General features: G+C 39.2%; 1 protein-coding gene and 1 long non-coding RNA gene across 2 annotated transcripts; one reads left to right on the top strand and one right to left on the bottom strand.

Annotated features, from left to right (window-relative positions):
* The first annotated feature begins 4,373 nt into the window (after positions 1-4,373).
* On the top strand, positions 4,374-5,333 carry LOC141630277 (uncharacterized). The gene has a single exon (XM_074443119.1). The coding sequence runs from the start codon at positions 4,374-4,376 to the stop codon at positions 5,331-5,333; it is 960 nt and encodes a 319-aa protein (XP_074299220.1).
* A 31,203-nt stretch (positions 5,334-36,536) lies between these two features.
* Positions 36,537-38,441, bottom strand: LOC141633239 (uncharacterized). Its single transcript, XR_012538040.1, has 3 exons — positions 38,246-38,441; positions 37,481-37,615; positions 36,537-36,888 (listed from the first exon to the last, which is right to left on the bottom strand). It is a non-coding gene; the product is annotated as an uncharacterized LOC141633239 (long non-coding RNA).
* Positions 38,442-72,089: the final 33,648 nt, after the last annotated feature.

The raw sequence follows: 72,089 nt of genomic DNA, 5'->3' as shown, positions 1-72,089 counted from the left end.
GCAGAATACGCTCAACACTCATCGAAGGTCCATACCACGGCATAGACTACGCTGGGGGCAAATTGATGGGGCATATTCTGCACCCGCTGACCGAGTCAACATATTGAGCAAGGTCAAAGCCAAAAGACAGCAAGTCAACGTATTAGACAGCCTAACCGACGCAGCCTGTCGGCCTGTCACTTGGGTCTCGGTCTCGGCAACTAGCCGGCCGAGAAGCATATCCGCGTACTCACATCCAGTCCCCTCGGCATGGAGTCAACCAGGCCTGCCGGCTCGGCATGGGTCCCTCGGCCGAGGGTAAGATAGTCTTTCCACCTGCTAGCCACTTGGCCACTTGGCCACTACGTGACAAAAGGTGAAAGTTTATAAATACTCCACTTCTCTCATTGAGAAAAGGATCCCAAAAACTAACCGAAAATCTGGTATAAACTCCCTTATCTCTCTACAATATACTTTGCCAAGTTAACACACAACTTATCTCTTTAAGTTTACTGACTTGAGCGTCGGAGTGAGTACGCTCGGTACCAAGCCGAGCCCTCAGTTTGTTCATTCTTACAGGAGAGAGCAAAAGGAAGAGACAAGCAAAAAGACGTCATTCATCAAGCTTACGTGGTCATAAATCCTGCTCCGAAATTACACCCAAAACACTATCAAATATGGAAAAACCTCCAACCCAAACAGTTTAATCATCAAAATCATTATCCCTTCGGCTCAATCTTTTGTCTATCCCGATTAAAATACCCCTCAACTATCATTAGAATAAAAAAAGGTAAACAGTTGTGTGGGGATGAAGTTTTACATATGTTAATTTCCAATCTTTTATTTACGTTAGATTACACTACCGCTCACAAACCATTCAAAAGGTAAGTAGACAATAAGGGTGGAGAAACAATTCTAATTTATCACCTAACACAATGATAAACAATTTCTAACTTCTCAATTCTTCTACCACTTTCTGTCACCTATTCACCAATCATTCCCTAGGGTCCTCTTAAGTCTTAACCTCATTCCACTCAAATGTAACACCTACCAATGTACCCTTGCGTATTGTCTCATAGACAAACTTTAGACACAAATTCTTACTTAAGACGGGCACTATCCGTCTTAAATTGTAGACGGATACCATTTTGTGAGACAAAATGCCCAAATAGAGGATAGTGGGAGGCACATGGGGGTGCCCCCACCTTGTCGCCAATATTTGTTTTGTGAGTGTAACTACCCGTTTCAAAATTCGACCCGTCTTAAGCAAGACCTACTCAACTTTAGATATCATTCAATCGAACTCTATTTTCTTCTCTAAGAGCCGACAAACCACCAAATTTAACCTAATTAACTCTTCAAATCCCGAGTCCCCTTTTGCCTAATTTCACCGCCTCCAACTTCTATTCACTTTAATAATCCACTCACTTAATGCTGTCTCCTTTGCCTTCTCCTCACCAACCAAACTCACAATTTCCTTCACCTTTTTACCCTCCAAGACCGCCTTAAATCAGCCTTCAACACTCGTAATTTATCCATCACTCCACCATTCATCTTCCCAAACTTCAAAAATTGCCCTCTCCACACCTTTCCCTCTCACAATTCTTGCACAACCTCGGTCAACCTACGCACCTACTTTCCAAACCCCTTTTGACGAAAAAAGGGGCATAGGATCTTTTAGTGCATTTTGTCTTTCACCACAAATAGGATTATACATCTAGTTGTACCATAAGCATGGTACAACCAAGGTATAAGAATCCGAGCTTATATGTATTCTTTCTGAGCTATTTTAAAGTTCATGTTTTTAATGTGTAAATAGATGAACTAAATACTTTCTAATAAAGCTCATATTCTTTAACATAAAGCTCGGATACTTTATTACAAAGCTCAGATTCTACACCGTACAACATATACAACTGGTTGTATAGTCCATGAATTGGTCTTTCACTTACTATAACTACATATACATGTGAACCTATTTGGGGAACAACTAACAACTGAAAACCCGTCTCAAATCACATCTACACCTCCAATTCCTAATATACCTACCAAGCACCAAGGTCGCCTATTCGGAACAATTCTGCCTCCCTCCCTCCCTCCTACCCCATTCCTCCACTGGATATATGTCTCCCTATTCTTCCTCCTTTATCCCAATCAATCTGACCAAAACTCAGGCCATTCAAGAGAGAGAGGTGCGCCTTACTCTGTCATTTGTGTATTTAGCTGGAAATGGTATTCTTTTCTGGCTCATCATCATGGCAAACTCACTATTTGTTCTAAACAATGTAGCAGAGGATTTGGGTCTTTCAACATAGAAGATTAATCAAACACAGACAACTCAGAACTTCAAATTGAATTTTCATAAAAAAAAATTATACACAGTTGGATATAGTACCACTTATTCTTCATGTTCTTCATCGGTTTGATTAGTTTGGACAGGCCCGTTACTCCTGTATCCGGATAGGATAAAATTAAACAAAATATAGAAAAAATTCACAAAATTTGTTGTCATGTAAGTGTTAGTGAGGAAGGAAAAAGGTGATCGATGGCAGCGTGATAGTATCAAATATGTCGTGTCTAGTATGATAATTTTAGGTTGTTTATTCAAGTGTTGGACCAAGTTATGCGTTAATCTCGGACATACCGGTTTACTCTATTTCTTTGTAGTTTGGGTCACAAAGGACTTAGTCTTGGATTGATCACCTTTTGAGGCAAAGGAAGTAACCATATCAAAGAGTCAAGGTGAAAATTTCATGTTGTTTCAACCAAGATAAGAAGTCCGTCTAAAGCAAGCAATGACGAGTGAAGTTTGGAAAGTAAAGAAGCAAGCAAAACTTGGAAGTTCATAGGGGAGTCCCAAGCTGAGGCGCAGCCTGCGCCACCTTCAGAGAAGCTTGCGCTATTCTGTTTTAAACACGGGCTTTATTAAACAGTCCGTGTTTTTGGGCTTATTTTTGGACGACTTAACCTAGATAGGAGTGCACCCTTATATATACTCCTCATTTTGAAGACCTAGTTATTATCTAATTATTGAATAATCTCTAGAGACTTTTAGTAGCAAGAACACTTTATTTTGGGTAAAAGTTGTAATCTTTTAGCTTTGGATGTTAATCTTTCCTCATTTCTTGGGTTTTTCTAAGAAGATGGAAGGCTAATCTTTCCTTTGCTTGATATAATTTGATCAAAGTATCCAACTTTGATATTGTAAGACTCTTAAACCTCTCTTAATTTATCTAATGCTCTTTTCTTGTGCTTAATTTCTTATGTTGAGTAATTGAATGTTCGGTTTGATCATCCTTGCATGTTATTTACTTGACTAGTGTAAATCCTAAAGAAATGGTTTAATTTAGTTGGGATTGTTGAAGCAAGTTTGTTGTTTGTTGATTTGGTTTAAATGATTCATACAACAAATAGGAAAGTCTATGTCTTTTGCTCATTTGTATGGTTTAATCTTATGAGGAATTGATCCTAGCTTCATCTTTTGGTTAAATTCTTAATGTTCATGCTTAGTCTCTTTTCATGGTTTAATGATTTGTTGCTTAAGTTTGAAGGGTATATGTAGATGGTTTAATTTACATGTATCAACATCTTGAGGTGGTAGTATTGGGTAGATATTTGTAAGAGAGTAAAAAGAGTCAAACTTTATCATTGTTGGGTCACTAAGAGAGAATTACATCAAGTATTCCCCTTTATATTGAATCTTGCATACTAGTTGTTTGTGGAATTGTGTCAATAGGAAGATCTCCAATCTTTACTCATATTTCCATGTTTGTTTCCCAAAACCAATCCTTTTTCATCTATGTTTCCAAGTAGTTGACCTTTGTTAATACCCATTGTTTGTGATTAGTGCCTTTTGTTAAGTTTAAATTGTCATTAGGATCTTAATTAGTAGTAGAGACCTACTTAGTAGTCAATAGTTTACAATTCAAGTTTTTATTTGTTAACCCTTCTCTTGGGTTTGACCCCTTTACTTCCACTTTACTATTGTTTTAGTTTAAAGTTAGTAGAGTCAAAGTCTAGGGTATAAATTGTTAATTTGATAGGTTAATTCTAGTATTTTAACGACCTAGTATTTACCAAGTCAAATTTTGGCGCCGTTGCCGGGGAAGGGCAACATAGCTAAAGGCTTGATTGTTAATTACATGTTAGTTATTTTTCTTCTCTTTGTTTTTGAAAGTAAGTGGAAGTTCTAACTTGTGTGTGTAGTGCAAAGGTTTATGTTTAGTCCTCTTCAAAACGGTGAATCAATCCCCATTTAAGAGGACTCTGTTGGAGCATATTCGTGGTTATTTACCAATCCTTGGTACCAAAGAGCACAAAGGGAACATCGAGTAGAAGAAGCACCTTCGGAAGATCCTATTGAAGTAAATCCGATTGAAATAGAGTATCCCCCTATGGCGAATGACACGAGAACCATCCGGGAGATAAGAGCAAGGAATTATGATGAGCAACCCTTGTGCATCACCTACCCCCCTTTAGGAGTCAATGCAAATTTCGAACTCAAAGGCTTATTTATTCATAACTTGCCTAAGTTTCACGGCCATGCGGGAAATGATCCAAACCGTCACCTATCGGAATTTCACATGATGTGTGAAGGAGCTATTCCGAATGGAGTGACAGAGGACCAATTAAAACTATGGGCCTTCCCATTTTCCTTGTTGGACGCGGCCAAAGATTGGCTTTTCCACCTTACTCCGGGGTCCATAAGAACTTTGAAGGAAATGAAAGCGGCCTTCCTTGAAAAATTTTACTCCGATTCACGCCACAACCGTGCAAAGAAGGACATTACCACCATAGAACAAGACCCCAATGGTGAAACCATGTATGAGTATTGGGAGAGATTTAAGAAGTTGGTGGCTCAATGCCCATACCATGGGTTGAGTGATGATGATCTTCTTGTGAACTTTTATGAAGGTTTAGGTCAAGATGATCAAAGGATGGTCAATTCCGCTACCGGAGGAGGTTTGGAGAATTTTTCCATAGTGGATGGCAAGGAAATCATTGAGAAACTTGCCTCCACTACAAGGAATTATGGTAGAAGCCAAAGGGGAACAAGGAATACATCTTCAATGAGAACCTCTTCCTCATCTACTCAAAATCTTGAGCAAAGTGTGAATGACTTAACTCACCTAGTGAAGAATATGATGGTGAACAATCCAAACAAAGATGGAGGTCAAATGAATCGAGTGGAATGCAACTATTGCCAAGGTCCTCATTTGGAGGAAGCTTGCCCCATTATGATTGAAGAAGGAATTGGGGTGGAAAATGTAAGTGCAATGGGTTATGGGAATTACAATGCTAGGAATCCTTTCGGGGGAGGATATTACAACTATGATCCTAGTGGCAACACTTAGAATGTTGGGAGTAGAGACAACCCTCGACTTGGTTGGGGTGGTGACACCTCAAAGAGCTTTGTGAATGACCAATTCAACCACTTGAGGGGCCAAAATTCCCGACAAAGTCAAGGCTCAAATTTTCAAGGAAATAGGAATGAGAATTTCAACAACCAAGGTAGAAACCAAAGCCAAGGTCAATCATCCCAATTTGGCAATCAAGGTAACAACACCAATTCTGAAAAGGAACCAAGTGTTCAAGACTTGCTTAAAAACATTTTGCAAGAGCAAGTCAAAACAAACAAGAGGTTTGACAAGATTGATGCCGACAAGAGTGTTAGTGATGCCAAGGTTGCCAACCTTAAAGTTCAACTTGGCCAAATTGCCCAAGAACTTGCCAAGCAAAATCAAAGGAATTCAACTTCTATTCCCTCCACTACATTCCCTCCTAGAGAAAATGCTAGTGCTATGACATTGAAGAAGGGGAGAACCTTAGAATCCCCTCCCAAGAATAAGAGAAGAGGCAAGTCACACGAAAGGGTTATTGAAATTGAAGAGCAAATTGAAGAAGAGCTTGTGGTTGAACAAGAGAAAGGGACATCTTCAAAAGCTAATGAGGAAGAAGAAAAGAGCCCTTTGAGCAATGACAAAGAAAAGGAGGGAAGCACCAACACAAAGGATCAACTTGAAGAGATTGAAAAAGAATATGAACCAGAGGTACCATTCCCAAGTGCCCTCACAAATCCTAAGAAGTTTGATAAAGACTCCGATCTTTATGAAACTTTTAGGAAATGTGAGGTCAACATCCCTCTTTTTACTATCATCAAAACCGTTCCTAGGTATGCAAAGTTTCTCAAGGAACTTTGCACCCCTAAACGGAAGCCAAGGAAAGGAGTTGAAAGAGTCACGGTTAGTAGGCATGTCTCAACAATTTTCAAACAAAATCTTCCCAAAAAGTGCGATGATTCGGGCATGCTAACTATACCGTGCTCAATTGGAGACAAAGCTTTTGCTAGAGCTATGTTCAACTCGGGGTCCTCTATTAATGTCATGGCTTACTCAATTTATGAGACCCTAGAATTACCTCCCTTGTCTAAGACCAATGTTGTGATCCAATTGGCGGATCGCTCTACAATTCACCCCAAAGGTCTTGTAGAAGATGTGTTGGTAGAGGTTGATAAATTCATGTTTCCGGCCGATTTTTACGTTTTAGACATGGAACCGGATTCCAAGGCTACACCCCTTTTGCTAGGGAGGCCTTTCATGAGAACCTCCAAAACCAAACTTGACATGTATGATGGAAATTTGACCATGGAATTTGAAGGGAAAGTTTTGAAGTATAATGTGAATGAAACTATGAAAAAGACCGATGATTTGAGCTTTTGCTACTTTCTTGATAAAATTGAACCTTTGGCAAATCGAGTTTACCAATTGAATCATAGGGACCCACTTGAAGTGGCCCTCACTAACAATGTCGAGAAAGAAGGGTTGCGGTTTTTGTTGTCTCATGATGTGCAAGAAAGTATAGAGGAATTGGAGAAGGAAGAACCCTTAGAAGAATCTAAGGGGGAGGAAGAAAAGAGGGAAATTGAGAAGGAAATTCCGAGCCAGAGCGCAGCCTGCGCAGCTCACCAGCGCAGTCCCCAGCTCCACCAAAGCTTGTTTTTCTTCCTCCTCTTATGATTATGAAGCTAAATTTCTTCCCTTAGAGGCCTCCCTTGAAAGACCCCTCTCATCCATCTTAAAACCACCCACTCCCACTCTAAAACCACTTCCCGACCACTTGAAGTACATTTTTCTTGGGGAAAACAACACTCTACCCCTCATAATCTCCAACCAACTTGAAAGTGACCAAGAAAAGAAATTGGTGGGTGTATTGCACAAATACAAAGAAGCTTTTGGGTGGAGCATTGCGGATCTCAATGGGATAAGCCCAAGAATTTGCATGCACAAGATCCGGTTGGAGGGAGAGGCAAAACCGGCGAGGCAACCACAAAGAAGATTGAACCCACCGATGATGGAGGTCGTGAAGGAAGAGATCATCAAATTGCTTCAAATGGGAATCATCTACCCCATTAGCGATTCTCAATGGGTAAGTCCCACTCAATGTGTACCTAAAAACGGGGGTGTGACGGTAATCGAGGGCAAAGAAGGAGCTTTAATCCCCACCCGGATTCAAACCGGGTGGCGAGTTTGCATCGATTATCGCCGCCTAAATGCCGTGACATTCAAAGATCATTTCCCTTTACCCTTTCTAGACCAAATGCTAGAGAGGCTAGGAGGAAGGAATTCTATTGTTTCTTGGACGGATATTCTGGATACTTTCAAATTCCCATACGTCCGGAGGATCAATCCAAGACAACATTCACATGCCCTTTCGGAACATATGCATACCGAAGGATGCCCTTCGGTTTGTGTAATGCTCCGGGTACATTTCAACGTTGCATGGTGAGTCTTTTCTCGGATCTAGTAGAAAGAGTCTTAGAGGTCTTCATGAACGACTTCACCGTCCATGGAGACAATTTTGAAGCTTGCTTGGACCACCTAACTATGGTCCTATCACGATGCATGGAGTCACACCTTGTGTTGAATTCCGAAAAATGTCACTTTATGGTTAAAAGCGGCATCGTGTTAGGTCACATAGTCTCAAAGAGAGGGATTGAGGTGGATGTGGCTAAGGTTGAAGTAATAAAAACCTTGCCATATCCCAGTAATACTCGGGAGATAAGGTCGTTCCTAGGACACGCGGGCTTCTACCGTCGATTTATTAGGGACTTTTCCAAGACTGCTTACCCCTTGTGCAAGCTTTTGCACAAGGATGTGGAGTTTGTTTTTGATGATTCTTGTAGGTTGGCATTCGATTCTTTGAAGGAAAATCTTGTGACGGCCCCGATAATTCAAGCTCCAAAATGGGACCTCCCGTTTGAAATCATGACCGATACTAGTGATTATGCCCTTGGCGCGGTTTTAGGCCAAAGGGAAGGGAAGGTTGCTCATGTGATACAATATGCTTCTTCACTTTTGAATGATGCTCAATGGAACTACACCACCACGGAAAAGGAATTCTTGGCGGTGGTGTATGCCATTGAAAAGTTTCGGGCTTATCTCTTTGGTGCCAAGGTCATCATTTATACCGACCACAAGTCTATAAGACAACTTTTAGACAAGAAAGACACCAAAGCAAGGCTAATGAGATGGGTTATTTTGTTGAGCGAGTTTGACATCGAAATCAAGGACAAGCAAGGGAGTGCTAATGTGGTAGCCGACCATTTGAGTAGGCTTCACATCAATGAGGATCTAGTGAACACCATGGGAGTAGTGGACGGTAGCTTACCACATGAATCTCTATATTCCATGAAGGCCGTTGAGCCTTGGTATGCTAACCTTGTCAACTACATGGTAACAAAGAAGTTTCCCACCTCACTCTCATCAAGTCAAAGAAATAAGATAAAGGCCGATTCTAGATTCTACATATGGGATGACCCATATCTATGGAAGATGTGCCAAGATCAAGTCATTCGGTGTTGTGTACCGGATGTAGAAATCCCGTCTATCCTCAAACATTGACACGAGTACGCTTGTGGGGGTCACTTTGGACCTCATAGAATGGCACGAAAGATTCTAGAGTGCGGGTTCTATTGGCCCAAGTTGTTCAAAGATGCTCACGTTTTCGTCAATACTTGTGACAAATTCCAACAGGTTGGCAACATCTCACGACGAAACGAAATGCCCCAACAACCGATGCTTTATTTGGAAGTTTTCGACGTTTGGGGGATAGACTTCATGGGTCCATTCCCCAAGTCGGATTGGTATCTCTATATCCTATTAGCGGTGGACTATGTTTCAAAATGGGTCGAGGCTATACCAACTAGGAATGATGACGCAAGGACGGTCTCAAGCTTTGTTCACAACAATATCTTCTCAAGGTTTGTCTATCCTAGGGTGTTAATAAGCGATCGGGGGACTCATTTTTGTAATCGGATTTTGGAAGGGTTGTTAAAGAAGTACGGGGTCGTGCACAAAGTCTCCACCGCCTACCACCCACAAACCAATGGGCAAGCGGAAGTATCCAATCGGGAGATCAAGACTATCTTACAAAAAACAGTGAACCCCGATAGGAAAGATTGGAGTCAAAGGTTAAATGACGCTCTTTCGGCATACCACACCGCTTACAAGACACCAATTGGTATGTCCCCGTACCGACTCATTTATGGAAAGGCATGTCATCTTCCTTTGGAAGTGGAGCATAGAGCCTATTGGGCCATCAAATCCTTCAACCAAAGCATAGATGATGCGGGCCTCCATCGGAAGCTTCAACTCCAAGAAATTGAAGAAATCCGTCTTGACTCTTATGATGATGCCGCCATATACAAAGAGAAAGCTAGAATATGGCATAATCGAATGATAAGTCGGCGGGTTTTCAAGGAAGGCACCAAGGGTTCTTGTTTTTCAAAACCGGTTAAAGTTGTTCTCCGGAAAGCTAAGAACAAGGTGGGTTGGACCGTTCATTGTGAGAAAAGTCCACTCTCATGGAGCGGTCGAAGTTGAGAACTCAAGCACGGGAAAGACAATTAAGGTGAATGGACAACGACTTAAAGAGTATCATGAAGGCATGGAAGCACAAATCGTTGAACAAGTCAATTTGGAAGACCCCATTTACCAAGCATGATCATGAGAAGCACTAAGTCGAGCCATCGACGTTAAACATACGGCAACCTTTTGTTTGAAGGAATTAGGATGAAGTTCCTTGGGAAGCGTGCCGCAAGTCATAATTGGAGGTGAAATGACTCGGGACACCATCTACACGAGTCAAATGAAGGAAAAGCACCAAAGGAAGGCCAAAAATCCCAACAAGAAAGAAGTTGAAAGCTAGCATTTTACACGACAACCCGCCAGGAAGCGCAGCCTGCACCACAAAAGCGCAGCCTGCGCAATATGGCGCAGCCTGCGCACTGAATTGCGCAGCCTGCGCAGTTAGCAGCTACGGGGTTGTAAAAGGCCTATTTACAAAGAAAAATTCACTTCCCCTTCTTCATTTTTCGACACCTTCCCCATCCAACTTCCCCCAAACCATCCCAAACCCCATCACACTACATTAAAACCTTCAACAAACTCCTTTTCCATCATCAAATTCATATCTCAACCCAACATAACACTTTCAAACACTCACTTCACCCTTCAAAAATCTGATTTTCCCAAATTTCGTCCCAAACCCTAACTTTCCAAGCTTTGGATTCAAGTTCTTTTCAAGAGATTTCTGGGCCCATTGGAGCATTCTTGGAGGGGTTTTAGCATTATACTTCGATCACCTAGCATTTTAAGTGGATTCGGGGAGGTATAACAACTTTTCCAATTTTTCTCTTTACTTACTTAGCATTAATCCGAAATTTGATGTTTCTTCATTGAACTTTTGGATTTTCATGGTTGATTGTAGTCGATAATTGCTGGGATAAACTTATTTTCTGAGAAAGGGGAAAGGTATTCAACAAACATCACTCAATTCTACCTTCTTGAGTTAGTGCCTAGAAGGTGTTTATTGAATTGCCTCAAAGAGAGCAAAACTGTTTTGAGTGTTTTTCTTGGTATATTTGTACTCTTGCTTGCTAGGTACCATGGTTTTTGGAAAGAGGAAAACTCAACAAGGGTAGGGAAGTAACCCCAAAGTGTTGAATGGGAACGAGGGACTCAATGCCGAACAAAAGAAAATTTTTTCAACTTGAAAAAGAAAACCCCGTACCCATCACAAAATTCCACGATCGTGACACCCTTCAAAAGCTAGGAATAGAGCAACTCATCTTTAGACTCTTGAGTCGGGTGGGGTTAGAGCAATACATGGACCTTTATGATGACACCTACCAATCTTTCACATATGAATTCTTGTCCACCATCTCAAAAACGGGGGAGGGGGCAAATGAGAGAGTGAATTTCCGTCTTTATAAAGTGTGGCACTCCATTTCTTTTGATGAGGTGAGAGAGATTTTACGAATCACAAAAATGCCTTCCCAGGTTAACCCACCCAAGGGCAAGCTAAATGAGGTGTGGTGTCATCTCACGGGGAGACAAGCACAAGATCATAATGACAAACTTTCCGCCATCACCAATCCCGTGATCCGTATTTTGACAAGAAGTTTGGCTTGTTGGCTCTTCTCTATGGGAGAGCCAACAAAAGTTAGAGATGCGGTGAGGGAGTGCATTTGGACCATGCTCCCAGAAGGGAATGGTGTGCCGGATTAGGCAAGACTTTTTTTTTATTCTTGTTTGAAGCATAGGAAGAGGAGGGGAGGTAACATCAATAGTGGGGGTTTAATCACCCTTTTTGTGGAAAAGTTTGTGGGCTCGACTTCGGATGACCAACTCCCCGTTTGGGGAAATCATTTTTACAACATCCAAGGACTTGAGGAAACACATATGATCAAAGTCCTAGATAACGTGAATTTTCGATGCAATTGGTTGGGAGTGGGGAAAGCTCCTTACATGATTCTACCAAAGGATGGCCCGATTCCTCATGGTAACCATGCCATTCACTTTTATTGCCCGACCGACATGCCGGCGCAAAGAGGGGTACAAAGGAGAAGGCTAGAAACACCCTCGGTTGTCCATCTTGATAGTGAAGAGGAGAGGGAGATAGGGAACATAGAGCGTGACCCACCCATCCATGACACACCGATGTTTGAGGCGGGGGGAAGCTCTAATCCACCAATCGCCCCATGGCAACAACAAATGTTTGAATACTTCACGGAGACCCGAGGGACTTTGGAGGGGATTAGCGGTAGAGTTGATAGCTCTCATGCTTGGCAACAACAACAAACGCTAAGACTTGAGAGTTTAGATCAATGGAGGGTAGCTAGCATGGAGCACCAAAGATTGAGTGCGGAGGCCGAGAGGGCCCAAATGAAGATGCTTCAAGAGATGGCCAAAAGGCCAGATGAGACCTTTGCTTGGCAAAAACAACAAGCCAAGTACATGGAAGAAAACCAAGCCATGTGGAGGTCCCAAAATGCATGGAGAGAGCAAGTAACTCAACAATTAGGGGTGCAAAATGAAAGGCACCACCAATATGTTGAAGACTCCTTTCAAGATGCTCAAGCTTAAGAGGATTCTTTTGGGCTCATCCGTGGCCTTTTCAGTATGACCCCCACTACAAACCAACCATCACCGAGCCACAAGTTGAGGAGGCCTTTGAGAGGGCCAAAAGAGTAAGGCAAGCAAGAGAAAGGAGAAGGAGGAATCAAGGGACATATGAGCAAGGGGAAGGCTCGGGTCCCTCCAACAACCAACCATGAGTGCATGAGAGTACTCCTCCACATTGAGGGCAATGTGGAATCTAAGTGTGGGGGAGTAAGATGATTGAATTTGTAACATATGTACATTTATTTTCCTTTCCGTTAAATGTTGTGCTTGGAAAAAAAAAACGAAAATCCCGGCTAGGTGAAAACCCACAAGGGTGGGCACCTAGGCAAGATTGGGAATGGTGGTCGAGGACGGAATAAAAACCCGAAAGGGCATTCCGGGCAAAATGAAGAATCGAGTTGTGAGCCACCGATGAGAGGAAAGGAAAAGCTAAGGTGAAAACCCGAAAGGGCACCTTATGCAAAATGAGGGATTTTCACCAAAAAAATTGAAAAATTGAAAAATGCACCACCAAAAAGATGGAGGGATAAGAAGGGAGCGATAAGGAGGATTTAGGAAGGAGGCTAGATTTAGGATTTAATTCTTTTTGAGTCAAAGAAAATTGTTTCAAATTGGTGGTTTTCATGTTGGTTACTAAGTTGTTGATCTTTATTGGTGTTTGACCAACTTAGTAGCATGCCTTGCATTGCTTGGAGTGATAAGGGGGTGATATAAGGGGAGCATGAATGATTTGGAGGATTGTGTAGGTCACCTTGCTATTGCCTTGGGATAAATCAAGGGTGACCATTGCTATTTTGGAGAGACAAGAAGGGTGGTGTGAAGTTGATGAGTCGGAGTTGAAGGTGTGTTGTATCTTGTTTAGAGGGATGACATAAGGAGGGCGTGTGAGAGAAGAGAGAGTGTGTCAACTTTGGTCTTTGTTTTTCTTTTCATAGGTGGTTGTCAATGAGGGAGACATAAGAAGGTCGTGGTAAGGGAAGAGAGGTCATTTACCCTCGTACTAACCTTGAGGCTTGTGCAATTGCTTGTTTCGGGTTTTGCTCGTGACGAGAAAAAGTCTAAGTGTGAGGGTATTTGATAGTATCAAATATGTCGTGTCTAGTATGATAATTTTAGGTTGTTTATTCAAGTGTTGGGGCCAAGTTATGCGTTAATCTCGGACATACCGGCTCACTCTATTTCTTTATAGCTTAGGTCACAAAGGACTTAGTCTTGGATTGATCACCTTTTGAGGCAAAGGAAGCAACCATATCAAAGAGTCAAGGTGAAGATTTCATGTTGTTTCAACCAAGATAAGAAGTCCGTCTCAAGCAAGCAATGACAAGTGAAGTTTGGAAAGTAAAGAAGCAAGCAAAACTTGGAAGTTCATAGGGGAGTCCCGAGCAGAGGCGCAGCCTGCGCAGGATGCGCAGCCTGCGCCACCCTCAGAGAAGCCTGCGCAATTCTGTTTTAAACACGGGCTTAATTAAACAGTCCGTGTTTTTGGGCTTATTTTTTGACGACTTAACCTAGATAGGAGTGCACCCCTATATATACTCCTCATTTTGAAGACCTAGTTATCATCTAATTATTGAATAATCTCTAGAGACTTTTAGTAGCAAGAACACTTTATTTTGGGTAAAAGTTGTAATCTTTTAGCTTTGGATGTTAATCTTTCCTCATTTCTTGGGTTTTTCTAAGAAGATGGACGGCTAATCTTTCCTTTGCTTGATGTAATTTAATAAAAGTATCCAACTTTGGTATTGTAAGACTCTTAAACCTCTCTTAATTTATCTAATGCTCTTTTCTTGTGCTTAATTTCTTATGTTGAGTAATTGAATGTTCGGTTTGATCATTCTTGCATGTTATTTACTTGACTAGTGCAAATCCTAAAGAAATGGTTTAATTTAGTTGGGATTGTTGAAGCAAGTTTGTTGTTTGTTGATTTGGTTTAAAGGATTCATACAACAAATAGTAAAGTCTATGTCTTTTGCTCATTTGTATGGTTTAATCTTATGAGAAATTGATCCTAGCTTCATCTTTTGGTTAAATTCTTAATGCTCATGCTTAGTCTCTTTTCATGGTTTAATGATTTGTTGCTTAAGTTTGAAGGGTATATGTAGATGGTTTAATTTACATGTATCAACATCTTGAGGTGATAGTATTGGGTAGATATTTGTAAGAGAGTAAAAAGAGTCAAACTTTATCATTGTTGGGTTACTAAGAGAGAATTACATCAAGTATTCCCCTTTATATTGAATCTTGCATACTAGTTGTTTGTGGAATTGTCTCAATAGGAAGATCTCCAATCTTTACTCATATTTCCATGGTTGTTTCCCAAAACCAATCCTTTTTCATCTATGTTTCCTACTAGTTGACCTTTGTTAATACCCATTGTTTGTGATTAGTGCCTTTTGTTAAGTTTAAATTGTCATTAGGATCTTAATTAGTAGTAGAGACCTACTTAGTAGTCAGTAGTTTACAATTCAAGTTTTTAGTTGTTAACCCTTCTCTTGGGTTCGACCCCTTTACTTCCACTTTACTATTGTTTTAGTTTAAAGTTAGTAGAGTCAAAGTCTAGGGTATAAATTGTTAATTTGATAGGTTAATTCTAGTACTTTAACGACCTAGTATTTACCAAGTCACAGCGTGACTTCAATGTATATATAGCAAAGACCATTGTCAAAGTAGGCAGAAATAGGTCATAAAAACTGGATTTCACCTAAAAGACTATTAACGTAAAAGAGGGTCTTTTACTAAAATGACCATTTTTTTAAAGTATTTACCAAACTAATCATTCTCAAAATTTTAATTCCTATTTTAACCATTTGAAACATAACCAATCATGATAATGATTAATTTGGGAAATAAATTAGGCTTAATGGCAAATTTGGTAAAAAAAAATTGAGTAAAATTTGGTAAAAAATTTAGACAATTCATGGATATTGAAAGATGAGTTTTTTTAATCTATATTTTACTTATTATTCTAAATTTTATAATTTTTTCATTGAATATATGTAACTTTCATATAAAAGTTACCGTTAATGTAAAAAAAATTAACAAAATGGTCGTAATTTATTCAGTTATTGTTTATTTGATTTTAGGTTCTTAATATTTAATTGTAACTTTATCACTTTGTACATAACTTAAATGTTGATTTTTCTTTTTGTAAGAATCTAAAAATGACCACAAATTGTATCCTACAACCAGTTGTATATGAGAATTATACAACTGGTCCAATATCCATCCCAATATTTTTAAAAAAAAAAAACCTAAAACCCTAAAAATACACAATCGTACAGACGCTCTCCTATCAATTCCACACTTCTCTTCAAAACTCCATTGCTCTCATTATGACAATACCAGCAAGACGAAAAAACGCATCAAACAACATCCCGAGTGCATCTAACAACATTCCGGGGTAATTTTGTCTATCACTTTGTTTTTATATTTTTAAGTAAACCTCCATAACCCTAATTTTCTTTCATTATTCATCACAAAATTATAATTGGTAATTCTTATATTTGCTCTTACCATTCATTCTCATGTTTGCTCTTACCATTCATCACGATACAGCGTAATGCTTAACTCATCTCCCATAGCTGAAGCGGGAAATAACAAAATTTGATGTTCATAAATAATTACTATTATTGTCAAACTCACATTTGATATTTCACACATGCTTAGAACGTTTCCATGAGTAGCATTGCCATCAATTTGTTGCTCTGTATCCGTTTCGACAAAATACCGTGAATATCTTCAAGAAAAAAAAACGAAGGTTTTACTAGTATTATTGAAAATTAGGTTGCTACACACATGAATATAATCCATTTATTAGTAGTTATTTGAATCAATAAAATTATGTCAAGTGAATTGGGTTGTTTTAGGAGGAGCTAAAATACTAACTTTTTGGCTATTTCCTCTCTTAGGCCTTCGAAAAGACAAAAACATGATGATGAAGAAGACACTGATGATGACGATGATTTGGAAAATCTTCCTAAACTGGATACAAGGATGTCTCCAGCGAAGGTGGTTAAGCTCATTAGCAACTTATCTGCAATTGTTTAAAGGCCACGCCTTTCAGACATTTTGTAAATTGTAGAGTGACTAAGATACCAACAAAAATTGCTCACTATGCCGTGGTCAACTTTAACTTCAGAGACCGTAAACTAAAATTGGATGATGCTGAGACATTTGACGTCTCAAAAGAAGATGTTCATACAGTCTTGGGTCTTCCAGCAGGAGGTGTTGTACCAAAGTTTTCAATTGAGGATATGCAGCCAATTTTTACTGAATGGATAAATCAATTTGGTGCTGAAGCCAGCGGGAGGTTGGTAAAAATGAGTGTGGTAGAAAATTACATAAAGAGCCACAAGGAAGACGAGGGACCAATGTTTAAGAGGAACATCTTGTTATTTATCATATCTTCTTTGATTTGCTCCCTTGGGAATGAACATGTGTTTATAGATGCATTTCCTTGGGTTGTTGACATAGAAAAACTAGATGAGCTAGATTGGTGCGAGTTTGTTTTTGACAAGTTGCTGGAGACAAGAGAAAGGTGGTCATTGAGTAAACAATTCCGTGGTCCTATATTATTTCTCCTAGTGAGTTACTTTAATATAGCACCATTTCATTTATTATTGTATTTTTACATACTAACTACTTCTGTTGATTTTCTTGACATATTTCATAAACTGTTTAAATTTTATGATTTCTGCAGCTACACTTTGTCGACAAGGTTGTCGATGCGAAAAGAGATGTAGTTAGAACTTCCCCTACACTTATTGGTTGGACACCCAAAGATTTGAACAACAGACAGAAGAAAGGCGAAAGAAGAGGTGGTTTTCGTGGCGGATTCGTTGAACGAGAAACTTCAAGCATCCAAAATGTAAGTAATTTATACGCATCCAAAGTGTAAGTAATTTATACACATCCAACTTTTCTTATAATTCACTCTGCATACTCTTGATTTACACCTCGAGAGCAAAATTCTCTTCTTTCAGCTTGTTCTTTTCCACTGTGACCTGGTAAAAACATCAAACTTATAAGCAAACTTGAGCAACTTCATATTTTTCCTTTTTTTGAGTCTGTGTCATTAGCGAGGCTTGTGTGACACCGTCTTAATGTGCAACCAACATAAATAATCTTTAACATGTAACATCCCTCATTTATTCATGAGTAATTAATTAGAAGACTTTGGCCGGATTGTCTCATTTAGTATAGAGGCCTTCCCATTGTTCTGGTCATTTAATTCTGTGCATGAATCAGGCAAAGATTCATGAAAACTGCACTATAAAAACCCGAACAATTGTACACAAGTGTTGTTTATTCAATTATTAATAAGTTGGAGAGCACTAGTTAGAAAGCAAAATTACCAATAAGGCTTCCCAGTTTTGTGAAAAGCTCGTTAAATTGCTCACGCTTCAATTTTTCTCTTTCAGACTTTAAAACCCATTTGTTATTAATTTGTCTATATTGTTCAGTAAGTATATGGGGTATTGTCTATTACGTATTACCTTACGTTCTATATACATTAACTCATGTTTTTTGTTTAACAACTCGACTTCTTATTTCACGTGCTCAACATCTTTTGGAGTTTTTTATATACTTATCGAGCTCTGAAAACGACTCGCGCTGTGTTTAAAACTTTTGGAGCTTTTGTCATATACTTATCGAGCTCTAAAAACGACCCGAGTTGTGCTAAAAACTTTTGGAGCTTCGGTCCTATACTTATCGAGCTCTGAAAACGTGCTTAACATATTCGATAGCTTGTTTGTTTTAAATACTAATTTTTTTAATGTCATTTAAATATACATACAGTCTTCACTTCAAACTATCAAGAAACAAGAAGAAGAGTGTCATGAAACTCATGAAAATGTTCAATCGGTAAGATCAATATTCCTTATTTCTATATTTTTTTAATACATATTAATGAGGTTAAATTTGATGTCGAACTACAATGAACAATTAAATTCTCAACGCATAACATAATTCGTTATATATGCAGATCTTGTTCCATGAATTTACTTCCGCGCTAGAAAAGCTTGCTGCTGCATATAACGAGGTTGACGAAAAAGGTCGAAAGTTGTTGGAGGCGAGGCCTAATGATGAACGAGTGAAAAAGTTGATCATGGATTCTCGTGTGACCTTCAGTTTAGATCCTCCGATCTTTGTTACAAACTTTATGAAATCGAAAGTGATCCCACTACTAATGTACCTAACAACGAAACCATTCCTCGATTTAGCCAAGACACGTTCTTTGATACTCCATCTGTAATCAGGGATCTTGACGCACAGACAAAAGCAAAACTCTTGATCCGGAAATTAAATGAGGTTGAACCCCCAAGCTTTTCACTTGGCTTGACGCAAGAGTTTTCAACACAAGGTACACCTTGTAATGATACAAAAAATCAAGCAGGAGAAGAAGGTAAAAAACAAACAAGGGGAACAGAGGAAGAACAAGATAGTGGAGATAATGAAGATAGTGAAGAGGAAGAAAGTGGAGATGAGGAAGATAGTGAAGAGGAAGAGGGGGAAAGTGAAACTGTGGACGACGATGACAAAGGAGATGAAAATGTACTGGAAAATGAAGTTGTGGAGAACTAGAGAAAGGAGAGTTAGAAATAAAAGAGGAGAAAACACCAAAACGAAGATGTAAACGACAACCTGGAAGATATGTAAAATCTCCTTACATTTCGAGGAACTTGGACCCAAACACTTTTCCGACGAAAAAGCAAATGGATTTGGCAGCTTATCTAATGTCAAAGGACGGTCACTCAATCACCCTGATTTTTATTCCCTCTATTATAAAGTTCAATTCATAATACCCTCTATTATAAAGTTCAATTCTTAATAGATTGGATTCATAATAATTTAATTAAGGTTTGTATTATAACTAATATTATACGGTCGTCTTACTAATAATCCTTTTTTATAGGTCAAAGTTGTTCCAAAGCGGGGATGTTGCGACAACAAAAGATGAATTAAGAACTCTCGTGACAAAAGGCTCTTTTGTAGAACCCAATGTGATAAGTACATTCTCCTTCATCCAGAACAATCGTGAGATTTATAAAGCTCCTTCATCTCCAGGAAGGGCATTCTTTCCTATAGAAGTTGTGGTAAGTCACACCTTACCATGATATTGAATTTATTCTTCTCAACGAAACAACTTGAGTTGTGCTAAAATCTTATGGAGCTTTTGTCATAAACTTGTCGAGCTCTGAAAACAACTTGAAAACGACTTGAGCTGTGCTTAAAACTTTTGGAGCTGTTGTCATATACTTATCGAGCTCTGACGACTCGAGCTGTGCTAAAAGTTTTTGGAGCTTCTGTCATATATTTACCGAGCTCTAAAATTTATTAGGATCTCAATAACTATCATGAACACATTACATACGACACTATATTCATATTCATAATTTTTTTAATACTAACTCTATTTTTGCTGAAACATTCCAAAATAATCAATGATGATGCCACTGAAAAATCGTACTCGGGTTTCAAAAGTGACTTGGACATGTACCTTCAAACGTGGAGTGCCTTCAAGAATGTAGACCATATTCAGCTCTTCTTCTTTCCCATACTCTTACATGAACACTTTTCCGTCGCATGCTTCAATCTTTCAGCAAAGATGGAAAGATACGAATTCTTAGACAATAAGACCGAGGGACGGACATCTTTGGAAAAATATGGAAGTATCCCATCAAAATTGGTATGCAACATATGTTAATAAATTACTTAGTTTTGATGCTTTACGGAAAACTTTAGTGTTGTTCATATTAAACTTATATCTTTTTGTTTTACATGTGTGTATGATCATTTAGCAAAAATTCCTTGCGAAGTGGTTAACTAGTAAACAGTTGCCCCATAAAGCAATCCGTGCCCGTACCCTCAACCTTATAAGGCTTCAAATGAAATGGCGTGATCAGACAAACCATAATGATTCTGCTATATATACGATGTGGCATATGGAGACATACAAAGGAAATGGCTTGGAGGGATGGGATGTAGGACTTGAGAAAGGAAAGGTAACACCGTTGTTTTATTCTTACAGAATGCATACTTATTTTTGGTCTTATTTTAAAGTTACTTTCTGATTATTTTTATTTTTTGGGGGTCCCAACAATTCAAGCCGCTGCATAACTTGAGAATCAAATACGCCTTCGAGATTGTCAACTATGTGGAAAATGAAGTTAAATCAAATGCATGTTCTTTGGTCGAGGAGCTAGTTCAAAAAGCTTCCAAGTGATTTATTATATGAAACTTTTTTACAGATTGCAAACTATGTATGTTGTTTTTAAAGACAATAACTACTTCATGTTCGAGGTACAAGCTTAGAATAACATGACAGAATTTTTTGAGCATATTCTAAGATTTCAAGTTTTGTATGATACAATTTGAGCTATCTTTTCGAGCTCTTTAACAAAGGTTTTGAGCTTCGTAAGTAACTATTAGAGCTACTTAAGAAGGATGTCGAGTTGTTTAATTTTATACACCAAATTGTATAAACCATGACTACAACCCGGGCCCCGCAAGAAATAACTTGAGCTTCGTAATAAAGGTAACGATCTTCGTAAGTAAGGTTCTGAACTCCGTAATTTCATACGCTAACAATTCCAATAAACCATGGCTATGCACAATTTTTTGCAAAAAAAAAAGTTTCAAGCTCCATATGTAACTATTAGAGCTACGAAAGAAAGGTTTCGAGCTCTGAAATTTTATACGCTAAATTAAAATAAACATGACTACATACAAATTTTTATATCAAAGGTTTCGAGCTACGTATGTAACTATTAGAGCTACCAAAGAAAGAAAACGAGTTGTTTATTTTTATACGCCAAATTGTATAAAGCATAACTATGTTTCGAGATCTGCAAGAAATAACTTGAGCTGCGTAATAAAGGTTTCGAGCTCGGTAAGTTTTTACGCTAAATTGCAATAACCAAGACTATGACACATCTTTAAAATTTCATTATAACTTCAACCATGAACTAATAGAATTTTGTCCATATCAAACGAATACACTGAATTAAACGACTACAACTACTACTAAATAAGTTTCAACAAAGCTAAATGACAAGTTTAAAAACCAATAAATAATAATCCGGCGAAGACATCCGAATATCGCGTAAACCGACGTGGCTATTAGCATGATTATTAGTGGAAGGCACAACTCCAACTCTACTTCCCTCTTTCCCTGCATTATTCTCTGCCTTTTTAAGAGCACGAGTATTAGCAGCTTTGAATTTCCCACGAGCTCGGCTAGTTTGAATATCTATCAAACTCCGCTTCCTAGTAAACCTGTCCCCCTTCTTTGTCTTCCGCTTTAGATATTTTATTACATCAACATCGCCCCCTTCAACATCCGAGCATTGGATGCCCCCAACTACAGCCTCAATCTCGGATTTTGCTTTCTCAAAACAATCATTAACAATACCTCTTGTGATGTCATTTTCACAACTAGCAATAATAAGCTTATGAAACTGGCGCTGCATATCCAATCTCCACACGGGCCCTGCAACCTTCCCTTTTGACACTTCAATTACATCATCTTTAGGCTTTGCATCGTTCGTCCAACGCTTGAGAACATAAACTGTTATGCGCGGAAGCGTGTTGAGACGATATAATAACAATAGCAAAATAAAGAACACAAGAATTTACGTGGTTCACTATCAATATGATAGCTACGTCCACAAGGGCCAGGGAAATATTTCACTATGTATGGAGAGAATTACAGATTACAAAAGACGAGCTCTCAAACTTGCCTCACTAAGTTTTCTACCTTTCTCTCTTAATTAACCTAGAATATAGTAGGGTCTTTATATAGCATTATTACACCCAAAACTATATACCTAAAGTAATTAGGAAACTAATTAAACAAACTTAGGAAACTAAACTAAGGAATCACAAAAAAAGGGACGTCCAAAGTAAACATAAAATAAGAAATTGGTGGGCCCTGCAAACTTCCTAATACCAATCAAAATCACGTAGCATAGAATAGAAAAGTTAACGCCATATACCAGGCATACGTGCGACCCGCGAAATCGGACTTTGCTCCCCCTTATTTTCTTCCTTAGTCTATTTTTGCTCCATCTTTTAATCTCACTCTCATATACCCAAACCAACACGACTCGGACGAGTCATATTCTAACAATCTCCACCTTGACTCGGACAGTCGGATCTACGAACAACTTCCAGTCAACTGAGCCCACCTCCGATACCAGTTTCAAACCATGAGACACCGTGCTAGCTCCACCTTAGCCAAGATGAGCTACACTATAGCCAGAACCTGACCCAGGCCGGAGTCAAATGCCTACGCCGAGGCATGGACGTCCCCGTCAGGGCTCCTTACCTGTGCTCGCGCCGGAGCACTCACAACCTCGCCAGGCTGATCCCACGCCCTCACCGGGACGCGCTAGCTAACTGGTGACTCCCCATAAAATCACCTCTCGACCCAACATCTTCTGGCTTAGACTTGTTGCTCGAGACAAAATAGCTATCTTTTAGTATACAAGGCTCGAAATTTCCAAACCTTATCATACTACTCCGCAACTGAAAGACTCTTTGTTGTTCTTCTTGACGATCTGTTTTATCAACCCGGCCTTTAGTAGTATCCCCTAACTCCACCTTCCCGTTGACACAATCATCCTCAACACAAGACGAACTCTTCAATCCGGTTGTTGAACTTCTTCTTGTTGATCCTGATCCATCGACCACTAGAGCCTCGGCAAGCTCTTCCTCACCTTCGACATCATCAACTATCAACCCAGAAGCAAGATTCAACCCCTCTAGACCAATATGCCTAGTATGATTCACCTCTACATTACCACAATGTTTAGAAGGTGACATCTCCCTAGTCAATGCCTTACCTTGTCAAAGATACAAGTTACCTGCACTTGACTTCACACCACGAAGCAACTCCCATGGACCCTTGCACACATTCAATACTCCACCTTTTCCTTGAAATCGAAAACCCCTCTTATCTAACATTTAGAGAGAAATAAGATTACTCTTAAGTTGTGGAACGTGTCTTACACCCTTGAGATATGTAACCTTTCCATCATGCATTAAATACTTCACGGAGCCTACTCCAACATCCTCACAAACCGCTCCATCACCCATGGTAACAGTGCTCCTATGATGACTATATGTCAGAAACATCCCCCGTTTAGAACACATGTGAGATGTGCATCCACTATCAAGAACCCATCTATCACCTAGATACTTCTTTTCTTGGACCACCAATGCTAAATCATCCTCAGAGTCGTAATCACTTTTTTATTGTTGTGCAGTTGCAAAAGAAGCAAAATTTCCCTTCTTTGGCTTAGGACATTCTAACTTCCAATGACCCTTTTTCCCACAGTTATGGCAATAATCACTAGAACTTGGTGCCTTTGACTTAGGCCTATAAGACTTCTTCTTTTTCCCTCCGTCCCAACTGTTTCCTTTTCGGACTTTAGCAACCAATCCCAAAGCCTGATTATCTACCACAACATTAGTTGCCTTCTGACGTAACTCCCTAGTGTGAAGCGACGACTTCACCTCCTCTAGGGTCAAAGTCTCCTTACCCACCACAAGTGACTCTAAAAAGTTCTCATATGATAACGGTAAAGAAACTAACAAAATAAGCGCAGCATCCTCATCTTCTATCTTAACATCTAAATTACGTAGATCTAGTAAAATAGAGTTAAGCTTATCTAGATGATCCCGAAGTGACAGACCTTCTTGCATTCTGAGGCCAAACAAACGTTGTTTCAATAACAATTTATTGGTGACTGTTTTAGTCATATAAAGACTCTCCAATTTTGCCCACAAGCTAGCTGCAGTTTCCTCACCTGCAACTTCTGTAATAACATCGTCTGCCAGACATAACAAGATTGTAGCATGAGCCCTTTCCTCCATTGTTACCAACTCAGGATCCTCAGTCAACGTGACTGGCGACTCAGCACCTGCCACCGCCCCTGCGGTAGTCTTTGTCACCTTTGTGGAGAAACCCGGCGTCAACGGTCTCCAGATACACTACTGCTTAAGCAAAGCCCTCATCTTTATCTGCCATAGTCCAAAATTATTCCTTCCCGTAAATCTGTCGATCTTTGTAGCTAACTGTTGTGCCATCATCTCTCCCAGATCAAATAACCTAGCTCTGATACCAATTGTTATGCGCGGAAGCGTGTTGAGACGATATAATAATAATAGCAAAATAAAGAACACAAGAATTTACGTGGTTCACTATCAATATGATAGCTACGTCCACAAGGGCCAGGGAAATATTTCACTATGTATGGAGAGAATTACAGATTACAAAAGACGAGCTCTCAAACTTGCCTCACCAAGTTTTCTACCTTTCTCTCTTAATTAACCTAGAATATAGTCGGGTCTTTATATAGTATTATTCCACCCAAAACTATATACCTAAAGTAATTAGGAAACTAATTAAACAAACTTAGGAAACTAAACTAAGGAATCACAAAAAAAGGGACGTCCAAAGTAAACATAAAATAAGAAATTGGTGGGCCCTGCAAACTTCCTAATACCAATCAAAATCACGTAGCATAGAATAGAAAAGTTAACGCCATATACCAGGTGATAGGTGCCTAATGTATAGTATTTTTAGCCTATTTCAGCACGTATTTCTATGCTTTTTATGTAGCATCTGGCTACAAATACCCCCGAATATTCTACTTTGGTCCGTTTGTTGTAAATTGCAGGAATTGACTGAAGAGGAGCTAAATCGAGCCTTAATTGTCCCAATTGTATGCATTCATGGAAAATAAGGAGCTGGAGCTTGGACATTTAACATTCGGAAGACGCGTGAGCTGAGTTCGGGAAGCAATTCAAGTCCTAACATGCCTATATAGCTCGATCGAGTAGTCTACTGCTCGATCGAATGCTCTACACACTCAAGATTGGTCGATCGACCAGTTTAAAGGAGTCGATCGAGGAAGTTCTGCAAGCAGTGCTCGATCGAGAGGTTGTTCTAGCTCGATCGAGTGATTAGCGTTCGATCGAGTAAGCTTTCTACTCGATCGAGGGGTTTTCGTGTGCTTTTAGCTTATTTCCGCCTAATCTTTTATGGGCTTTTGTAATTAGTCCATAGATTAGGTTTAAAGCGATTTTTCAGTATAAGACTGAGGAGAACATCACGTTACTCCCATCTCTCGGACTACGTACATTTTGGACTCGCTACTTTATCATTGTTCTTTGGATCTCTATTTTCGACATTTGTTACTCTTGATTCGGTATTATCAATCTAGTTTATTTCTTAATCGTATTTCATCGCTTTTAATTCCTTTTTCACTTTGCTTTATAATTGTTCAATCAGTCTCTTAATAGTTTATTCATCATGCTTAGTTTTAATTATTTAGTTATTGTAATTGTTAATCCGACGATTATGAGTAGCTAATTTCCCTATGCTAAGACTATAGGGGATCCATAATTTGAAGGGAGAGTAATCGATCTACTAGGTTAATGCCAGTACCGTCTTTGTTGTTTAAGTGCTACAAATAATTGTAATTGCCTAATTGAGTCGACGCAATTAGACCCTTATTCTTAGTGGACCTTGACCTGGACCGAAAGGTTGGAAGAGGCAGACTAGTAGCGAACAATAGAGTATTGCAGCGAGGGCGAAAGTTAAACTGTTTACACTTTAGGGTGAATTAAGGACCGAAAGGTGACGTTCGCTACCCCTTAGACGCACTGCATTGACCTGGGACCTAGATTACTCGACCAGATGATTATAGTGAACCGTTTGTCTTAGCTATTCTCCTTTATCTGTTAAACTCCTTCCTTTTATTTCACTTTTCCTTATTCTCTTAGTTTAGAAATCACATTTTATAACCCCCCAAATTGGTTACTTAGACGAACTTAAATTCAGCCGACAAATTCCTACCTCTCTGTGGATTCGACCCGACTTCCCTAGCTATATTAGTTAGAACCAGTTGGTTATTTTTGACAGGTACGCGACAGACGTGTCAAATTTTGGCGTCGTTGTCGGGGAGGTGGCGCATATTTGTTGCTTTAGTTAAGTTTGTCTCTCGTCTCAGGGAATTTATTCCTTGAGACCGATCTCATTTTTTTGCAAAGTTTGATCAGCTGCAGGTTAACGTTTGCCTCGGAAGTCTATTCGCAAGATGCCTACGATTACAGAGCATACAGAGCCGTGTGGTAGATGTGGCGAGGAAGGGCACGATCTTTATGAATGTGTAGCAAGTATAGAGCGTGCCCTTGCTTACAAGAAGTACAAGCAGGGAGTTCCTTTCTCCCAGCTATATGAAGAGATAAAGAGCGTTTCTACCCCTTCTATGCCGTTTTCACAACCGGTCTCTCCTCCGCAAGAGAAGAAATTGCCGAGTTGAAATCCATTATGATGAGTATGTCACGTAAAATCGATACGGTTATATCGGAATTGAAAGAGCAAGTCGCGCAGTTGACACACGCGACGGATCAGGCCAAGTTTCTTCCAATTTGCGATCCAGCCAGTGCGATGAATTTTCAAAATGACCGTATTCATGAAGAAAATGAGGTGTTGACAGCTGATGATGACTCAGATGATGATCTAGACGAGTTCTTGCAGAAATACTCGCTGCGTGTCTTTGTAACCACTCGATCGAGTGACTCTTCTACTCGATCGAGCGGTTCTAATCGCCCGATGACTCGATCGAGTGAAAATGGTGCTCGATCGAGAGGTGCAGAATTCCAAGACGGTCGATCGAGTGACACTACTACTCGATCGAGGACTTGGTGAAGAGATCACTCGATCGAGTGAAGAACATGGTCGATCGAGCGATCAAGGTACTCGATCCAAGACTTCAAGTGGCGGAAATTCTAATTTCTTGTCAATACCGCCACCGTGTCATCTTCCCCTGCTGTGGAGACGTCACGCATTGATAAGGGTAAAGAAAAGGTTGCAGGACCGCTCATCGCTACCAGGGTACCCTTCCCAAGTCGTCTGAAGGACGCAAGGATCGAGCAACAGTACGGTAAGTTTGTGGACATCGTGAAGAACCTTCGTAATCGTCCTTTTCTCGAACTTGTTACTCGGTACCCACTTACGCTAAGTTTATGAAAGATATTGTGACGCGTAAGAGAAATTTGAGCGAATTTGAGACAATTTCATTTATGGAAGAGTCTAGTAATTTACTGTTGAATAAAGCCCCTCCAAAAATGAAAGATCCGGGCAGCTTTTCTATTACTTGTGTCATAGGCAATATGGTTATTGATAAGGCCCTTTACGATTTAGTTGCCAGTGTTAGTGTCATGCCCCTTCCTGTCTGCAAGAAATTGAAAATGAGTCATTTCAAGGTGACCAACATTACCCTACAGATGGCCGATAGATCTGTTAGGAGACCCTTAGGTGTCCTGGAGGATGTGCCTGTGAAAATAGGCAAGCTTTACATCCCAGTAGATTTTATTGTTTTGGATATAGCTGAGGACACCCGGACCCAAATTATCTTAGGAAGACCGTTCCTTTGTACAGCTGGGGCCGTTATTGATGTCAGACAAGGGCGTCTGACTCTTGCAGCAGGGGATGACGCTATCACATTTAGTTTGCCCAGTACTTTAGCCCACCCAATGATAGAGGACACTTGCTATTCGGTCGATATCATTGATGAGTCTATTTATGACTTCTGGTCGGGTTCTTTTATGAAGGACCCACCGGAAGCTCTCATGCTTTTTGATGAGTGTGCAGATAGCCAGGCACGCGATGACGCTGCGTTGGATTTGCTTGTTGATGATTTAGATGAGCATGAGGGAGAGCAGGTGGAACAAATGATTAGCACACTTTGCTCCATTGAGGTAAAGGTACCGGAACGTAAGCCTCTCCCATCTCATCTTAAATATGCTTTTCTAGACGATACAGAGCAATATCCCGTCATCGTTAGTGCCAAGCTTAGTGATGATCGCCTAACCTCTTTGTTAGTCGTACTTAAGAAAAACAGAAGGCAATGGGCTATTCATCGGACGATATCACGGGAATTAGTCCCGATATTTGTATGCACGGGATAGAGTGGAGGAGGATCACAAACCTTGCGCAGACAGTGGTCGCGCCAGGTGAACCAGAAGATGCGGGATGTTGTGATGGCCGAGGTAATGAAGTCTGCTGGATGCAAGTATTATTTATTCGTAGGTAATTCTAGATGGGTAAATCCAAAGAGTAGTCCCAAAGAAAGGAGGGACAACGTAGTTAAGAATGAGAAGAATGAATTAATACCTACTCGAGTAGTGAGTGGTTGGCGGATGTGCATAGATTACAGACAAGTGAATGCCGCCACCAAGAAAGATCACTTTCCCCTTCCTTTTATTGATCAAATGGTAGAAAGGTTAGCCTCTCATAAATTTTTCTGCTATTTAGACGGGTACTCAGAGTTCTTTCAGATCCCTATCCACCCGCACGATCGGCTAAGACTACATTTACCCGTCCTAAGGGCGTTTTTGCGTATCGCGAGAATGGCTTTTGGTTTGTGCAATGCCCCCGCCACCTTCCAAAGGTGTATGATGGGGATATTTTCAGAGTATATTGAGTCTATCATGGAAGTTTTTATGGACGATTTTAGTGTATACGGAAGTGATTTTTCTAATGTCTGTCTAACTGAGAAAGTTTTCACAGTCATTTGTATTGAGGTTAACCTTGTCTTTGAATTGGGAGAAGTGCCACTTTATGGTAAACGAGGGAGTTGTCTTAGGGCACTTGGTTTCTGATAGGGGAATAGAAGTTGACAAAGCAAAGGTGGAAGTGATTCAGCAATTGCCACCTCCTGTTAATGTTAAGGGGGTGAGGAGCTTCCTTGGTCACGCCGGTTTTTATCGCCGGTTTATCAAGGATTTCTCCAAAATTGCTAAATCACTTACACAGCTATTGCTTAATGATGCCCCTTTTGTGTTTATCGATGCTTGTCTTTCTCGCTTTTTAACAGTTAAAGCAGGCCTTAGTCTCCGAGCCGATCATACAGCCTCCCAACTGGGACTTGCCGTTTGAGATCATGTGTGACGCGAGTGATTATGCACTAGGAGCGGTGCTAGGCCAGAGGAAAGATAAAGCCTTGAATGCTATTTACTATACAAGCCGAACTCTGGATGAGGCTCAAGTGAAGTACACTACCACTGAGAAGGAGTTGTTAGCTGTAGTTTATGCCTTAGAGAAGTTTCGTACTTATTTAGTTGGGTCGAAGTCACTTTTTTACCGACCATGCCGCTTTGAGGCACCTCCTTGCTAATAAGGAGGCAAAACCACGGCCATCGAGATGGATACTCCTCCTTCAGGAGTTTGATTTGCAGATTAAGGACAAGAAAGGAGCCGAAAACGTTTAGGCGATCACTTGTCGCGATCGATGCGACAAGAAGGGGAAGATTCTCTACCTATTGATGATTCTTTTCTTGACGATACTTTAATTGTTGTTATATCGTCTATTGTTGACCAAGAACCTTGGTATGCAGATATAGCTAACTTCGTTGTCGTGGCAAGCCGTCGCCCGACCTTTCTCATCAAAGAAAAGAAGCGTTTTCAGATAACGCTAAGCAGTACTTCTGGGATGATCCTTACTTGTTTAAGGAATGTGCAGACGGTCTCTACAGACGGTGTATTCCGCAGTGGGATACCAAAATAGTCCTGGAAGGCTGTCACTCCTCTTCATATGGTGGTCACCACGGTCCATCGCGCACCGTGGCTAAGGTACTTCTTGGCCTGGTTTTTCTTGGCCTTCTTTGTTTCACGACGCCAAGTCTTTTGTTTCAGCATGTGATGCTTGCCAACGATCAGGGAACATTTCGAAGAGACATGAGATGCCACAAAACGGCATCCTAGAGGTTGAGGTTTTCGATGTCTGGGGCATCGATTTCCAAGGACCGTTCCGCCCAAAAAGGTAACAGTACATTTTAGTAGCTGTAGACTATGTGTCAAAATGGGTTGAGGCAATTGCTTCACCTCATTGTGATGGTAAGACCGTGATAAAGATGTTCAAAAAGATCATATTCCCCCGCTTTGGTGTCCCTAGGGTCGTCATTAGTGATGGGGGGATGCATTTTAAAGAAAAGAAACTCACCTCCATACTGTCTAGAGTTGGTGTCCAACACTGGCGTGGTTTGGGGTATCATCCCCAAACTAGTGGTCAGGTAGAGGTCTCTAATCGTGAGCTGAAAGAGATCTTATCTAAGGTAGTTTCTAAATCACGGAAAGACTAGAGTCTTAAGCTAGATGACACATTATGGGCTTATAGAACTGCCTTTAAGACACCAATTGGTGCATCACCTTATAGGTTAGTTTATGGGAAATCGTGTCACTTACCTGTTGAGCTGGAATGTAAGGCCTGGTGGGCAATCCGTGAGCTTAATTATGATCCTAAATTGTGTGGTCAGAATCGTCTTTTGCAGCTAGATGAATTAGAGGAGTTTAGGCTTAATGCCTATGACAGCTCGCGCATTTACAAGGAAAAGACGAAGAGATGGCATGACAAGAGAATCCTACCTCGGGAGTTTCATGTGGGGCATAAGGTGTTGCTGTTTAATGCCCGGTTGAGACTATTTCCTGGCAAGCTGAAGTCCAGGTGGAGTGGTCCATACACGGTGACAGCTGTTACCAAATTTGGATCCGTGGAGCTTGAAGATTCCGAGGGTCATAGATTCAAGGTGAATGGCCAATATGTGAAGCATTACCATGAGGCGAGTGAAGGGACAACGCGTTGAAGTCTTGCGCTTGACGAGCTCGACGCGCCGCTGATTACTTGATACGTAAAGGTCGTGCGGGACCTCTTAAACAGCGCTCTCCGGGAGGCGGCCGGACAGTTTTATTTGTACTTTTGTTGAACTATTTGTTTTTCTTTAGCTTTACGTTGAACTTTAGACGCTGTTTATGAACCCCCTCTGTATTTTGCTTGCTTTTAATGCGTCTTTTGCAGGTTAAAGTACTCGATCGAATGATTGTGTGTTCGATCGAGCGCTTTCTGATGCAGCTGTTACTCGATCGAGGGATAACGTCCTCGATCGACCAGATCCAAACCCGTGCTAACTCGATCGAGTGATCCGTCATTCGATCGAGCTCTACCAATACACTGGTTTACTCGATCGAGCTGTCCCAGGCGCTCGATCGAGTAGATATGACCTCCAGCTGCTGTTTTACGTCTATGAAGCCATTTATTGACTTTCTTTGACCTCCCATGTTCATGGTCGGTTTGGGGAGGTCCCTCCTTATGACATTTTGTAAGTTTTCCGACTCCGCCTCTTTTTTTCCTTTCCGTTTGCATTTCTTTCCCTATTTTTAGTACAATGAGGACATTGTACGGTTTGGTTTGGGGAGGTTTGCATCCATATCCGTGTCTGCATCATTTCTTGCATTTCTGCTTCCATATTTATTATTTCCGCATGCATTGTTGTTTTTTTCAAAAATTTCAAAAAATTTCAAAAATTTCATGTTTAATTTGAGTCGGAACGTTTGAACATTGACGCTACATTGAATCCTTATTTGAGCCTTGCATTTTCTTGACATTTAATTGGCTTGATTATGTGCATAATCAACGAGTTTTTGTTTCTCTTTTATCTGAACGAATAGACTTGATTCACTATGTCGGCAAGCTACATTACATTCTGAGGTTAGAGCTTATTAAACTGGTGACATTCATGACCGGTTTCATTTAGGATGTGAGTAGTACTCTCTTTAAGACATGTAACATCAATTTGCATAAGCATGAGTCTAGTCTTCTTAATACCTGTATGCATTTGGTCTGTGGATGGTGACACGTGTTAGAGAGGCGGTCCCCCTAATTTCATTCTACCCATGAGCCTCACATAGCCAAATTGCCTTTTTGTCCTATCAACTACTTTCTATAATACTTCCTACCCTAGCTGAGCTAGTAACGAGTAGTTCTTGGAATGTTTTATTGCAATATGGTTATTTTATCTGATTTCAGAAGATGGTGGAAAGATTGAAGGGAAAGAAAGAAAAAAAAAATTGTTGAATTGAAAAAAAAAAGAGAACGAAAAGTGCAAAAAAAAAGAAAGAGACAGAAAAAGAGACAGAAAAATTCAAAATGAAAAAAAAAATGATGAGAATTGCACAATGTTTCACACTCCCATGCCTTATTTATAGTTTATGGGGAGTTGACGATTTTTGGTGTTTTGTGAGTTTAGTGCATAATTTTGCACCGTTTCATCTTGCTGTTATGAGTACGAAGTTGGGATGCAGTCTATATTTGGATCCGCTGTTGCTAGCCTGGCTATTAACCCCACACATCCAAATTCATTTTAGCCCCTTCTTACCCATTACCTCACTGACCCAATGTAAGTCCTCGGCACGTGTCTTGGTCATTAGTATGGTTGGAATGCATATGTACGGTTGTAGAGACTTTATTCATGTTAACTGCATGCATGTTCTTATAGGTCGAGTTAGGTGAGTGTCTGATTCTTTCCTATCTTTCACGTTTATACTCACCTGTGCCTGTTTTTGAGTGACGAGCGACCCGTGAGAGTCCGACATCTTTGAGTCTTGCAAGGTCGACGGTTGATAAGCTTGAAACATTAATTTAACTCGTTTGCACTTTTCGATTTGCCATTTTGTCATTTTGTTGCATTAAACTGGTTCTAGTGGATGATTTGTAGCTGATGCGTTGGTCCCGTTCCATTGTTCACCCTTAGTTGCATTCATATTTGCTTGGGGACAAGCAAAGGTTTGGTTTGGGGAGATTTGATACGTGCCTAATGTATAGTCTTTTTAGCCTATTTCAAAGACGTATTTCTATGCTTTTTATGTAGCATCGGCTACAAATACCCCGAATATTCTACTTTGGTCCGTTTGTTGTAAATTGCAGGAATTGACTGAAGAGGAGCTAAATCGAGCCTTAATTGTCCCAATTGTATGCATTCATGGAAAATAAGGAGCTGGAGCTTGGACATTTAACATTCGGAAGACGCGTGAGCTGAGTTCGGGAAGCAATTCAAGTCCTAACATGCCTATATAGCTCGATCGTAGTAGTCTCGCTCGATCGAATGCTCTACACACTCAAGATTGGTCGATCGACCAGTTTAAAGGAGTCGATCGAGGAAGTTCTGCAAGCAGTGCTCGATCGAGAGGTTGTTCTAGCTCGATCGAGTGATTAGCGTTCGATCGAGTAAGCTTTCTACTCGATCGAGGGGTTTTCGTGTGCTTTTAGCTTATTTCCGCCTAATCTTTTATGGGCTTTTGTAATTAGTCCATAGATTAGGTTTAAAGCGATTTTTCAAGATAAGACCGAGGAGAACATCACGTTACTCCCATCTCTCGGACTACGTACATTTTGGACTCGCTACTTCTATCTTTGTTCTTTGGATCTCTATTTTCGACATTTGTTACTCGGATTCGGTATTATCAATCTAGTTTATTTCTTAATCGTATTTACTGCTTTTAATTCCTTTTTCACTTTGCTTTATAATTGTTCAATCAGTCTCTTAATAGTTTATTCATCATGCTTAGTTTTAATTATTTAGTTATTGTAATTGTTAATCCGACGATTATGAGTAGCTAATTTCCCTATGTTAAGACTATAGGGGATCCATAATTTGAAGGGAGAGTAATCGATCTACTAGGTTAATGCCAGTACCGTCTTTGTTGTTTAAGTGCTACAAATAATTGTAATTGCCTAATTGAGTCGACGCAATTAGACCCTTATTCTTAGTGGACCTTGACCTGGACCGAAAGGTTGGAAGAGGCAGACTAGTAGCGAACAATAGAGTATTGCGGAGGGCGAAAGTTAAAGCTTTTACACTTTAGGGTGAATTAAGGACCGAAAGGTGACGTTCGCTACCCCTTAGACACTTTTTGCATTGACCTGGGACCTAGATTACTCGACCGGATGATTATAGTGAACCGTTTGTCTTAGCTATTCTCCTTTATCTGTTAAACTCCTTCCTTTTATTTCACTTTTCCTTATTCTCTTAGTTTAGAAATCACATTTTATAACCCCCCAAATTGGTTACTTAGACGAACTTAAATTCAGCCGACAAATTCCTACCTCTCTGTGGATTCGACCCGACTTCCCTAGCTATATTAGTTAGAACCAGTTGGTTATTTTTGACAGGTACGCGACAGACGTGTCACCAGGCATACGTGCGACCCGCGAAATCGGACTTTGCTCCCCCTTATTTTCTTCCTTAGTCTATTTTTGCTCCATCTTTTAATCTCACTCTCATATACCCAAACCGAACACGACTCGGACGAGTCATATTCTAACATAAACATTGGGTATCTCATCGACACAGTTACAATGATATATCCTTAGAATGTGATGACATAAAAACCCACTCTCTTCAAACCTTTTACAAGTACAGCATGCGTAGTTTGATGATGATTCAAATGTCACCACATGTCCAAACTCGTCATTACGTTCAGTGTAGACGAAATATGAAAACGTGGTCTCGAAGCTGGATTGTAATTTATGTTTATAGGACAAGCCTTTCGTAAACTATTTCTGAAAGCGCTGAAAAGCTCCTATGGTATAATTCTTAGCTGCAAAATCAAGTAAAGAGCATGGGATAACAAGGTCAGGTACCCCTTCCCAACAAAGACTATTGTCCTTGCGTTCATGATTCCTCCAATCACTCATTACACTGCCAAATATCTCGTAACAATCACAAAGGGTAGATGTCTAACTAAGACGCTTAGAAATTGAATTATTTGCTGACTCACTCCTTTGAGGCGAGATCACACCTGCTGAGAAATAATCTTTTCCATATGCACAACACCACTTTTCTTTCAACTCATAAAGTTTACTCAGCCACTGATGATCACCACAATTGTATTCCGTAACCATCCTAACAATAAAAGTATAAAAAAATTAGTATTGCATACAAACGATCTACTAAGCAAGTAAATAATAAGTTCACCAAACAAAGAATTTAGAGTTATTATACATAAAAATCAAGCAAATACATGAAGAAGCTTACATTATTTAAAAAAAAAACTACCTAATATATGAACATGTAGAGCTCCAGCACAAAGTATTCGAGTTTTTCTATAAAGAATCGAGCAGACACATATCGAAGCTGAATTTCGTTTAAAAGAAATTCCTGATATTATAGAAACAGATTAAAATATTTGGTTTAAAAAAACGACCTAATAATTTAGAGTTATTAAAAAACTATTCTTTTAGACAAAGTCTTAAGTAAATAATAAGTTCGCCAAACAAAGAATTTAGAGTTAATATACATAAAAATCAAGCAAATACATGAAGAAGCTTACATTATTTTTAAAAAAAAACGACCTAATATATGAACATGTCGAGCTCCCGCACAAAGTATTCGAGTTTTTCTATAAAGAAATCGAGCAGACACATATTGAAGCTGAAATAAACGAAATTCCTGATATTATAGAAACAAATTAAAATATTTGGTTTAAAAAGGTATGTACCTATTCCAACAATAATTTAATTCTTCTTCAGTATGACATCTTTTCAAGATACGACCGAACAACTTGTTAAAACCCGCTTTCTCTTTCAATTTTCCAAGATGAGTCGCTGCATTCTTGAACAAATGCCACACACATAACCTATGCTTAGATTGTGGAAAACACTTCGCAATAGATCTTTTCATTGCAGCAGATTGATCTGTCATAATAGTTTTCGGTTGAATATCACCCATTGACGTCAATAAAGTAGTGTACAATCACTCAAAAGACTCAATAGACTCATTCAACATGAACCCTATACCGAACATACAAATTCGAGTATGATTGTTCACTCCAACAAATGGTGCACAAATCATATCATACTTGTTAGTACAATACGTTCCATCATTTCCGATAACCTCATAAAAGGCTTCAAAATCCTTCCTCATTATTTTGTCCCGAAAATATACACTTACCAAAGAATTATCTTCGTCCAACTCAAAATCATAGTAAAAATCTTCCTCACTTGCCGCCCTCTGTTTCAAAATTTCATAAGAGCGTGACAGTCTGTACTATCGAACTTCTTATTCTTCGCCTTTTTAACAGCAACAGCAGCATCTCCGTACTCAAAACCCATAATAGCAGGAACCTCAGCGTGATTTGATAACGACCTAATCCCATTGGCTAAACGAATACCGCTCTTTTGCAAATGCAAAAGGTATTTAACTGTACTTGGATCGACCTTCCTATGACATCTCAAATGATGAACTTCATTAGGATGACAAAACTCATGATTATGAATCATATCATGTCGCGTACACTCATATTTACCATCAATAATTTTAAAGTACACCATAGCCTTACAATTAGTCCTCCGATCCAACTTTGTAAATTTTTTACCCACAACTCTCTTATCAGCCTTAGTACCCTGTTTGCAACAACAAAACTCTTTCCCAATAACATCACCTTTGCTAGATCTCCTTATAGTAGAATGTCTTACACCAAAACACTTAACAAACGAATATCTACAATAAGCTTCATAAGCATCATCCCCTGAATCAAATGTACGCCCAATCAGTTCCGATTGTTCAGCTTCAACATAAGAAAAAGAACCGTTGGCACCTGGAAAAAAAATCACCAACACATTACATTTTAATAAAATTACCGTTCATCATCTATTTACGATACTAACAAATTATGATTTAATGAGCTATCATTTAAAATTTTCGAGCAATTTTAAAAATAAATAGTTGTACGCAAAACAATTCAAGCAAGACAAATAACTTATTGAGTAGTTCAATAAAAGTATTGAGCAAAACAACATATTGCATTTTGATAAAATTACCGTTCATCGTCTGTTTATGATACTAACAAATTATTATTTAATGACCTATCATTTATATTTTCCGAGCACTGTTCAAAATAAAAAGTTGTACGCAAAACAATTCGAGCAAAACAAATAACTTATTGAGCTGTTCAATAAAACTACTGAGCAAAACAACGTATTACATTTCGATAAAATTACCGGTCATCGTCTATTTACGATACTAACAAATAATGATTTAATGAACTACTATTTAAATTATCCCAACAAAGTTAAAAATAAATATTTTAAAAATAAATATTTGTACGCAAAACAATTCGAGCAACACAAATACCTTATTGGGCTGTTCAATACAAATATTGAGCAAACAAACAATTTATTGATTATTACCTTTATGAGGAGCTATAACTTCATGTTGTTTCTCCGGATCCGTTGATATTGACTCCAATAATACGATTTCCATTGAATTATCAACTCCCTTAGAAGTGTCGCCGACCATAGGTGATGATAAATCTATTGTTTCAGCTACCAAAAAAGATTCGTCTACAACTGATTCTTGAGGATACAAGATGCAAAAACAATGAGAATGACTATATCTAAGTCAAAGTACGATGCAGACACTATGAAGCCATTTGCAATAACCCACTTTGTTATTGTGTAATTTTTCCGAGCAAAGGAAAATCGTCATGTATATAAAAAAAAGGAGCACAACTAGTAACTTATCGAGCTATCATGTATATTTTCCGAGCAACAATAAAATCGTCATGTATATCAAAAAAAAACAAGAGCACAACTAGTAACTTATTGAGCTTTCGTCTAACTTTACCGAGCAAACGTAAAATGAACCTGTATATCAAACAATCAGAGCACACCTACTAACTTATTGAGCTGTCGTTAAAATTTTCCGAGCAAAATTGAATTTCACTGTTAAACAAAGAAATGGAGCAAAACTCATAAACTTTACGAGCTATTCAACAGACTTATCGAGTCACATATATTCAAAGGCATAAAACAGCAACCCTTGTAACATAGACGAAAAACATATCTTATATTACAAAACATTGCCAAAGTTGATGACTTTAAAGACGAAAATTATATGCTCCAGTACGAATACAGTGATGTAGTCATGTAATACATAAAATTAACGATAATTACCTTGACAAGTAGATTTTTCATCTGGTTATCTTTCCAAACTCATTGATACTGGATTAAATACAACAATTTCGATTGACGTCCCAATTCCCTTAGAAACTCCATCGCCCATTGCTGATGATAAATTTGTAACATTCGCCGTAGAAGCTTCATCATCCATAGATTGTAATTCTGATATAGAATTTTGATTCTAATTACAGATTGTGGTTTACTGAAGATGAAAAAATAATATTGAAGGAGTAGCAAATTGAGTAACTGCAAAATTGTTAATCGGTTAGAGAAATTGGGAGAAAAAGAGAGATAGGGGGAGAAAATTCTTGACTATGTTGAATAATGAGTTACTGAATATTGGAATTAGGGAAACAAAATTAGGGAAATAAAAAATAGGGAGAAATTGACTAAATTACCCTTAGTTGTATAATAATACTATACCACTGGATATATAATCTACTAACTCATGACATAACCAATGCAACCTTATGCTTACACCCAGAAAAAAATATAAGCTGTTCGCTTACTAAGAATTAAGAAAATACAATTTTTTTCTATAAATCGTTTTACGTTTTATTGTTAAAAACCAAATATCCCTACTAAAATAACCTTTTTAACTTCTACTCCATATGTCGTTGTAAGAGGAACATTATTTTCATTATTAGTATATGATTTTACATACGTAGTAGATAATGTATTTTGGTATCCTATTGACATTAAAACTCATTGTTAGTGAATTTATCCTCGTATAATCGTACAGTAGTGGTTATAGATTACTTCCCAATAAAAGCATAAAATAATAATTTACGAATAAGTGGTTGTATACTTGTATTATCTCATGTTAAGCAATAAGCGTAAGATAAAGTTTCGGAGTAGTGGTTCTAGATTACTTCCCCCAACAGTACAATTCTGAGGAAACTCTTTAATATGTTAATCAATAAGAATTTCAACACATGTTATTGTATAAGACGGGAGTATCGGCCTTAAACTTAAGACAAGTGAAATAGTATAGATAAAAAAAAAACTTAATACATACCTAGATATTAGGAAAAAAAAAATCTTGTATTCTCTATACAAGTAGGATGTTATTTGACTCGTATTAACCTTAAGCCGGATGAGTCCTTCTTAAGTGAGACGAATTGAAATTTCAAAAGATATTTCGTCGTGTCGTACAGAGTAAAAGTATTTATTGAAGGATTTGAAACCTTAAGCCAGGTTTACAAAGATTATTGGAGTTGTTGCATTATCCTATCCGAGCTTAATTATTTATCAGAGGTGGTGTATTGAATTATCTTATCCAAGCTTAATTATTTATTAAGAAAAAAAGTTAAATATACATAAAAAAGATAAAGTAAAGAGTAAGAAAAAGTCTTACCAACGAATCGGCTAAACAACGGAAAACTTGTTCATAGTCCAAATTATTACAATGGAAAAAATATGACCTTTTATGACTTTTATTTATGAGCCTTTGTGTCATATAACGTAATTCCTTGAGGGTTTCATTGTTATTCATCAATATATATAATAGAGTACAAGATATTGTTAGCTAAATACAATCCTAAATATAAGGCAAGAATCCTAGCTAACTAAGGTAAAACAATATTGACAGAATAATATTTACAAAAGATATTGTATCAAATATTTGGTGAATATTTAACTAACACGCCCCCGCAGTTGGAGCGGGAGAAGCACGAACACTCAAACTGGCTCAAAACCGGTCAAATAGATAACGAGGAAGGACTTTGGTAAAGATATCTGCATATTGATATTCGGAGGGGACATGAAGAACACGAACTTCACCAATACGAACCTTGTCACATACAAAATGTATATCAATATCGACATGTTTAGTTCGTTGATGTTGGACTGGATTACCAGATAAATAGACCGCGGAAATATTGTCGCAAAAAACAATGGTGGATCGCCTGAGAGGGACGTGTAGTTCAAGAAGAAGATTACGCAACCAACTAGTCTCTGCGACAGCGTTAGCAACACCGCGATATTCGGCCTCAACACTAGACTTAGAGACAATAGCTTGTCGTTTAGACGACCAGGAAACCAGATTATCACTCAGACAAACATAGTATCCGGAAGAGGAACGATGAGAATAAGGACACCCGGCCCAATCGGCATCAGAGTAAGCAGTAAGGGCAAGAGTACGAGTTGGGCGGATGGTAAGGCCGTGATTAGGGGTGCCTTGAAGGTACCGAATGATTCGTTTTAAGAATTGAAAGTGAGAAGTGCGCGGGTCATGCATGAACAGGCATACCTGTTGAACGGCATAAGAGATATCGAGATGGGTGATAGTGAGATATTGGAGAGCACCTGTAACATCCCGTTTGATGTCTATGAGTGTCTTGATTTTGGATTTGATAGTGGATGATATTATGGAGCTAGCAGCGTTAGAGGATGGTAGTTGGTTATGTATGGAGTTGGTGTCGTGAGAGATATATATATGTGGAGTTGATACGATATCGTGAGCCATGTTGTGGAGGTAGGAATAGTTAGTGGAGTTGGTGTTACGAGTTCATGTTTGGGTTGGAGTTTTGTTTCGAGTTCTTAGTTACGTTGTTGTGTCTTGATCGAGTTAGCATGTTTGTTTTTATGTATGGGTTGAACTTCGGGGACGGAGTTCTTTTTTAAGGAGGGAAGACTGTAATACTCCGTATTTATATGTCTTGGGGGTACTCTATCGAGTAGCCCCCTTACTGTCGAGTAAGGGCAAGTTGCGAAGATAAATAGTTTCGACTGTTGGGCACTCGATCGAGTAGTGGGGCACTCGATCGAGTAGGGTACTCGATCGAGTACCTTGGGTACTCGATCGAGTGTCCGGTTTTACGGGGGAGTTTTCTCGGGTTTTGTTAATTACGCGATTAAGGTATTTAAACCAATTCGTCTTTGTTCTAAATCACTTTTTACAAAACCTAAAACCTGTTTAAGAGAGAAAGCAACTTGTCTTCTTCCTAATCGCGTTCTTGACGATTCCGGAGTTCGACGGTCGATTCTCGTTGTTTTTCGTGTTGTTGAATTCCTTGCGTCGAGGGTAAGCTTCTAGCATAATTTTTATAATGTTTTGCTAGTTTTGGTCAAACCCTAATTTAGGGTTTGGGGATTTTATGAGTAGGAATTGAATAGTAGTCTTTATGTGTTATGTATGATAGGAGGAGAATTCGTAGAGGAGCCGTTTTGAGACAGCTGTTTAGATCGTCTGCGTATTTGCTTTCCAGGTAGGATTTCCTACTCGGTATTAGTCCCATAATGGGATATTGGTGATGTGCTGTAGTTAGCTGTTTGATTGTGATTGTGATTGTGATTGTGATTGCGATTGGTTGTGATGGTTCTCGAGATGCGTTCTCGGCTGAGTGGGGTCACTTGCGGGAGTGATCTCACGCCCTAGTTTCGCCCTTCGTGGAACCCGCCACGAAAGGGGATGTGCACATTAATGGACAGGGTTATCGCTCGTACGATGAGCGGGGCTTAGGTGGGAACGGCTGCGGTCCCCCATCGGGGTATGGGTCCAAATGGATCGGTCAAGATTGAGATGATGGGAGTTGGTGATGTATGTGTGTGTGTGACAGTTCAGCTGTCTGTTTGTCTTATTGTGGTTATCTCTATTGATTGTGTGATTAGTACTGACCCCGGTGTTGTTTTGTAAAACCTGCGGTGATCCATTCGGGGATGGTGAGCAGATATTGAACAGGTATAGAGATGATATCTTGGGATATTGGGATGGCCACGACATGACGATAGAGTCTTCCATTTGTAGTTTAGTTTTATTTACATTTCAGTTGAGAACAGATAGTTTGGAATAATGTATTGTGCTTTCAGTTTGGTTTCGAGGATTGTACTTATTCATTAAATTACTTATAATAAATGTTGTTTCTGTTTTGTCTATTTGATTATCATACCTCGGGCAACCGAGATGGTGATGTCTTCATACCTGAGTGGTCCTGGTAAGGCACTCGGAGTATGGGGGTGTTACAAATGGTATCAGAGCGACGATCCTGAAACCTGTAACCAATGAACTTAATGAACATAGGGAGTCAATTAAAATGAACCCGGGGTAAAAGTTGTAGGAGCTAGTGCAAAGGCTTGGGAGACGTCCTAAAGCGCAAGGTCGTCGCCTACAACTTTGAACCGGTCACATGGGAAAGTGTTTGTCGAGTCGTATGTGTGTTTGGTTAACTGGTTTATGAATGTGATGGAATGTGTTAATTGTTGGATGTTGAAGTAGAAAGTTGAGCATGTGAAAGAAAATGGTGATATGAGGAAACTTGTTGATGAAATATATAGAACTGTGGTTGGAATGAGAAACATGATGGATGATTCATAATGTGACATAATAATAACATGCGAATAGAAATGTTGTGTTGTACACGTATATTTTGTCTGCATAGAGTTGTATGATAAGTTTATGTACTTGTCCACGATTGTTCATGGGTATATGTTGTAAGAAGTGTGTAGCTGTAATTGATGAATTAGTTGGAAGAGATTAAGTAAGTAATTGCATAAGAATATGAAATTCATGGGTGGAGCATGTTTATGTGGGTAAATCGTGATTGACAAGTTAAATAACCTATGTGCATGATGAATGTTGTTGCTTGATTTTTGAAAATAGTAACGTATGATTACGAATACTGGTTTTATGAGTTTTGGACTGGTTTTGTTTGCTTGGTTGTTGTTTAAGTCGTTTGGGAAGTAAAAATCAATAGTTGTGTTTTTCGTTTATAAAGAGGTTGTCTTTAAACTGTTATAACTTGAGATGCATAAATGATTTTGATGTGATTCCAATTGGAGATGATAGCTTGTCCTTTTACGATTCTAACGATAGGTCACACGCCCAAATTGACCAAGTAATGAGTGAGTTATGACTGTTTTCTGAAAACGGGACAAAGTCTTGAGAATTAGGTACTCGATCGAGTATCCTTGGTACTCGATCGAGTATGGGGAACTCGATCGAGTACCTCAGTTACTCGATCGAGTAGCCCTGGTGATTTGTTTTACGTGCTTTTGATCTTGACCTACTCGATCGAGTAAGTCCCTTACTCGATCGAGTGGCTAGTACTCGATCTAGTGACCCCTGTTTTGGGTAATATGCTTATCTTTTGAATTCGTTGCATATTATGTTTAATTCAAAGTTATTATTTTGCTCTTTTATGCATTGTTTTACATGTATATTGGTCTTGACGCGTAAGTTACCCAATCTTGTGGTGTAGTGAGTGGCTTTGTGGTGAGTATGAGTTCGGTGGGAGGACATGAGTTATATGTGTTGTGATAGATAGTGGAAAAAGAAAAGGAAGATTGGTATGGTGTATAGAGACATAGAGCATGTTTTGTGAGATGAGATGAGTGATATGTTTGTATGTTGAGTAACATAAAAGTAAGTGAATGTGGGCAAAGGATGATGTGAGTCTAAGGAACGTGAGAATGAAAGGATTGAGAGTAAGGATATGGATAGTGACAACTGGAGATGTGTAAAGAATTAGGGAGGGAGGTAGTTAAGAGCCGTGTGGGTTAAGAATATACATAATGAAAGTTCGTTTTAAAGGGGTTGAGAAGAGTGGTATATAGTGAACTTTGTGGAGACATGTCGCGGGGTGGAGATTTGGCTTTTTAAGAGATGAAACTATTGTGGGTTTTCCTTGGGCAATTAGCGGTATGAAAGGAATTTTGATTTCTAGAGATGTAAGAAGGAAGATGCAATTGTTGAACAAGAACGTTGATTTTATGGATGGATTAGTGGCAAGGGTGATTGATGACATAATAAGAGAATATTTGTGGTAAGAAAGAGTGAGATGATATCGATATGAAATAATTAGATGTGAGTTTTGGAGCGGTGAGAACGAATGGATTTCTAAAGAGTTAGCTAGAAGGAATAAGGAGTTGAACTATTAATTGGTATTATTGAGTGTAAAAAGAAAATAAGGATAAAAGTAAGCTGAGGAAAATATTCACCGGAGTCATGTGATATAAAGGTAAGGAATCATTGAAATGTGTGATAGCGTCACGAGGATGTTAGTTAATGGTTATAGAGGAGTTTTGGGACAACATGATTAGTAATGAGTTTCGAGGAATTAAGGAAAGTAAGAAGTTGGTAGAATATTTGCACGATACGAGATTTTGGCGGAGAGTTAGATGATGATACAATTAAGGATAGTATTGGGAAGAATATTGAGGTAATTTTGTTGATGGATTCGATGTTTGTTATTTGGGATGTCAACCAAAGATAGGAAAGAAATCGTGATGTTTAGAGATAAGTGTAAGAGGTTTGATGTTCGGACAGTGGTAGTGTTATCGTTTGTGGTGTTGTCACTAGTGGTTAAGAGTGATGGTATATTAGAAAGGTAGCAATTCTAAAGAGGTGGATTTGGTAGGGACACGATTGTTGTGTATGATTGTGAGAGAGTATAAGATGTGGTTAGACGAGGCGGATGCTAATAGTTGAATAGTAAAGGTATGGTTATATTTGGCAGGAAGTGATGGTTGTGCGAATGGGGGAATATGTTATGAGGGGCATATGAGTTAAACTCGGGCTGACAGGTAACCTTTATCAGTGGTAACTTACGTGGTCGGGATTGACTAGTTGGTTGTGATTACGGGTCTATGATATGTGTAAATGTTTGTGTGAGGTTCTGACCTCACAAGAAGTGGTATGGTGTGATAATTATAAAGTTGTTTTATGAATGTTCTGTAATATATATGTTGGACACGGTAATTTAATTGAATGATATCCAAAAGGGTAATAATTTGATTAATTGACATGGCTAGTTATAATTTTATGTGTATTAATAACACATGTGTATTCCATGAAATGGTAGAAATGATGTTCATGAGATGCTTATCTGTGTATCCATATAATATGTTGCGTGGTGACTTAATAAAGTGGATTTGAGTAAGTTTTTCTTGTGCGAGAAGTTATCTTTGAGTCGGTGTTTATGGGAATTGTATGCGGTTGTGATGTCTATCGGTGTGGTTGTGGTGCTTCGGGTGGTGATCCGGGCACGGTATTTAGTATTGTGATGCGGGTATTTTCGCATTGTGGTGTGGTTGTTGGTGGCGGTGTTGTGATGCCGTCACCGGTTGTGGTGGAGTAGGCGGGATGATTATGATACGAGTTTTCGAAAGTGCATACGATTATACATAGATTGTTGTTTTGTTTCTTTGTTGTTCTTTGTGAGTTTTGGTTGAACATGTAGACAGTTGTCTTGCTTATTGATGTTTTCTTTACCAGGTTAAGTTAAGAATGAGGTAGAGTATGATATGAAATAGAGTTGAATATGTTTTCGTTGTTGTCATGGTATAGTGATGTTCTATTGATGGGACACGGTTGTGAGAGGTTATTACTGATGTAATTTTGATCTTGTTCTAGATAAGGCTTTAGTAGACATGGTAATGGCAAGTGAGTCGTAGAACATGTGTGGTAATGACCCGAAAGATGCAGGTGGTTCATAATCTTTTGTTGAGACAGTGAGTGTAGGGTATTGGGAATTAGTGTCATGTTAAGTTGTGTATGAGTTTTGCGGTAATGAAAGAAAGAACTTGATGATCTAGTGTGCGTGTACATAACGAGTGTGGATCGTGAGTTATGCTTCTGGGAGATAAGTGCCTTACATAGAGAGGTATGTTGTTTTGCAGAAATAATGGAGAGTTAGTATGGTGATTTTGCTACGAGTTTTGAGGTATAGGTTAGATGGTGTGACGAATGAGTTGAGGTATGAGGAATGTTTAAGTAAGAGAGCCTTGGATATATGCATAGCGAGTGTTTAGATTATAAGCGGTTATCTTACACATGTGGTGGTAAAGAGAGTAATGAGATGTATCTAGTATTTAGTATTAGTGAGTTACGAGGACGTAACATTTATCTTAAGAGGAGTAGGATGTGATAAAAGAGATTTTGATGGGTGTGCATATGGTAGTATATTTGAAAGTAGAGTGTTGGTGTAGCATAAGATATGGATTTGTATATGTTGTGGTTGATAGTGTTAAAGGTCACGGACGTGCTTGTAGTAGTTTGATGTTAGGAATGCGAGAATACTTCGATAGTGTTGTGATTGGATGATGAGATTATGAGTGTGAGTGAACTTCGAGGACGAAGTTCCTTTTAAGGGTGGTAGAATGTAACATCCCGTTTGATGTCTATGAGTGTCTTGATTTTGGATTTGATAGTGGATGATATTATGGAGCTAGCGGCATTAGAGGATGGTAGTTGGTTATGTATGGAGTTGGTGTCGTGAGAGATATATATATGTGGAGTTGATACGATATCGTGAGCCATGTTGTGGAGGTAGGAATAGTTAGTGGAGTTGGTGTTACGAGTTCATGTTTGGGTTGGAGTTTTGTTTTGAGTTCTTAGTTACGTTGTTGTGTCTTGATCGAGTTAGCATGTTTGTTTTTATGTATGGGTTGAACTTCGGGGACGGAGTTCTTTTTAAGGAGGGAAGACTGTAATACTCCGTATTTATATGTCTTGGGGGTACTCTATCGAGTAGCCCTTACTCTGTCGAGTAAGGGCAAGTTGCGAAGATAAATAGTTTCGACTGTTGGGCACTCGATCGAGTATTTGGGGCACTCGATCGAGTAGGTACTCGATCGAGTACCTTGGGTACTCGATCGAGTGTCCCCGGTTTACGGGGGAGTTTTCTCGGGTTTTGTTAATTACGCGATTAAGGTATTTAAACCAATTCGTCTTTGTTCTAAATCACTTTTTACAAAACCTAAAACCTGTTTAAGAGAGAAAGCAACTTGTCTTCTTCCTAATCGCGTTCTTGACGATTCCGGAGTTCGAGACGGTCGATTCTCGTTGTTTTTCGTGTTGTTGAATTCCTTGCGTCGAGGGTAAGCTTCTAGCATAATTTTTATAATGTTTTGCTAGTTTTGGTCAAACCCTAATTTAGGGTTTGGGGATTTTATGAGTAGGAATTGAATAGTAGTCTTTATGTGTTATGTATGATAGGAGGAGAATTCGTAGAGGAGCCGTTTTGAGACAAATTGTTTAGATCGTCTGCGTATTTGCTTTCCAGGTAGGATTTCCTACTCGGTATTAGTCCCATAATGGGATATTGGTGATGTGCTGTAGTTAGCTGTTTGATTGTGATTGTGATTGTGATTGTGATTGCGATTGGTTGTGATGGTTCTCGAGATGCGTTCTCGGCTGAGTGGGGTCACTTGCGGGAGTGATCTCACGCCCTAGTTTCGCCCTTCGTGGAACCCGCCACGAAAGGGGATGTGCACATTAATGGACAGGGTTATCGCTCGTACGATGAGCGGGGCTTAGGTGGGAACGGCTGCGGTCCCCCACTGGCAGGGCTGGTCCAGTGGACAGTCAGTATTGAGATGATGGGAGTTGGTGATGTATGTGTGTGTGTGACAGTTCAGCTGTCTGTTTGTCTTATTGTGGTTATCTCTATTGATTGTGTGATTAGTACTGACCCCGGTGTTGTTTTGTAAAACCTGCGGTGATCCATTCGAGGATGGTGAGCAGATATTGAACAGGTATAGAGATGATACCGGTATAGCTGGGACGGCCACGACATGACGATAGAGTCTTCATTTGTAGTTTAGTTTTATTTACATTTCGATTGAGAAAGATAGTTTGGAATAATGTATTGTGCTTTCGATTTGGTTTCGAGGATTGTACTTATTCATTAAATTACTTATAATAAATGTTGTTTCTGTTTTGTCTATTTGATTATCATACCTCGGGCAACCGAGATGGTGATGTCTTCATACCTGAGTGGTCCTGGTAAGGCACTCGGAGTATGGGGGTGTTACAGCACCTGCCAAGCTACGATAGAGAACAAGATCCTCAACCTTTGGACCAGCATCAACACTAAGTTTGGAACTCGGTTCTACTGGTGTGGTACATGGTTTGCATGAAGTCATTTGAAAAAGGCTAATGATGTGCAAGGCATATTGTTGCTGGGATAGAAATAAACCTTGTCAGGTACGTGTAACCACAATGCCCAGAAAATGTCGGAGAGGACCAAGATCAGTCATGGCAAATTCACGTGAGAGACGGGTAATGAGGGAACGTAGAAGAGCAGGGCGAGAGGCCGTTATAACAATATCATCAACATATAAGAGCAAATAAACCGTAGCAGTAGGAGACTTATAAATAACCAAGGAAGAATCACATTTACTGCTAACGAACCCTTGTGATAAAAGAAATGTGGGGAAACGTTCATACCAAGCACGGGGCGCTTGCTTGAGACCATAAAGAGACTTACGTAGTTTGCACACATGGTGAGGCGCAGAGGGATCAACAAACCCGGGTGGTTGGTGCATATAGACAGTTTCCTCCAAGTTGCCATGTAAGAATGCATTTTTAACATCGAGTTGATGGATTGGCCAAGATTTGGAAACAACGAGACTAAGAACTGTCCGGATGGTAGTGGGCTTGACAACCGGGCTAAATGTTTCATCACAATCAATCCCAACCTATTGAGTCTTACCATTAACGACAAGACGGGGTTTATAACGCTGGAGGGAGCCATCGACATTAAACTTCTGTCGGAATAGCCACATACACCGAATAATAGACGGGTCAGATTGTCGAGGGACGAAATCTCAAGTATGATTTTACTGTAATGCGGAAAATTTGTCTTGCATAGCACGGTTCCAGTTCGGGTCCTTAAGGGCAATGTGAGGGGATTTAGGTAAGGGAGAAAGGGAGGGTGAGGCAATCAAAGCTTTAGGTTTGAAGATGCCATGCATAGCGCGAGTGGACATGGTGTGTGTAGGTATAGGGTTACGGTGTGATGGTGGGGGGTGGAGGAGGTGTGGGTGTTGGGGGGGGGGAGCGGGAGAGTTAGGGGACACGAGTGGAGAGGAGGTAGGCGAGATGGGGGTTTGGGGAGAGTTGGGAGGTGACGGGTTTGGTGGGGGGTGATCGGGCAGGGAAGTCGGAGGGGTCTGACCAGGTGGGGTGGGGGTGGGAATGGTGGCGGGGTTGGTAAGCGAAGCAAGGAGTGGTGGTGTGAGGTTGGTGGAGTCGATGGGTTGTGGTGGGGGGGGAGGATTCCTGAAATGGGAAAACTGATTCATCGAAGACAACATGATACGAGATGTACAATTTACCAGTGGCAATATCTGGACAACGGTAGCCTCATTGGTTGGGAGGATACCCGAGGAAGATACATTTGAGAGACTTGGGAGCTAGTTTGTGAGGACGAGTGGCGGAGATATTCGGGTAACAAGCACACCCGAAAACACGTAAGTGATCATAAGATGGTTGTTTGAGATAAAGAACGGATATAGGTGTCTTGTATTGAAGTGTAGAAGTGGGAAGAATATTGTGAAGATGGGTGCCGACGTGAAAGGCATCGACCCAAAAGTGTTTGGGGACCGAGCCGTGTTGAAGAAGGACATGGGTCATATCAGTTAAGCGTTAAATCATATGTTCAGATTTACCGTTTTGGGAAGAGGTTTGGGGACACGAGCAGCGGAAAACTAGACCACGTTTTTGAGCAAAAGTTTTAAACGAGTTGTTATCGAATTCGCGCCCTAAGTCACATTGAAAAGATTTAATTTCGACATTAAATTGTGTATGGACAAAGGTGTGAAATTGAATGAATTTTTCATATACCTGTGACTTGTATTTTTAAGGATATACCCAAACAAATTGGGAAAAATTATCAATCACCATATAATATTTGTGACCGTGTTTGCTCAAAATGGGCAATGTCCATAGGTCGCTGTGCACAATATCGAATGGAGCAAGAGTTCTAGAAAAAGACTCATGAAACGGTAAACGCTTATGTTTGCTTATTTGACACGAAGAGCAAAGTCCAGATTGTTTATTACAACGAATACGATTGGAAGAATGTAAAAAACTTAAAATAGAAGTCCCGGGATGACCGAGACGGGAATGCCAAATATCAGGATCATGGACCAGAAGGGCGGTATGACTATCTTTTGAAGGACTCGTGGTGGGGACAGATGACACAGGGTAGAGCTCGCCGTTACTATCACTTCGCAAAATTGTTTTCCCAGTCGGAATATCCTTCACAGAAAAGCTAAAAGGATCAAATTCGACGCTAACATTATTATCTTTGGTAAACTGTCGAACGGAAATCAAATTTTTAATAATGTGAGGGCCATGAAGGACTTGGCGTAAATGGAGGGTGCGGTCAGGGGTATTTATAGATGAAGTTCCCGAACCCGAAACCGAAATGCTATGGCCGTTTCCGACATAAATAGAACGAATTTTGCTCGTATTAAAGGGAGTAGTAATCATACCTGGATCGAAAGTAATGTGCGAAGAAACACCAATATCCATAAACCATGGGTCCGTACCATTTTGCATCGATAAAGCTTGGAAGGCCTGACTTAAATCAGTGGGCTGCGGAGGTTAATTATCCATAACATATGCTTGCCCAAAAGAACGAGGCTGACCACCACGGTTTGAAGACTGCCCGTAGGAGCGAGGTTGGTGCAGGGGTGGGGTCGACCATGGTGTAGTCCGACCGGGGTAGGTTGGGAAGGGGCAGGGTGGTGGGGTCCAGGGGGTGGGCCAACTAGGAAGTGGTCCCCACGGGTAAGCAGGTGGTGGAGGGGTTGATGTGGTGGCTGGCTGTCGGTTTTGGCTGTTATTATTGTTGTAATTTTTATTAGTTTGGTTGTTATTATTATTGCGACGGTATTGACGATTGTTGTTATTATTATTATGAGACTGACGTTGGGGAGGTGGGGTGGTGATCTTTGGTGTCGGGTCAACCCAAGGGTCGGGAGAAGCAGCCGCGGGTGCGGCCAAGGCAGAAGCCGATTCATCGTGTCCAGATTTGCGATGTAATTCAAGCTCGAGCATACTACGAGCAGTTTCAAAATTCGGTGAAGTTTCATTAATGTAAGATTCAACCGTATCATACTCACCCGGTAGACCACGAACCAGTTGAATGACAAGACGGCGTTCGGTAACTGGAGCATCAACATCCTTAAGCATCCCAGCGAGTTCCCTGAGTCGTTGACAATATGCCTCCAAAGACGGCAGATTCGCGAGTTTGAGGCTATTAAACTCGGACTCAAGAGCAGCGGCGTGGGCCCCTTCATTATTGTTAAAAATGTTTTCGACGTGGAGCCAAGCTTCACGGGCAGTAGATTCATCTTCAAGAATACGGTGCAGAATATCGTCGCTGACCGTGCCATATATCCATTGAAGGACATGTGCATCCACTTTACACCAATCAGCGTAAGACGCAGCGGTCTCGGCTGGGGCAGCAGTGCCGTCAATATGGGACAACACGTCATGACCAGGGGCATGCGGTTTAAATAGGCGAACCCAAGATCCATATGTGACTTTCGTGCCGTCGAGGACACAGACCTTATTTTGGATATTCGTGATGGTGAAAACGGGGTGTAGTTCGGATTTAGGAGGAGGAGGGACAGCGTCGTTTGTCAGGGTGACAAAATGCAAGAAAGGAGAAGAAGCAAATTGTCGAAAAAATTGCAAACACAGAAACCAGAGACCTAGAAGACGATTGAAAAATCTTCAGAGGCTCGATACCATGTCATATAACGTAATTCCCTGAGGGTTTCATTGTTATTCATCAATATATATAATAGAGTACAAGATATTGTTAGCTAAATACAATCCTAAATATAAGGCAAGAATCCTAACTAACTAAGGTAAAACAATATTGACAAAATAATATTTACAAAAGATATTGTATCAAATATTTGGTGAATATTTGACTAACACTTTGCTATTTGCTACATACACCCTCCATAAAAATACATGTATCACGCATTAGTATAACGGAACTTAATTTAGGAAATACAAAGGCAACGAATATGATTCATCTTGCATGGAATTAACATAAGCTAGAAAAGTGAAAAAATCAATATGGGTAACAGATTAATATCTACTTGTTGAATATTATGGACTATTTATATGCCTTTATAGAGTTGGTTGAAGCATAGTAAAACTCTTCTTTTATTATAAGTTCACTTAAACTCTTATTTGAATTCTCTTAGACCGTATCTTTATATTCTTAGTTAATAATTAATTTCAATTCACTTTAGGTAGTTTTAAAAAGTTGGATTCTCTAATATCGATTAAAAGTTCTTACTTTATATATATATATATATATATATATATATATATATATATATATATATATATATATATATATATATATATATATATATATATTTATTTAATACCCGTGCGATGCACAAGCCGCTTGTAATATCATGTTTTAAAACGTTGCAGAATAATGAAAATTTGCGATAAGCCCATAATAGATGATTAGATGGTGTGCGCTCTTTTTCTTTTAATTGAGAGTCCACTATATATCTTAAGTTGGCATGGCAAGATGGCATCCGATATTCAATTAGGATCCTCTCTCTTTTCTCTCACAAACCCATTTAACAATATTATTCCCTCTACTCTATTAACCCTTTATTTCTCTGTATAAATCGTGAATCGTTTGATGTTGACAGAATACAACTATCTATTTCTTTGTAGGAAATGGACTCTCCGTTTCTTTGTAGTAAATGGAGAGGATCTTGACTCTCCGATATCAATGGGTTTGACCATAATCTGCAAATGAATGTACCACAATCAGATTCAGTTGAAGAAAATAAACCGATAATTAATTCAAACATCTACTTTTGCTACATGGGCGTGCGTAGAAATTAAGCAAAATCAGCAATTAGCAAAAGACAATTGTTGAATCTGTACAATAAATCTGTTTCTATAAACAAACCTGCAACTTTTATGCAAATTATACGATCATGTTGTGTACATTATCCTTTCTAACAATCCATATGATTTTTCCTACACAAAGGAAAGGCAGTTGGTAAGTCTTTGGTCAATTTATATAAAAGTAAGATATAACACATAATTGAAAAGCACCAAGATTAAACAATCAATGCAACATTTGAAATAAGCTCGTGAGTCGTCTCTATAAAACGAATAAGTTTTCTGAAAGACGGTCTACATTAAAGTACTAAGCAGTGATATGTTACCTTGTGTCAACTTACGACGTAAGTGTCTAACAACGTGAAAGAAGAGATGATAACTACTCTAAATGTAATACTACGGTTTTATGAGTCTCTGGGTACTCTATCGAGTAGGCCTTACTCTGTCGAGTAAGGGTGTGTTGCGTTTTAAAATAGTTTCTGACCTGTTGGGTACTCGATCGAGTAACGTAGATACTCGATCGAGTAAGGGGGCACTCGATCGAGTACCTTAGCTACTCGATCGAGTAGCCGGTTTACGGGGAATGATTTGAAGGGTTTTGCTAATAATGCGAGTTTGATATAAAAGGTTTCCGTCAGTTTATTTAATCACTTTTAACCTTTCTAAACCCTTCAAAAGAAAAAGGAGTTACGTAGTTCTCTCTCGTCGCGTTGTTGGCAAATCCCCAAAGCTAGGAGTGTCGGATCATCTTGTTCTTTACATCATAGTGTTCCTTGCGTCAAGGGTAAGATCTACATACCAATTTTATACAGTTTCTTTGAGTTTGTTTAAAACCCTAATTGGGTAGATTTGAGGGTTTTGGGAGGGTTATGTTGATTAGGTGATAATTGTATGATTATGTGTATAAGAGAAGGGTTCGTAGAGGAAAGGTTTTAAGACAACTGCTAGATCGTCTGATGTTTGTGTTGCATTCTAGGTAGGGTTTCCCTACTCAGTATTAGTTACATAATGTGTGGTGATTGTGCTGTAATTAGTGCTTGTTGATTGGTTTCGTGACGGTTGTTGATTGATTGTTGTTGATGGATGTGATTGTTTATCTCTGGTTCTCGAGATGCGTTCTCGGCTGAGTGGAGTCACTTGCGGGAGTGGCTTCACGCCCTAGTTTCGCCCTCCGTGGAACCCGCCACGGGAGGGGATGTGCACATTAATGGGACAGGGTTATCGCTCGGTATGATGAGCGGGGCTTAGGTGGGAACGGCTGCGGTCCCCCACTGGCAGGGCTTGTCCAGTGGACAGTCGGTGACGGAGATTGATTGGAGTGGGTGTGATTGTGTGTGTGACTGTTTGAGCTATGTTGTTTGTTGTGTTGTTGGATCATATAAATTGTGTGATTAGTACTAACCCCGTTTAAATGTTTTAAAAACTGTTGTGATCCATTCGGGGGTGGTGAGCAGTTATTGAACAGGTATGAGACGATGCGTATAGGATAGCTGGGATGAGTCACCACGTTGCAGTTTAGAAGTCTTCCGCTGTGTCTGACACTTGATAGTATTTTGATAGTAGATAGTTTTGAGAACTTGTTTTTTTTTTTCCTTTTATCAGTTTTGGTTTTGAACATGTAATCACTTAAACTATAATTACTTTTAAAGTACGTTTCTTTATTGTCTTATGATATTCATTGCCTCGGGCAACCGAGATGGTAACATCCTTTTACCTGGGTGGTCCTGGTAAGGCACTTGGAGTATGGGGGTGTTACAAAATGGTATCAGAGCGACAATCCTGAAACTTGTAACCAATGAACCCAATAAACATAGGGAGTCAAATAAAATGAACCCGGGGTAAAAGTTGTAGGAGCTAATGCAAAGACTTGGGAGACGTCCTAAAGTCGCGAACTCGCCCTACAATTTTGAACCGATCACTATGAGATATGAGTCGGGATCGTTATGTGTTTACCTTGTGTATTGTGTACCTATGTAGTGATGTGTGGCATGAATCAGTGGATGTACGTATGTTGAGAATGGGGAATGTGTAGAAAAGATGGTGATGATGTGATTTCGTAAGTTATTGATTGAAAGTATGATAGTTGTTTTACGATATGGCATTATAGAAATACGGAAAGAAAATTTGTTTGACTAGAGTTATACATAGAGTTATGTATACATATATATTGTTGGTAGTGTTGTACGAGTTTATATAGCTGAAAGTTTGAGTAAGAGCATGAATAATTGGTGGAAAAAGATGATAATTGTTGCATGATAATATGATATTTTTTTTATAACGCATGTTGTATGATGAAAGAGATTTTATAGGGTTGTTATGCTAGTAACATGTGAATATGATACTTGATGTCATATTATTGTGATTTTGTTTACGTAAAGTTATATAATAAAAACATGTGGGTAATATGTGATTGGTAAGTTGAATGATATATGTGCATCGAGTTATTTGTTGCTTGGCTTTTGAAGTTAGTAACATGTGGTTAGGGATACTGGTTTTATGAGCATCGAGTTGTTTTTGTTTACCATGTTGTCGTTTAAGTTGTTGGGAAGTAAAATCAAGTAGTTGTGTTTTCGATTATAGGGAGGTTGTTTTTAAACTGTTATAATTTGATATGCATAAATGATTTTAATGTGATTCCAATTGGAGGTGATAGCTTGTCCTTTTGCGATTCTAACGATAGGTCACACGCCCAAAACGACCAAGAAATGAGTGAGTTATGACTGTTTTACGAAAACTGGACAGTGTTGAGAAATGCGTAGGTACTCGATCGAGTAGCCTTGGTACTCGATCGAGTAGGGGGGGACTCGATCGAGTACGTTAGTTACTCGATCGAGTAGTCCTGGTAATTTGTTTTACGTGCTTCTGATCTTCACCTACTCGATCGAGTAAGTCACTTACTCGAACGAGTGTCCTGTACTCGATCTAGTGACCCCTGTTTTGTGTCATATGCTTATCTTTTGAATTCGTTGCATATTATATTTAATTCAAAGTTGTTATTTTGCTTCTTTATGCATTATTTTACATGTACGTTGGTCTTGACGCGTAAGTTACCCAATCTTGTGGTGGAGTGAGTGGCACCTGTGGTGAGTATGAGTTCGGTAGGAGGAAATGAGTTATACGTGGTTGTGATAGATAGTGGAAAAAGAAAAGGAAGATCGTTATGATTTATTGAGACATAGAGCATGTTTTATGAGATGAGTTGAGCGATATGTTTGTACGTTGAGTAATGCAAAAGTAATTAAATGTGGGCAAGGGATGATGTGAGTTTATGGAACGTGAGAATGAAAAGATTGAAATGAGGGACGCAAATGGTGGCATCTTGAGATGTGTAAAGAATCATGGAGGGGGATGGTTAGGAGTCGTGTGGGTTAAGAATATACATAGTGAAAGTTAGTTTTAAAAGGGTTGAGAAGAGTAGTATATAGTGAACTTTGTGGAGACATGTCGCGAGGTGGATTTGTAGACAGTGAATGAGTTTGGGAGATTTGGTTTATTAAGAGATGAAACTACTGTGTGATTTCCTTGGGCAATTAGCGGTATGAAAGGAATTTTGATTTCTAGAGATGTAATTGTTGAACAGTAAACGTTGATTCTATGGATGGATTAGTGGCAAGGGTGATTGATGACATAATAAGAGAATATTTGTGGTAAGAAAGAGTAAGATGATATCGATATGAAATAATTAGATGTGAGTTTTGGAGCAGTGAGAAAGTAACCGGAACACTAAAGAGTTAGGTAGAAGTGATAAGGAGTTGAATGGTTAATTGATTTTGTAGCGTGTAAAAGAAAAGAATGAGGGGAATAAAACTAAGAAAATGTTGACCGGAGTTATGTGGTATAGAGGTAAGGAGTCGTCGAGATGTGTGCTAGCAATCATGATGATGTTAGTTAATGGTTATAGAGGAGTTTCGGGACAACATGATTAGTCTTGAGTTTTGAGGAATTCAGGAAAGTAAGAAGTTGGTAGAATATCTGCATGATATGAGATTTTGGTGGAGATTTAGATGATGATACAGTTAAGAATGGTATTGGGAAGAATGTTGAAGTAATTTTGTTGATGGATTTGATGTTCGTTATTTGGGATGTTAACCAAAGATAGGAAAGAAATCGTGATATTTAGAGATGAGTGTAAGGATTTGATGTCCGGACAGTGGTAGTGTTATGGTTTGTGACTAGTGGTTAAGGGTGATGGTATATTAGAAAGGTAACAATTCTGAAGCGGTTGATTTTGCAGAGACCAGGTTGATATGTATGGTTGTGAGAGAGTGTAAGATGTGGTTATATGAGGCGGTTGTTAGTAGTTGAGTATTAATAGTATGGTTACATTTGGCAGGGGGTGATGGATATGCGAATGGGAGAATATGTTATGAGGGGCATATGAGTTAAGCTCGGGCGACAGGTAACCTTTGTTGAGTGGTAACTTACGTGATCAGGATTGACTAGGTGGATGTGATTACGGGTCTATGATACGTGTAAATGGTTGTGTGAGGTTATGACCTCACAAGAAGTGGTATGGTGTGATAATTATAAAGTTGTTATATGATTGTTTTGTAATTTATGTTGGGTACGGTATACTAATGGAATGAGGTTTAAAAGGTAATAATGTGATTGATCTGGCATGGATAGTTAAAATTGTATGTGTATGGATGATACTTGTTTATTCCGTGAAATGGTAAGGATGATGTACATGAGATTATTATCTGTTTAATTCATATAACATGTTGCATTGTGATTTAGTAAAGTGGATTTGAGTAAGTTTTCTTGTCTGAGAAGTTATGTTGGGTCAGTGTTTATGGGATTGTGTCTGTTGTGATGTCTATCGGTGTAGTTGTGGTGCCTCGGGTGATGATCCGGGCACGGTACCTAGTGTTGTGATGCGGGTATTTTCGCACTGTGTGTGGTGTTGGTGGTGGTGTTGTGATGTCGTCACCGGTTTGTGTTGGAGTAGGCGGGATGATTATGATTCGAGTTTCGAAAGTACATACCAGTTACACATAAATTGTTGTTTTGTTTGATGTTGCTTCCTGTGAGTTTCAGTTTGTATAGATAGACAGTTATTTTGTTTATTGATGTTTCTTACCAGTTAAGTTTTGGTATGAGGGTAGAGTATGATATGAAAGAGAGTTGTATATGTTTTCGTTGTTGTCATGGTATAGTGACATTCTGTTGATGGGACACGGTTGTCGAAGTTGTTCTGATACTTTTGATCTTGTTTTAAGATGAGGCTTTAGACATAGTCATGGTAAGTGATTGATGGAACATGTGTTGTATTGATCTGGACGCTGTAGGTTCTTCATAATCAGATTTTGGGACAGTGAGTGTAGGGTGTTGGGAATTAGTGTCATGTTAAGTTTTGTATAAGTTTTGCGGTAATAAAGAAAAGAACTTGAGGATCTAGTGTGAGTGTACGTAACGAGTGTAGATCGTGAGTTATGCTTTTGGGAGATAGGTGCCTTACATAGAGAGGTATGTTGTTTTGCAGTAAGAAATGAGAGTTAGTATGGTGATTTTGCTATGAGTTTTATGGTATAGGTTAGGTGGTGTGCCGTATGAGTTGAGGTATGAAAAATGTTTAAGTAAGAGAGCCTTGGATATGTGCATGGCGAGTGTTTAGGTTATAGGTGGTTATCTTTGACATGCGGTGGCGATGAGGATAATGAAAAGATATATCTAGGATTTAGTATTAGTGAGTTACGAGGACGTAACATTTATCGTAAGAGGAGTAGGATGCGATAAAAGAGATTTTGATGGTTGTTCATATGGTAGTATATTTGGAAGTAGAGTGTTGGTGTAGCATAAGATATGGATTTGTATATGTTGTGGTTGATAGTGTTAAAAGGTCATGGACGTGCTTCTAGTAGTTCGATGTTAGGAATGCGAGAATACTTCGATAGTGTTGACAGTTGGATGATGAGGTTATGAATGTGAGTAAACTTCGAGGACGAAGTTCCTTTTAAGGGTGGTAGAATGTAACATTCCGTTTGATGTTTATGTAGTTGGTTATGTATGGAGTTAGTGTCAGGAGAGTTTATGATGTAGTTGATACGACATTGTGAGCGAGGTATGGAGGTAGGAATAGTTGGTAGAGTTGGTGTTAAGAGTTCATGGTTTCATGTTTTGTAAGTTGGGGTTTTGTTTTGAGTTCTTAGTAGCTTTGTTGCGTTTTGACCGAGTTAGTATGTTGTTTTTATGTATGGGTTGAACTTCGGGGACGAAATTCTTTTTAAGGAGGGAAGACTGTAATACTACGGTTTTATGAGTCTCTGGGTACTCTATCGAGTAGGCCTTACTCTGTCGAGTAAGAGTGTGTTGCGTTTTAAAATAGTTTCTGACCTGTTGGGTACTCGATCGAGTAACGTAGATACTCGATCGAGTAAGGGGGCACTCGATCGAGTACCTTAGCTACTCGATCGAGTAGCCGGTTTACGGGGAATGATTTGACGGGTTTTGCTAATAACGCGAGTTTGATATAAAAAGTTTCCGTCAGTTTATTTAATCACTTTTAACCTTTCTAAACCCTTCAAAAGAAAAAGGAGTTACGTAGTTCTCTCTCGTCGCGTTGTTGGCAAATCCCCAAGGCTAGGAGTGTCGGATCATCTTGTTCTTTGCATCATAGTGTTCCTTGCGTCAAGGGTAAGATCTACATACCAATTTTATACTGTTTCTTTGAGTTTGTTTAAAACCCGAATTGGGTAGATTTGGGGGTTTTGAGAGGGTTATGTTGATTAGGTGATAATTGTATGATTATGTGTATAGAAGAAGGGTTCGTAGAGGAAAGGTTTTGAGACAGCTGCTAGATCGTCTGATGTTTGTGTTACATTCCAGGTAGGGTTTCCCTACTCAGTATTAGTTACATAATGTGTGGTGATTGTGCTGTAATTAGTGCTTGTTGATTGGTTTCGTGACGGTTGTTGATTGATTGTTGTTGATGGATGTGATTGTTTGTCTCTAGTTCTCGAGATGCGTTCTCGGCTGAGTGGAGTCACTTGCGGGAGTGGCTTCACGTCCTAGTTTCGCCCTCCGTGGAACCCGCCACGGGAGGGGATGTGCACATTAATGGGACAGGGTTATCGCTCGGTATGATGAGCGGGGCTTAGGTGGGAACGGCTGCGGTCCCCCACTGGCAGGGCTTGTCTAGTGGACAGTCGGTGACGGGGATTGATTGGAGTAGGTGTGATTATGTGTGTGACTGTTTGAGCTATGTTGTTTGTTGTGTTATTGGATCATATAAATTGTGTGATTAGTACTGACCGCGTTTAAATGTTTTAAAAACTGTGGTGATCCATTCGAGGGTGGTGAGAAGTTATTGAGCAGGTATGAGACGATGCGTATGGGATAGCTGGGATGAGTCACCACGTTGTAGTTTAGAAGTCTTCCGCTATCTCTGACGCTTGATAGTATTTTGATAGTAGATAGTTTTGAGAACTTGTTTTTTTTTTCCTTTTATCAGTTTTGGTTTTGAACATGTAATCACTTAAACTATAATTACTTTTAAAGTACGTTTCTTTATTGTCTTATGATATTCATTGCCTCGGAGAACCGAGATGGTAACATCTTTATACCTGGGTGGTCCTGGTAAGGCACTTGGAGTATGGGGGTGTTACACTAATACTCCGTAAGATAATATAAGTTCATTATTAGACCATATAATCATATATACAAAACTACTCGTTTTGATCATTGAATACAACATAAAATAAAAAATTGTAGATAAAAGTTCTCTGTCGTTGATTGTCGATGTCGTCAAAGAAGAAAACAATGTTACTAAATTATCAATCTCAAGGGCGAAAGAAATACCTTAATAGTAAAGCTTGATTATATATGTATGGTTATAATTGACCAAGTTTATTCTTCAATCTTGATCACAAGCTTTGTAAATCCTGCAAATCATAAGCCAATTTTACTAAAAAAAAAAAAGCTCTACAAAAAGTCGATGTAAATCAACATTCAACAAAAAATATTAAATAATATAGATAGATACTAGATTTAATGCCCGTACAATGCACGGGCCAGTTTGTAATATCCTATGATTTAACCGTATGAATATAAATCTTTTAAAAATTGTCACCGATAGTCTAACTTGTTCAAACTCTTGCCAAGTCGGATTGTGATTACAAAAGGCACTTTTTTAAAAATTTTATGGTTTGACATTAGGGATGTGAGTGTGATGGGTAGAGCCGTAGAGGATGTACATTCTCGTAACTCATCCTAAGATGTCGATGTTACTAACGATTTTCCTGCTTAAAGTTTAAGTCTTAAAAAACCCATTAAAATTCTTAGAGGTTCTGTTGTCATGGTTAATTTTAATTCAATTCAGTATTTTTGTATTCAACGTATTTTTTTAGCCTAATAATGCGAGTACAACTGAAACTACATAAATCATTCTGCCAAGGTCGTAGAACGATGTTCTAAAATCATTGATAATTATCTGATACTGACTATACTATAATTAGTAGTCAAATGTTACCGATGTGACAATAGGTCCGGGTTCGTATCCCTCTCTTCTCTATATGCTGCAGCTAATTGGACAAAAAAATTGCTAACCATACCATCTTGATACACTAATATGTATGCACCGTAAATATACTTTGTGAGTAAAATATGGGACTGATCAAGAGATAAAGAAAATCTACATTCTGCCAACCGGAAAACAGTCAAAACCATAAAATATTATCGACTTTCATACGATAGTAATACACGATTAAGTTAAGACCCTTACAAGTATAGACTTTAAAAGGACTCACCGAAATTTGAGAGGAATATCGCCTCAACGCGTCAAAGTGTATAATAAGCCTATATAGGCGTGAAAGAAAACCAGTTAAACCAACTCTCTAATAATATATTATTAATAGTAGTTTGTATTAGTACTTCGTTTCATTTAGAGTTTAAACTCCCTCCAGCTCTCGAATCATTAATTTTATTACACGTTATAAGGATACAATACAATCACTATATAATTTAATTTAAGTATAACTTGTTAAAGTAGGACTATTTTATCATTCGAAAATCGCTCCTAATAGTTGGACTTAGAAATATTTTCTTTGTAACTACTCGTTATGAAACTATACGTACCACTACACCATTGTCACCCTACTCTATAGCACTGTTTCTCACGAAAACAATATATCAATAATTTTAATGGAAGGATTCAGAATAATTAAATCTTTATTAGCCTTTACTTTTACGTATTTGTTTCAAATATATTAATGTACTCTCTCTGTCCCGTTCCTTTGTTTACCTAGGAGTATTAATGAAGACTTTAATATTACACGAAAAACTTTTGTAGATATTTCTATTACAATTTTCTCTACCTCAAATAATTAAGAACTTTATAATGAACACAAATATCATTGTTTTGAACCATAAAATGGGTTAAATAGATGGATGAGACAAATAACATAATGGTTAGTAAATGATCAAACTCTTGTCCATCTTGTTTATGGGGTAATATTTAATCCGTATTACTTAAAACATATTATGGTTGTAAGGGAGACCACCTCTATAATGAAAAATCAAACTTCAATGGAGAAATTGTCATTAGCCTGGCCTTATCATCAGTAAACTTCATTGACATAATACAATATTGTCACCCAACAACAAATATATATTTACTACTCTTCTTCATAGTCATGATAATACCTCTAAAAGTAAATCATAAGTAAGTTCATAAAACTGTAAAGATTTTCTTCAGAAGAGGGTATAATTACCAATTTACCGTCAATAATATTGACATGGTAATACGGCGTAAAAACTACTAATCTTATTGCTGATGTCCCATTGATTCAATACCGATGTTCAAATGCTATCCTTCATTATTTCCTAAAAAATCATAAAAGTAAATAATTAGATCTCATTATAGAAAAATACATATTCGGTCGGACAAATTTAACATGATGCATTCTAATTTTTTAGGATGAGGAACATTCAAAGGTTAATGGGCAGAATGTCATCCCAGGGTTTTTATACACTAATTATGTCCGGATAATAATAGAGTTTGATTATGTCTAGACTTACAATACGATACATATGCCGGAGAATGATTATTATTATGTGATAAACCAGTGATATCTTTTTTTTATGAATAATTATTTTATTTGAAAGTTACAATTATTAGCCCGTTTATTTATTTTTATTGAACTGTTATTTTTTAATTATCAAAAGGGTAGATTATAAGATTATACACCCAGTTATACCATAAGCATGGTACAACCAAGGTATAAGAATCCGAGCTTATATCTATTTTTTCTGAGCTAATTTAAAGTTCATGTTTTTATTGTATAAATGGATGAGTTCAATACTTTCTAATAAAACTCATCTTCTTTAACATAAAGCTCGGATACTTCATCACAAAGTTCGGATTCTACACCGTACAACATATACAACTGGTTATATTTATTCGTATCTCGCTGACTCGTATTTGTTTGTTATGTTATTGATTAAGTTTCATGATTTACGTACAGGATATAGTTCTTTTCCTATTCCAAAAATTTGTCTATTGCTTATTACTCATTATTATTGTTATCTTCATAAACCCTTTTATTAGACTCATCTAATATATATCTAAGTTACTAATTTCAATTAGATGTTGTCGATCCAGTTGTATGCAAACAAAATAAGAATAAAAGGAGAAAATGATTTTTTCTTACATTAGAATGAGGCGAAAAGTGGGCACAAGGAAGGACTCCTTCCAACCTTGTTCTTGAGCTATGAAGAAAAGGATGATCCTCCAATGTTTCAAAGTAGAAACTCTCCTTTCAATTGCATCCAAGATTTTACCCAAAATATTTCTCGTAATATTAACTAGATATTACAAGAAATCTAAATCCCTTAATATTATTTTTATTACTACTCTACTAATGTAATAATAATAATAATAATAATAAAGGAATATGGATGGGATATTCATTGGCAATACTAGTCAGCTGATGAACGTATATCGGTAACGGCTGGCCAACTAGGGTTTGACGTTACTGTCGTGAGACGGTGGTGTTCAGCTGATCCCTTTCAGTCACACCTAAAGGAACGATCCCCAACACGAAAACTAATTAATTGTATGAGATACAGTTTAATTAGTCCCTTGATAAATTGACTAAGACTTAGTCGATTAATTAATTTAGAGAGATATCGAGTTGTGAACTCGAGGCACGGAAATTATTATTTAATTATGCGATAATTAAATAATAAATTATTTGAGGCGGGAATTAATGATTAAGTAGTTAATTGATACATTAGTACTAATTGAGTAATATGATTAGTATTGGTACATAAAATATATGTGTAGCTGTACATGTATATTTACGGAGTGTTTTAGACGATATTAATCGGGAAGCATTTAAACATAAAATGATGTTTAAATAAAATTTACACGTATTTGTGCGACAAATATAAGAACCAAAATGGACCAGTAGGTCATTTTGGACCGTGTAAGTGCATGTGGTAATAATGGCGAGAAATCCATCACCCCATAATAAATCTTCTTTTTCTACTCATGGAAAAACCAAAAATACTACTGTAGTTGCAACTAACACACGATCTGTAGTCTCTGGTCCGTCTTCTTCTGCAACAGGGAAAACACGTAATATTAATGAAATTGCAGGAATCGCTCCTTTTGACCTTGACAGCGTTGCAATTGATGAGAATTGTGGACAATGGGTTGTTTAAGGTAAAAAGAAGTCATCTTTGGCCACAATTGTGGAGGAACCGGCGGATTTGATTCAGTTCACAACAGAGGACATACAAGATGAGGTAAACTACTGGAAAAACTCTGTTTACTGTTTCATTCTGGGTGCAAATCCACCATGGGATATTGTAGAGGGTTTTGTTCGCAGAATCTGGGCCAACTATCCTATTGATAAAGTCTCCTTCTTACCTGATGGTATATTTTTGGTCCGGTTTTCAAATGAAGCAAGTAAGTTGGCTGTTCTTAGACAGCGACATTTTTTATTTGATAACAAACCACTTATTGTGCATGAATGGTCTGATCAAGTGAATTAACAAAAGCAAATGTCATGAATGGGCCTGTATGGATCAAATTGTTGAACTTTCCTCTCAAATTTTGGGGTAAATGTTTACCATGAATTGCGGGCTTAGTGGGCAAATACATTAGAAGTGATGCTTCCACATAGGATAAAACTCGGTTAGGTTTTGCCAGGGTGCTGTTGGAGGTTCCTTTTGGTAAGCCCTTACCAGGATTTGTTAAATTTTTGGATGAGGATGGTCATGTTGTGAAAATTGAAATTGAATGTGAATGGAAACCAATATTGTGTACTGTGTGGGGGGGGCACTGGACATGAGAGTGAGATTTGCAGGAAATCAAATAAAGTCAAGCCTAACCCTACTACCCTCCCTAAACAAAAATGGATTCCAAAAAAATTTGCAGTTGCTAGTACAGTGATTCCTAATGTGCAGATAAACCCTACACCTGTAATAGCCACTGCAGTGATCCCTACTCCGCAGCCAATTTCTAAACCTGTAACAACTCCCATCACTAAGGAGGGAACTGCTGTTGTGTTGGAAACCCTTGCTAAGACTCCTGCTGTGGTGCAACAGAATCTGCAGGTCTCTTACAGCAATGGGTCAAGGCAAATCAACACTCCTGCCAGGCCTACTGTGTCCTTTAGTTGGAAGGAAATCATTCAGGCTAGCTGATGCGTGTCTAAAATATGATGTTTCACACTCTTTTCTACACGCATTTCAGAGCTCAAATGTGCAATATATGCCTATATTTCCCTATTTTCCTCTACTTTCGTGTTTTTGTACTTTATTGCAGAAATGTGAAGAATTGAGCGGAAATCGAGCCAAATCCGTCCCGAGTAATGCATTGCAAATGACGTAAAGGAATTGCTTAAGGAACGAGCTTGGTGCGCAATCCAAGGCCCGAAAGACAAGTCCACGAGTTAAAAGAAGTCAAGTAGCAGCTTAGCGGTCGACCGACCCAGCCTTGTCGGTCGATCGACCAAGGCTCGGGTTCGAAGCTCTTTATTCTTGAGGAGCGATCGATCGACCAGCCTCTTCAGTCGATCGACCAGATTTCGATTCCAGACGAGATTTAGAAAGCCCGTGAAGTTTAGGTTTTAGAAATAAGTTGTTGCGTTGATTTCTATATAACGTAACACTAGCATCTAGTTTAGGGGATCGAATAATATATCAGAGAATACATTAAGTTTCACATCACAATAATTTAGCTTATTTCCGAGTTAGGGTTTTGGGTTATCAACTTTAGCATTGGAAATTCTGCCATTGTTCTTAATCTTTCCTCTTGAATCTCGGTATTCCTTCTGCCCTAGTACTCAGTTTATTGTTTTGCTTTTATTGTTAGTATAGGTTTGATAGTTAAGTGCCCCAAAGCCAATTATCGTTTTATCATCGTTGTTATTTATTTTAAAGCATGAATTCAGTAGTTGTTATTAGTTTCATTGTTGTCTTCATCTTTAGCATGAGTAGCTAAATCTTTAGTACTAGGATGTAGGCGATTTATGGCATAGGCGGCATTAGATTAGACACACGGCTGAACCGCGTGTCGATCGATCGATCGACCTTGTTGGTCGATCGACTGACCTTGTGAGGTTATCCCTCGTTTTAATTGTCTTTAATCTGGTATTTAACAAATCGAATGCATGCGACCAGTTAGATACCTATTTTGTGACTGACCCATTAGATCGAAAGATAGGGAAAGTTATTTGACCATCAATTAATTCGACTAAACTGTGCTAAGATCGAAAGATAGGTATAGTTTAGACCATTAGTCACTTTTCAGAACGAAAGTTAGTATTAGTGACATTAGGGACCTATAGCGAGATCGAGAGATGCTATTTGTTAGGAGTGGACCGAGAGGACCTCTTATTTCCCGCCTTACCCGTGTTTAATTCAGACCGACTTAGTTTCTTTGCCGCCGAAGCTATAATGACCCGATCATCCTAGTACCTTTCTTTTATCTGTTTAAATCATATCTTTAGTTTATTTTCTTCTTATTGTTATTAGTTATAGACCAATTCAAATCAAACCCCATAATAGTTACCTCAGACTGAACGTTAACCAACTAAAGTTTACAACTGCCTCCTTGTGGATCGACCCTGTTACCACTAGCCTAGGTTAGTCTTAATAGGAGTTTATAAATTTTATCTTTGGTACTCACAACGACGGGTATCAAATTTTGGCGCCGTTCTTGGGGAGGCAATAGTCCTAATTTTAGTTGTTTTTATTTTCAGTCTTTCTCAGTTTAAGGGACTTTTGTTCCTTAAACTTTTCTTATATTCTTGTTGTAGTTTCATCTTATGCGCAGGTCACAGGGTGGAGAATTAGTACCATTGAACCCTGAGATTGAGAGATCCTTGCGCGAGTTGAGGCGAACACGAAGAATATTACCGGACGAGAGGAAGAGCTGAGTACTCGTCAAGCTATCACGAGAACGAATCGTTCAAGAAGACCTGATCTTCACCCGTTTCCACTTCTTCACCGAGACAGTTACTTCTCAGGAAATTCCAGTCATGGCCGAGGAAGCAAGTATAGCTAGTTTTTCCGAGCCAACACCCGACAACCTATATAAGGGGTTGAATTACCAGGAGATGCAAGGAAATTCGAACAAAGCCCGCCTACATTACCATGGTCGAGAGAAATCAGTTTGGTGGAGCTGCAAATGAAGATGCAGCAAGACATATGGAGACTTTTATCGACTACTGCTGCTCCATTCCCCCACCAGCTGGCGTAACCCAGGATCAAATCAAAGAGACCATGTTCATCTTCTCCCTTCGTGATGCTGCAAGGGAGTGGTATAGAGATCTGGACCGAGCCGCTCAGGAGATCACTGATTGGAATACATTGGCCTTGGCGTTCTACAAGAAGTACTTTTCTGCTTCGAGGACGATCGCTATTAGAGCTCAAATCACGGGCTTTAAACAAGGGCCAGACGAGAATTTCCACGAGGCATGGGTCCGATTCAAGAAGTTGGTGCGAACCATACCGCATCATGGGTTCGAAAAGTGGAGTTTGTGCAACCATTTCTACAATGGGTTGTACGATGATCAGAGGGCCATTTTGGATGCTGCAGCAAATGGAAGATTCGCTGAAAATTTGGGAGCAACCAAAGGGTGGAAGATCATTGACGATTTGACAAGTATGAGGCTCTTCTGTTGCTGCGCTTGAGGCTCTCACCGCAAGATTTGACAAGTATGAGCTAGGGGGAGCTTCTAAAGGTGGGATATACCAAGTTAATGCCGTGTCGACGGTCCCTTAAATCGTGAAAGGTGTGGAGTTGAGGGCCATGTCTCGAGAAATTGCCCTAGCCCCTTTGAATCTTGTGCTGCCTTTCAACACTATAGGCAGACAAACACCTACTACGAGCCACCGCATCCGAACTGGAGTTGGAGGAGCCAAAATGTTCAAAATCCAACCCAACACCCGCAGCAGCAACAACCATATGTGCCGCCTCATCAAAAGCAACAGCAATACCAGAAGCCTCCTTATGTGCCGCAACAACAACAATCACAAAACTCTGAGTTCTCCGAGCTTAAGAATCTGTTGCTAAAGGAGTCCCAAGCAAGAGAGGCCGGGATGAAGTTACTTGAGAGCCAAATTGCTCAACTGGCTAGTAAAAGCAACACTCGAGCTCCCGGACACTTACCCACTCAACCCGAACAAAAGGAGACCCTAAATGCCATCACCTTGAGGAGCGGGTCCACCCTTGATGGTCCTGCCATGGTTGAGGATGCTGTCGAGAAAGATGAGCCAGAAACAAGCCAAGAGAAAGCTTCAACGAACAATTCAAAGAAAAAGACGTCTGCCAGGAAAATCAGTCGATCGACTGATATACCTAGTCGATCGACTGAAACACGGGTTCCAGGAGCTTCTGGAACTATGCATACCAGTCGATCGACTGAGGAGGTTGGTCGATCGACCAATATCGCTGCTGATATTGAAGAATCTCGTCCTTCAATGCCAAATAATCTACGAGACCACTTGTTTCGGGGTACCACGATCCCGAAAATTTTAGGGCGGAACCGAGTCTTGATGGGTCCCCGGCTCCGAAGTTCGATCCAATGACGGTCAATGGGTCTCATTTGAGACGGTCTGAGGAGGGATCTAGCTTCAACAAAGAGAAGGTGACGGACTTTCAGCCTAAGTCCAAGGATACCGGCACACGCGATTTAGAAGAGAGGGCTAAGGTGCTCCTTACAGCCCCATATCCGGAGAGACTCGTGCCGACCAAAGAACAGGTATCTTTCAATAAGTTTGAGAAAGTTATCCGTAGTCTGAATGTGCAAGTCCCCTTCCTTGAGTTAGTTAACCAAGTACCCGCATACACTAAATTTATGAAACAACTGTTGTCAAAAAGCGGTCACTTGAAACAAAGTGCACACCGTCGCACTCACCAAGGAGTCTTGTTATTATATCTGTCTCACATCGCCCCTTATGTTAGAGGACCGGGGCGCAGCTTTTCTGTCCCTTGCAAAATAGGTACCTTCTCAATTGAGAAGGCATTGTGTGACTTAGGGGCCAGTATAAGTGTCATGCCCTTGAGTTTAGCTAAGAAACTCAAGTTGACCCGGTTTGCTATCACAGAGATGATATTGGATGGCTGACCGATCTGCGGTCGAGCCAATAGGAGTCCTAGAGGACATACCCGTCCAGATAGGGAAGTTTTTCTTCCCTGTTGACTTTGTTGTCCTTGATATGCCTGAGGATGACCATATTCCCATCATTTTGGGTAGGCCATTTCTGCACACTGCTGGTGCAGTTATTGACGTCGGTTTAGGAACCTTGACCTTCAAGGTTGGGAAACACTCTATCATTTTTGCCCAACCTGCTAAAAAGAAGGACGCCATGTGGCCTGTTACTTGTAATACGGTCTCTGAAAAGAGATCGTACTTTGTTCTTCCTGAATCGACTGTCCCTATTACTATCGCTTTGTATTAACCCCTCCGCCCAGATTGGGAGCAAGAAGGAGTAAGAATCGTTATTTTAGATAATGCGGAGAGCTGGTTTGGGAAGGAGAGCCGTTGGATACTCCATCTGCGACAAAGCCTATCGTTCAAAGAGGAGGTCTTGGATGCCTAAGCTATGGGACTGATGAGGAAGTGGAAGATGAGCCAGCCAAGGTGAGATGGGCTGATCTTGATTCCGACGATTCCGAGGGAGCCCTTGATTGGGGAGATGACGAGATTGATCCATTGAGCTCTCCAACTGTTGAAGCTGAGAAGGGTGCAACTGATAAGATGAGCACCATTGAGGCTACCCCTAGTAGCCAGAAGCCGACAAAGTGGGCCATCCCGTGGTCCTTTTTGATCAACTATTAGTTAATCAAGTTCGTTATAAACTTCATTTTATTGCTTTCGAACTATTTTCTATTGCTTTTGTGTGCGCGAAAACTTCGCTTTTATTTCGTTTGCTTAGGATTTTCAAGTGTTTTAGACTTCGTTCTGGGTTTTGCGCAATTTTGGGCGCGTACTATTGTGTATTTGCAGGTATTTAGAGCTTATTAGCTCAAATCATTGAGCAATTACGAAGAAATAAGACATCTGAAGCTTGTGTTTTCGATCGATCGATTGGCCCCATTGGTCGATCGATCAATTGCGGGTTACGGAGAGTCATTGTTCAGAACCACCTGGTCGATCGACTGCCTCTTTAGGTCGATCGACTACTGCTGCTGCTATATTCGTTCACGACCTCTCCCCTGCTGTGTTTGGTCGATATGCGGACCTAAGGGAGTTTTCTACTCCACTTTATTTTCCGTCGAATCATCTATTTCTTCTTTTGTTTCAATTATGCACAATACTTACGCTTCAAAATTGTTTTCTTCGGTCTTATGCGTGGTGTTTTCTGTCTTTCAGGCACTCTTGTTGGTAGCACTGCTGGCTACTGAAACCTCCTAGCTCACGCTGGTTTGGGGAGGTTTCCCTTTGCTGCGCTTAAAGTCTTGTGAGTTCCCAAGTCTTTACCTTATGTCATTGTGTTTTTATTTCCTTTTTCTCGCAAATTCCCATTTCTCTTTGCTTTCATTATATGATTTTGCACAATGGGGACATTGTGCGATTTGGTTTGGGGAAGGGTTTTGCGTCGCACTTCATTCATTTGTTTGCATTCACGTTTAAATTTCAGTTTGCATCGTTTATTTCGTTTTCATCATATATCAAAAAATTCAATAAAAATTGAAAAAGTTCCAAAAATTTCCATAAAATGCACGTTTATTTTAGCATATAGGTCGAGTTGGAACGGTAGTATTTCAAGGATGAATTTGCATTTGCACCTGTTTTGCCTAAGCCTTGCTTGACTTACATGTTATTAGTAGAATCATAAATGCATATCTACGAGTTTTCGTTACATTACTTGCTTAAACTTGAGACTTGACTTTGAAAATTGGCAAACCTACATCATATTTCTGAGTTTTTAGAGCCTATAACTGGTGACATCTATGACCAGTTCATTTAGGAATGTTAGTAGTACTCCTTATGAGACATGTTTCCTTAATTTGCATAAATATGAATTCGATCTACTTAATACCTGTGTGCATTCGGTTAGTGGTTTGTTGACACATGTGGTAGAGGTTTCCTTTTCTCATTTTACCCATAAGCTTCACTATGCCAAAAATATCCTTTTTGTCCTATTTACTACATCCTACACATAGCCTGTCCCTTGTCAAGCTAGTAGTCTGTGTTTTCGGGATTGTTACTCAGTTTTTGGTAGCATATGCTCTGTTGAGACGATACTTGGGAAATTAAATGAAAGAAAAAGGAAAGAAAGAAACAAAAAGAAAAAAAAAAAAAGAAGATGAAAAAAATATTCGAAAAAGAAAAGAGGTTCTGTACTGTTCAAATGGGTCGATCGACTGCCCAATATAGTCGATCGACTGAAGTTCGAAGAGAAAAAAAAAGAAAAAAGTCAATTCGCATAATTTAATCCTTATCTTTTGGCGATTTTTGCTCCCATGTTTCGTTTATATCCTATGGGGAGTTTTATTGATTTGATAGTTTGGAGATTGCGAGTTTTGTGCTTGTTATAGCACCGTTTCACTTGATTATGAGAAAGAAGTTGGATATTGTCCTTTGGTTCCGTTTTAGTACTAGCTTGATCACCTGTACCTCCACTTTACCATAAAATGTTTTGCCTCTTCTTACCCATACCTCACATATCCCATTTTTACCTCGGCATGTGTCACCGGTCATCTGTTTGGTTGGAATGCGTATGTACGGTCGTAGAGATCACTTTCATATTTTATTGCTG

The sequence above is a fragment of the Silene latifolia genome, chromosome Y (assembly GCF_048544455.1).
Source record: "Silene latifolia isolate original U9 population chromosome Y, ASM4854445v1, whole genome shotgun sequence".
Classification (NCBI taxonomy): domain Eukaryota; kingdom Viridiplantae; phylum Streptophyta; class Magnoliopsida; order Caryophyllales; family Caryophyllaceae; genus Silene; species Silene latifolia.
The sequence above is the reverse complement of the archived record's forward strand: the minus strand, read 5'-3'. Positions and strand labels throughout refer to the sequence as shown.

Excerpts from the sequence above, each read along its gene's own strand:
- LOC141630277 (XM_074443119.1), top strand. The coding sequence starts at position 4,374 with ATGGCGAATGACACGAGAACCATCCGGGAGATAAGAGCAAGGAATTAT.